Genomic DNA, 67,617 nt, shown 5'->3' with positions numbered 1-67,617 from the left:
TCAATTTTTTTAAAAAAACTAATCGGTTAATTCGGTCTGATTTTAATTCGATTCGGTTTTCATCGATTATGAAAATTAATTCGGTTGGTTCGATTATGACTAAATATTTTGGTTCGGTTCGTTTATGGCTAATTCGTTTCGGTCGGTAACCGAACCGACCGAATGCTCACCCCTAGTTACAAGTCATCGGTGGAGTACTATTTATTCGATGATACGCATCCAAGTAAGCGTATAAGTTTAAGGCAGGCCAAGACATGCCATACCACTCGAGAGTCCAGGCCAGATCACCACGGTAGACCAGGACAGACTACCCAGGGTAATCCCATCAAGGCAGGCCATATCACCTGAGAGATCAGGACAGACCATCCGTGAAGACCAAGACAGACCACCCGAGGTCATCCCACCAAGGCAAGACAGACCATCTAGGAGACCACGCCAGACCATCCGGGCTAATCCATCAGACCTGCCCACCCGAGCTCATCCCATCAGGTCAAAATCTTCACAACAAATGTATACATCCGTGCTTGGTAGATTGTCCATCAAGTTCACCCAATCTACCTAGGTATCATCAGGGATGTAATCAAGTTATTTTTTTTAATGTTCGGATGAACTAAATTAGACACAAATCATAAACTTTGAAATGAAAGAAAAAATAATATTTTTTAAAAATTTTAGTACAACAAGCACTCTCAATTAATACATCAATTAGGCCACAGACCTTGTAGAAGCCATGGTGAAATAAAATTTGATTGAATTAATTTTGTATATACACTCAAGCCACTACTAATAAAGCAGAAAAAAGGTGAAAAGAGAAGACTTGCAGAGTCGCTTGCATCTCGGGAATGTGCTTAAAAATTGCAAGGGTTGTTTTCATTCAATAAAGGATCCTCCATTTCAATTAACCACCTGGGAAATGAAGACTTAAACGTTCAAATACGGTGAAAATTCTTTATAAATTTCCCGCTGTTCATAAAATTGTAGCTTAATTTGAGGACAAAATTCAAGCAAAATGGGAAGTATCCTCAGTCTCGTCAGAGTTTCAAGCTGGAAAACAGAAGAAGACGAAGCTCAAAGGTCGATTTCTCTGAACCTAACCCGTCCTTTCTCCACTTTATTTGAAAGATTACTTGAAAGGTTATACTGCACTTTGAAGGGGACTGGGCGTAAATCGTTTTCCGTCCTCATTTCACTTTATAGATGTTTGAAGGGAGTATTTCACAGGATCAAGCCAAGAAAAACTTCTGGCCCACTCCTACCTCTTGATAACCCGACATCAAAACCAAGTGATCTTCCTCAATTGAAGCAAGGCCTTCTCATTTCTAATTCAGACGGAGATTCGGAGTGTCCAAATATTCCTGTTTTCGCCGAACAGAACCAGGAGTACTCGAGTGAGACTAAGAATACTAAAGATTCTGTAACAATTTCTACACCCGGTTTCGGTAGTCACTCTCTTGCTTCCTACAGTACAAGTTCAATCACCCACACAGACTCCGCTGTCTTTACTCGAGAAAATGCTCCCCGAAAGAATATCTCATACGCAGAGCATGGGAAGACCGGGACGGGAGATCAAATGTGCGAAGAATCTTCCGACCAATCTCTGGAACAGAACCACGAGTACTACCCAAAAGTCAAGAATATCTTAGATTCTGTAACGATTTCTATACCCAATTTCAGTTATCACGCTTTTGATTACACCGCAAGTTCAAGCACTGACATCGACTCAGCAGCTATTATTCAAGAAAATGGTCCTCAAAAGAACGAGTCCTACGCAGAACACGAGGAACCTGGAATTTACATTTCAACGGAAAAGAAATTCCAAGAATCTTCCGTAGAAAAAGAAATTGAAGTGGAGAAGGTGATAGAGAGTACGGTGGTGGTGGAAAAAGCGAGATGGATCAAGCATTACAGCAGCATCCACCGTATACTACTGGTGGGAGAGGGAGATTTCTCCTTCTCCTACTCTTTAGCTGCTGCTTTTGGTTGCGCATCGAAAATGGTCGCTACTTCTCTTGATTCTAAAGGTATTTATCAAAATTTATCCATTCTCACTCATCCATCACACATTTGACATTTCAAGTATTCACTTTTATCTCAAACTGAATGTGTTTGAGATTGTTTTCTTTTTTTGAACTCAAAATTTAAAGAAAATACAAGTATAAGAAATCAGAACAACAAGATTATCTAAAACTCTAAAAAGGCCACATGCACTCCTTAATTCACATATATTCTCAGCATTTTTGAAGAAAAATTATGCCAAGGCTCCCTGGAACATCAGAGAATTAAAGAAAAGGGGTTGCATTGTCATGCATGGAATTGATGCCACCACAATAGCCACTCAGCAAATGCTCCAACACAAGACTTTCGATCGTATAATATACAACTTCCCCTTCGCTGGATTTTTCAAAGGATTATCCCGAGATTCTAGTCTTCGGTGAGACACACTACTTGTATAATATATTATCGAATACATTCTACAAAATCTGTCGTATATTATATTTTTCGTTTGCCCTCCATGTTTAGGCGTCATCGAAGGCTTGTGAGCTTGTTTTTGAAGAATGCCAAGGAAATGATAGATGTATATGGTGAGATACATATATCCCACAAGACCAATGGGTATCACCATGAATGGAATCTGGTGTCCATTGCTGGCTCGCACGGGCTTCAGCTTATCGAGGAAGTTGAATTTGTTTTGAGCGACTATCCAGGCTACAACACAAAGCGTGGTTTCGGGGGAGATGAAAATTTCAATTGCTACCCCAGCAACACGTTCAAATTCGGACTCAAGTTAGTTGGCCATGGATGGTAAACGGTAATTAGATAGAAAGAAAAATAATTAGAATGCAAATAATATTATTTAAGGGATGCATGAAAAGGAAAACAAAGAAACAATTCTGGCAGAGAAAATGATTTTCGTTTATGTTACTGAATGGTTCTGTTTACTTCCCACCATAAATAAGGTGTTTCTGGCATTTGCTTCTAATTATATAAACATTGAATAGCAGTTCTTCTAAATCGGCCAAATTCAGAAACAAGGGCATCTCACTCTGGTATTCGCAAGTCGAAATATCATTTTTACGCTTCCACTTCAACTGAATCGACACAACTGTCGTATGACTCGTTTATGAATCATTTAACGAAAAGGGAAATTAGTAACAAATGCAAACAAAGATGCAAAAGTACGTAAAAGAAAATTTAAAAGTATTAATTAATCATGAAAATTGTTATGGCTTCATTATATATTGTTAAAGAAAATATAATTTACATTACATGGATTGTTAAATACAGTAAAATTTATTTTTTAATAATATAAAGAGACAGAGCTACTCTCCATGACAAGTGAGTGACGATTTAAAGATATTATTTTTGTCTTCAAAATCCCTCGTACATGCTACCGGACCAGTTACATGACTACATTAGGGGAAGAAACGTTAACAGGTTTTACAGTTATGTAATTAAATCTCACCGGTCTCTAAAACAGGTGGCAAAGCAACAAAATGTTAATCTAAATATGAAGAGACAACAGATAAGAGAAAAAAAAAACATAAAATTAACGACCACGGCCACGTCCCCTCCCACGTCCTCTGCCTCGACCGCGACCCAAAGGTTTTCCTGTTTATTATAGAAGGATTTCATGATTAAAATTTTAAAATCAAAACAGTAGGAGGAAAACATGGGGTAAAATGGATCTAGGATGATAAAATGGAGTACCTGCAGTTGGCTTCTTGGGCTTAACTCTGGGAGTCTCTTCCACGAGTAAAGTTTCAAGATTTAGGCTGTCTGGAAGGATGTAATACCGAATTGTGTTTCCCCTAACACTCAGATGATCAAGGGTGATTGGATTTTTCCCTTTATTTGTCAGTTTTACAGTCTTCAAATGTGTGTTCATGCTGATATCCACTCCTACAAGCCAAGCAACCAAGGTTTCAGACAATCAAGTTTGTCCCAATTGACTAAATTTGGCACATGAGAAAACCAAAATGCTTGAGAAACTACTAATCGAACTTCTTAAAAGCAGAGGCAGTGGCCATTCCACTAATTATTAGTATGTGTTTGGGTTTAATGACTAAAATCAAATCCATTATCTAAAAACAGGTACTTGTTCGGATACATTTGATTTATGCAGATTCAAAATTAGTTATTCTAAGCTCCGTGATTCTTTTAAAATATCCAAATTTGAGTCCTTTGAAATGCCTCAAATCATTTCTTTACTCTCATCCAAAGTCACAGGATATCTAATAAAATTTTCAGAGTTTTGAAGTTCAAACAGAGGATTAACAAGTGAAGTTGAGATAAACATGGGTATCAAAATATGTAAAAAGAAAAAAAAAAGAAAAAAAAAAAGAAAGAAAAACGTAGCCCCTTAGAGAGGCATAAAGTTGAAATAAAAAGGACACCAAGTTTTACCTAGATAGGACATTATATAGAAACAACAAGAACTTTTAAGTGTTAAAGTTACCTCATTTCCTAAATTGACTCATATTTATAAAATGACACTGATTCTAGTAATATAAAACTGTTTCAAAGGATAAAATAAAACGATGAATAAATCACTATTTCAACCCTCATCTACAAACCCTCCACATCCAAAACTTGAAACTCAATTAGGTAGAGGATAAATTATGTGGTGCAGTTACTAATTTACAAAGCCTAACATGTAATTAGATTGCAGAATCAAAAAAGGTTGTGCTCTCAAAGGTCATTACATCAAAATTTCGTAAAGATTGGTGAAATAAGAACCATACAAATAGAAATCAACGTCAAGCACATATTCCAGAGTTTAAACAGTGCGACTTTATTAAGCTCAAATAGATATTGTCAAGGGAAAGATAAAAGAGCACCTGTAATAGTTCCGTGAACTACAGTTCCGTTCTTGAGCTCTATTGAGACGGTCTCGTTGTTCAATTTCATCAGAAATCTGCCGAGCAAAAACAATTGCACAGAAAATCAACGAATTAACAGAACAGAAGAAATTACCCAAAAAAAAAAGTAAGAATGAGCTCGAATCACACCTAACGAGCTTCATCGTAGCTCGGATCGCCGTACAGGCTAGGGTTCCAAAAATTAAAAGTTACTGCTGGGAGCGGGAGTGGATTCTCATTTATTTAATGATAAAGTCGCTGTTTCAGTGGGCTTTCTGTTTTAAATCGCATTAAGAGTATAAAAACGTGTTGTTCCTTGGCACATTTTAGTCCGTTGTGCTCAAATTAAATTTATTTCACACATTTTGAAAAATTAATTTTGATTTTAATTTGATTTGAAAGTGAAATTAAAGCTCGATATTTTTCAAACTTAATTACTGAAATCTATTAAATAAATGAATTATGACACAAACTCGTTCGATTATAGATATAGTTAAACTAAATAAAAAGACTTTTGTGTTTGATTTTGATGAAAGAATGTATTCAATAATCTTTTAAACTTATTTGAATTTTGAAATTAAAATATAAATCCCCAATTCATTTGCATTCTCATAAAAATATAAAAAGTTTTTTTTACCACTGGTTGTGGCCTTCTATTTAAAATGTTTCATTGTTGTTAACAATTTAGGCAAAATTTCAATTTTTTTAAAATATAAATTTTAGTTTTATGTATTGGGGTATGATATTTTTAGTCGTGTATTTTTTCTGAATCAATTATAGTAATGTAACTGTGTTCAATTTAGCATTTTTCGTCAAAATCATGTTACTAAATGACCAATATAATTTAAATCGTTATAATTATGTGCCAAATAAAGATTTATTAAATGTATAACTATAAAAATTTAATAATCGTATTGAACATCTAATTGCATAACTTTTTTATTAGAATGAATAAATTGTGTCAGAACATAATTACATGAATATAATTGTTTTAATAAAATTGACAAGACTAAAAATATTACAGCTTTATAAGGACTAAAATTATCGTTTTGCTTAAAATTTACTACAATAAATATGGTTTAATTATTTTTGAATTTATCTGAAATTAGAAAAAAAATAAAAAAATGGCTGATTAAAACATAATAAATTTGATCTATTAACACGGTAAATACATTTTTTCAGTTAATTATTTTCCCATGAAATCCACATTCGGTCAACCAAAAAAATGACCGTTGATGGTTCCAGCACTCGCAAAATATGACCGTTGCGAGTTTGACGAGGATTCTACGATGTTTAAATATCCGAAACAAACCCCTGCTTACCCAACTAATTCATTCCACAAACATCTGAAATTTCTGCTAATCTATCTCGCAGATTATATCAAGTTCTTGTTTCCTACTTCATTTTGTGTTGCAAATTCAATTTGCTAATTATTTTTTTTACCACATCTTTTCTTTACTTTAATAAATGGCGGAAACAAAACATGCCCATATCGTTGAAATCCCAGTAGACGAAGAGCGTCAGCAAAAGCTGATCCAGCAGCACCACCCGTTGGCGGAGATTTCTAGAAGCCCCGGTCATTTCTTGCTTCTCAAGCTCTGGCAGAGAGAAGAAGATCTCCGCAGCCGTAGGCTAGCCATGAAAGAATCAAGAATGGATTCGATCAAACAAGAAATCTTCCAACTCTGCTGTTTCTTCTTCATTTTTCATGGCTTATTTTTTACAGTTATGTTCACATCTTCTTCAGGGGACCGTCAACTGGGTTGTAGAAAGTGGTGGATCCCATGCGTTTTATCTCTGTGTTATTCTGCTGTGATTGTTTTTCTTGTCCAGTTGAAGCTTTGCAGGTACTGGAAGATGGAAGGGCAGTTGCAGAGGGAACGGGCAGAGGGGCGGGGCCTGACTCGGTGTATTCAGGAGCTGAGGATGAAAGGAGATAGTTTTGATTTGTGTAAAGAGCCTCAAAATGGGAAGAGAATGAAGAGTTCGAGTGTGGAGATTAAGTGGAGGCCACTTACTTGGTGCACTCGGTATTGTGTTACTGTGTGTCTTGTTTGTTTTACAGGTTTGGCATTTCCAGTATGCAGATTCATGCTTTGTGCTTAATCATGAGGGTTATCGACCAACTTGGCCACAGTCAAGAATTTTATTGAAACGAGAATAATGCCGCTGAAATGTTTTGGAGCCACGAAATTTGCATTTTCATTGCGCAATCACCCAATGTGCAATGTTTTCAACGCAAAATGAAAGGTCGGATGCAGAAAGTATATTTTTCCTAATTCTTTATCAAAAAATTGCTAAAAATTAGTGGTTAAAACATTCAGGAAGAAGATGGAGCAAATGGGATTAACATATATAGGAAGGAATGAAGCTATTTTGGTCCGATTTTTATTTTTCCAATTCTTGGATCCAATCTGTGGAGAGACACTGCTGATAAGAGTCGGAGACACTCCACTTGTGTAGTTGTGTTTTGCTAAAAATCTGCCACATCCATCTTGTGTCCTACATGCTCTAATGACGAGCCTTTTCAGATGAGAAGATAAAATTATGTGTACATGCAAATTCTGCCCCATCGCGGTGGTCTTACCATAGAAACACTGCTTGTGTTCTTCTGTTACCGCCAGACATGCACAATTTTATGTTTCAAGACACTAGTATTTCCTTGGATTGAATTTTTTTTAATAAATCACGATAGCGCACAATATATCCTTGGAACAATATATGTGTTGCATCTTCAGATATTAAATGTAAAGCCTTTTAACAAGGTTATTCGTGGTTTTTTAACACAATCCCAATGCAACATTCGCGTCAATTACTACGAGCATCCCACAAACGAACTGTCTTATCGCCTGATGCAGTTGCAATCAGATCAGCATGTTTTGGATCCCAGCATAACTGATCCACACTGTCTGTGTGGCCTTTTAGCTCGCTATCTTTAGCTTTACTCTGCACAACCAAATCAACAAGCAACTCACTGTAACAAACACTTAGTTTACCTTGTTGCATTGCCCATGGAAGGAGACTGAGATTTGCTGAACTATGATCACTATAAGAAAGCTAATTTTTTAGGGCTGACCACCAGTCTAGACAAGTAACTAAAGAATCTTTTCTACCTTCAACTTCTCATCTCCCCAGTATAAAAATAGGTAAACTACCCTCAACTTCATGGTCCGGGTCTGCATAGGGGTAGGGAACCATGCAACAAAACATGAAACATTCAAAAATATGCAAGCTGGGCTGCTGAGTGGGCAAAGTCCTGCAGGTTCCATCACTTAACTCTGTCATATAAAATAGTTTGCAACATAAATTTCCGTCCATCTTTCACGCCTAACTGCGTAAAGGAGAACTTCATTTATCTAACAGAGCCTGAAGCCAGTTTCGTGCCCGTGCAATTCCACGCAATCGAATGCACCTTTTCGTCCCATAGCATGAAAGAAATAATAAAACTTCAAATCAATTCCGTTTTATTGAAATGAAGCTGGAGCAGATACAGTCGACTTAACACAAAAAAAAAAGAACGAGAATATTGATTCGAATTCGAGATTCGACTGAGTACCTTCTTCCTGTGACCTTGGTACTCCCTACTGTGGAGGTTTTTGAAGGGCGGCGATTTCTCCATTACTCGCAATCCGGCTCCTTACCTAAAGTACCATTCTTCCCGTAGCATTTGAGTTCACGAACAGAAGACGGGGAATTCGATTTCAGTGTACGGCATCTTTGAATATTGCAGTCACACCCCTGAAGTATCACTTTATTGGTGGTGCCACCCTTGTCGGATTATAAATAAATATGAATTATTTTATTATTTAAATTTGTCAATTGTTTATATTTTATTTAGTAAAATAGAGTGTGTTTAATTTTTTATATTTCATGAATTTTTAACTTTAAAAACAAAATATGTCAATATATAATATTTATATATTATATTACACGAGTATATCAACCCGCTAGCAATAATAATAATTAAATCTCAGGGCATTTGGTCGCCATTTCTCTCTTTTTCATAGCATTTGTATCCAAATTTTATTTTTAAATATGATATTTTAATGAAACATTAAATATGGTTTTTAGGTTAAAAAAAATATAATATTTTCAATTATCTATCATTAAAAAAAATTGGATCGTTAAATAAAAAAACAGTATCAATCGATTGATGATTATTCTTATTATGATGAGTATGTCTCATCACGAATCTTTATCTGTGAGACTGGTCAACTCTACCGATATTCACAATAAAAATTAATACTCTTAACATAAAAAATAATATTTTTTCATGGATGACCCAAATAAGAGATCCGTCTCACAAAATATGATCCGTGAAACCGTTTCACACAAGTTTTTGCCGATTATAATTTATTTGTGATATCTAAGCAACTCCAAATTAGGTAAATAACAATATTTAGTGTTTTTGTGAATTTCCTATGTGGTTATTAATTGTTTCTGACTTCATTTACAAAAAAAAAATTATTATTTTTATTTTATATCAATGTTGATATGATTTTTATTAATATAAATTATTACTATTATGATCCTCGAAAATATTGTTTCATTTTCTAAATTAAAATTTGGATGCAAATTCAAACAAGAAAAATATAATATTTTTTACTTAAATTTAAAAATTACGTGATCACATATAGTTTTACGTTGTTTGTGGTTTTTGTTACGTTACAACAACTTCGTTTTTTGATATACGTTGTTTTTTCTAAATGCCAAATAAATAAATTTATTCACTGCATAGTTGTCCGTAGATAATCAAAAAAATTATTTTGATAAATTTTTTAAAAAATAAGCCTTCTTTTACTTTCATTTTTTCCTCTTTAATCTTCACATTTAGAAAGGAGAATATATGCTACAATATGTGGAATAGATGCGTTTTATATTCTATTATAACTCAATAATCATATACACAGATGTCATACAATCGTCATTATTACCCATACAAATGATGACCTCAACCCATAATTATCCGTGACGACGATCGTTACGAAATCATTTCAATTTTATTCATCTAAACAAAACGATGAAGCTTACATTATTGAAATTTGAAATACAACAATTCAATCGCAACCCAAGATGATTGTCACATGATATTAATCCGTCAAATCAGTCTATAAATCAAATATCTATCTTAAGTCAAATTCATCGATTCAAGCACGAATAACCAAAACCTCATCCATCCCTAACATATTGTATCCAAAGTCATGCGGAAATCGCTCCTCCTAAAGTCAATAATAGAAACAAAAATGGAGGTGTGCCGGGGAAAAGAATATATATATAATAATCAAACGTGTCAAAATGTATGAACATGAAATTCAAAGAAAAAGATGGTTGGCCGAATCATCGATGATCGAGGGAGGCTGAGGCCCAAACAGGCCAGCCCAGTTTTCGTCTCATTTTGAATATCTATTATATTTTATTAAAATTGAAGACTTGATAGTAATTATTTAAGAAAGACATCGATTTTTTCTTCCAACTTTACCTTTATATGATATTAATATTACATTTTTGTTGTTGTTGTTGTTTTTATTTATTAGATTTCAACACACTTTTATTTTTATTTTTTTAATTCAACAATTCAAATATCAATTTAGTCTCCCCATAATTTGTCAAATTTCACTTTAGTCCATCGATAATGATAAAAAAGACTGTACACACACATTACATGTGCAGAGTAACTAGTATTTTTGAAATTATAAAACATGAATTACTTGTCATGCATAAATTGCCTTCGTTTGCTTATTTCATTATTTTATTTATTTTAATAATTTTCATCTCGACTCTGCTCTCTCACTATTTACAGCCATAACAAGCACAAGATTTAAAGACTTTGTTTATATTTTATTTTTTTTCTTACTAATATATATTATTATCAATTAAATACATCAGACACTTCCAATAAATTTTTTTTATAAAATAATAATAATTTATTTGAATATATATGTTTGTTTGTGAATGACAAGGGAGTATACTGTTACTCGAATTCGTGTTTATTTTTATACAAAATGTTGATATGAAGTGTAACACAATATAAATTTATTGGTTGTATTTCAACTTTGCTTTCAGGAGTGGCAAATCAGGTCACGGCTGTAAGAAAAAAACACAAGAGCAGTACAATTACCTGTTTCCATCACTTGAATAAATAGGCACCCCTCCAGTCACATTTTTCTTCCCCCTTCCACGTTTAGCTTTTGCTATACCGACGCCCTACCCCTACCCTCCATTCAATTATTACCCATAAATCTGCCGCCTGCTTATACTGGTACAGTATAGTTTGTTGTGTGTTGGGTTTTCGCCGCGGTCGTCATCATCGCCGCCGGGAACGATGTCTTCTGGCAGGTACATGGCGTACTCACCGTCTCCATCCGCACCTCACTCTCCACACATCTCCGCGGCTGCCGGGATTCGCTCCACCTCTGCTATAGTGGAGCAGGAAAAGTAATTTTCGGTTTCCTGCTTGCTGTGTTTGTTGTATCAATTGGTTTATGTTGAATTTTACAGTAGATCTTTCAGAAATATGTGGCTCGATTTTCGTCCGTGTTTATGTGATTGAATCGGTGATGTCAGCTCTGGATGGATATTCATTTTGAGACTGTTTCTATATTAAGTAGAATCATGTTTGATATGCAGTGAGTTTTTTTTTTATTCTTTCGATATTTGATTATCATCTTCCTTGTATAATTTAGATTTAACTTTGAGATGAGCAAAGAATAGGACTTTATATTTAATCCTATTCCAGTGAATCATTTGTGTGGTCATTCGAATAAAGATTGTTATGCAACCGCTGAATCAATTTTTGGGGAAACTGGGAGAAAGAAAAAAGTAGTAGCCATGCCGATAAGAGATTATTTCCTTGGTCAAAGGAACACGTTACTTGATCCATTTTCTTTTTGCCACATGCTAGGAAATGGGACCAAACCTTTCTCCAGTTTCCCTGGATGCTCCAAAAAACGAAGTCAATTAGAATAAGAATCCATAACATCCATAGTCTTTACAATCTGCAAAATTTTACAAATGAAAAAAACTTAGCAAAGACCTCCGGGGCTGGACCGGGAACATGAATGTCGATTTACTCAACCAGTAATTTGATGCAGGATTTTTCTTCTCCTGTGGTGTTTTTTAATCCTCAAGTGTGAACTGAATCACTTTATTTTTATCCAAGCATAAAAGTTCAAAGCAGATCTTGGTGATTTAATCATTTTTTGGGTCACCTTTTCTTCTTTCTTACATTACTATTGGTAAGGCTGACACCTAAAGGTTTCCAATTCGTCAGGTATTTATCTGAGTTGTTTGCAGAAAGGAACAAACTCAATCCATTTATGGCTGTGCTACCAAATATCTACCGGTTACTGAATCAAGGTGAGATAAATAATTCCACATGTATCTTTGGTTCAAAAATAATATAGACATCCTTGAACAATCTCATTGCCACCTTAGAGATTAGAACGTGTAAAATGGAACACTTTCTGTTTATATGGTTTGAGTACATTGTCTCCTTCAGGCCAATGCTTGATTGCACCAAATCTCATCAGAGTAACAATTATAAGCACGAAACTAGCTTTTGAAAAAAAGGAAAAAATCTCTTTTGGGAATGGTGTGGGAGATGCATAAGAAATTCCTGTTTTTTATCATTTTAAATTTAAATTTAACTTTTATCATATAAGATTTACTCATGTTTATTTCAAAGAAGAGCTTGAAAAATAGAGATTTTGACGTCTATTAGGCTTTATGCAGAAGTAACAACTTCTGGTAATCAACAATAGGACTTAATAAGCTCATTACCGGTTTGTTTTACTAGTTCAGATTAGAGAGCACATGATCTGTTGTGGAATGTTAATGATAATAATGAAAAATAGTTTATCTTTTGGGTCTATATGCACTTGATGCAACATTTACCGGGGGTGGAGGTCAAAGGTCATCACATTTCATCAATCTTTATCCACGTCTTAAGTACCTAGGAACAACTGTGACCATCAGTTCCAAACTTTGTACTTAGCAATTGGAAAGCTTGGTAGAATCACTGCTTTACTAGACATTTCATTTTGACCAATGTCTCTTAATTTCCCTTTCTGAAAATCAAATAAAAATACCACAAGATCGAGAAAGAACTTTTTTCACCTGAGATTGAGTATAGATCAATATGCTCAATGTTCATCAGTGACCATATAGCTGGTGAATTTTAAGCTCTGACTTTCTAGTCAGAGGCCATTGCTGCGCGGACGGTGATTGTTACGATCTATTTGAAAGACACTAGATTTTATATGGGAAAATTGATATCTCAAGTTACTGGGAAGGTAAAAGAACAAGATGAAAGTAAGCCCCAAACAGCTAGCATAAAATGATAAGACAAAAGAAGGATGCATCAGCAATCAAATGATTGAGGGGCAGAGTGGAAAATTTTAGACACAATTATGATCGAAATGGTTGTATGATTGTGTGATGTGGATGTACAGCTGACCTTATACTTGGTGACACATCCTTATTGTCCTTGTGTTGTTGCACAACCTGTTTATTCTGTACATCCATCCATTGAATTTCTCTCTCCATCCTGCTGATCAAGACATAATAAGATAAATTATTTAGTACAAACTGGCCTTGATACAACTTCATCGAATTTGCAAAATATAAATTGCCTTTTCTTATGGAGTGATTAGAGAATGGAATATCTGGGTGAATACAGTTCATTGCCAAAATACAACTGCTTCCTAAGGTCTATCGGCTTTTTGGGTTGAACCTTTATTTGTCCATCCCACTTGCCTTAAATTATGTGCATGTATGTGGTATTCAAATAATTAATGGAGCTATCATTGCTGATTGTGCGGTTTTCAAATTATTATCTGTCGGCTTAGGTTTGTCAATTGTCAGTGCACAAGTATCTATTATTCCGTAAATGCTTTTGGCTGTGATTTCTTTTTGCTGGGATATATTTTTTGAGGCTTGTCTTGATTCTGGAGGACAGTTAAGACTGACGGATTACATACAGTCCAAGCATCTCTAATGCTTTGTTGTTAATTAGTTGGAGTTCTTTATTTCCCTTTTTCTTAGTGCTTATTCTGTCAAAAATAGTGTAATGGAATATCCTTGAAATGTAGAATCTGTTGTCTTTAATACTGTATCTTTTAAAAGTTCTTTTCTTGGATTCTGCTTTAGGGTGCATGATTATAAAGCTTGAAACAAACAAAAACGGTATACTTGTGTGTAAGACTCTTTGTTAATGTTCTGATAACAGTAAAGATTGTAAGTCTGGACTTTGTATGAGTAAAGTAGTGGGCAAACCTCTTTAGGATGACATTTCCATTCTCGGTTGCTGAAATCAATTGTCAGTTGATATATGAAGTGATCCTGTCATCTATTTCTTATCCTCTTATTTTTTTCAATCCATGTGAATGTGTCTGAGTGGACTCCTAGGTCCTGGAGTTACCTTTTTGATATTTTACATTATAGAGTCACTAACTATTCGATTCAATTTTGAACAAGATTTCTGAAAGCCCAGGGGTAAAACTGTGTTCTTTGTCGATTTTATTCTCCCTGGTCTATCTATTACCATGAATGGACTACTGATGTCTAATATCTATGATTTGGTCAATTGGAGATTTACTACAGCTTTTAACTTCACTAGATCTCCTTGTCTTTACTGTGGGGAGTATTGATTTTAACTAACCTGTTGACATAGGTCTTGTCTGTCCATATTGTGGTCAGTGCTCACTAATTTCTTAACTAATGCTAACTGGTACATCTTGTTCTTGGAAATTGACCTTTTTGAAGCAGAAATATTGCGTGTATCTGCACTGTTGGGGAATGCATCAGTTTTAGAACAAAGTGGGCTTGAACATGCAAGCCCCCTGGCTTCAGGAGGAATATATTCAAATGGAGGAGCTAATGTGAGCATATGGGCATCTTCATTTCAATCAGAAGTATGGATACTGACCGTTAACATAACCATTTACTTGATCTAATTTTTTACTTTTTTAGAAAAGTTAACTTTTAACTTTCACTCTGACTTCGTTATTCCATCTTGGTGCATTATAACTTAAAGTTCCCACCGTCTCATGACAGGTGGTTTGAAGCTAGCAATTTCAAGAATGTCGTAGGATTAGCTGAACACATTGATTTTGGAATTTCACAATATTAGTTGGAGTCATTCTGTTGCAGTAATCTGGCATTCGATATGCGACTTATCGTAATAGCTATTGCTAATTGTCTATGGATTACCTGAAAGGGAGGCCACTTACACAGTGGTTTGATATCCATCCTATTTCGACTCCCAGAAAGATTTTGGCATGCTTATTTTTTTTATTATCCAACATCTTTGTTTGACTTCTAACAGATGCTTAACCTTTCCTCCACTAGCTTGCTATGGGAGCCCTCATTTTTTGTATTACATGATATGCTATTTCAGTGTGTAAGTTCATTTAATATGAATTATCATACTGGGCTGGGTATCCATTAATTTGTTGTTCCATAGTCTACTTCTGCTTGGATGTAAGCATGCATAGGGATGTTCCATCAGTTCAATCTTTAAATTATATATGTTTTTGCAGTTGTGCCTTGTGTGTTTTGAATTTTTGGTTATCTCGGTTCTTATAATATGGAAACATTACATATTTTAAGCTATGTGGAATAATAATGTATGCATACAAAGAAAGGGATCATCTTCTCACCATTTTAGTGTTGGCCTCCTTACAACATTTGGAGTTATAACTTGCAGATGTCGAGTTTGGTGCTGCCCTCTTCCACACAGAACTGGCTTGGTTCCCAGGGTAGCTCATCAGGTCTTATAGTCAAGCAAACCATACGTGTTGATGTTCCAGTGGATCAATATCCTAATGTACCATTCATTTCTCTTCCTATAAATGGTGTTCTTATATCTCTGATTTTTAGGCATATTTTGTCACTTGATATAATGTCTTATATTGCAGTTCAATTTTGTCGGTCGTCTCCTTGGCCCAAGAGGGAACTCTTTGAAGCGAGTTGAATCAACTACTGAGTGTCGCGTTCTGATCAGAGGCCGTGGCAGCATAAAGGATCCCGTGAGGGTAATTATGGTTATGTTTTTTCCTTTGTACATGTGTTTTCATCCTGTCTGATTTGTCTGCCAAAGAGTGCATTGATTCAGTAACTTATTAATTTTTTATAGAACAACTTCTTATATGCTGCTTGACGATGAATTTCGTCTTTCGAAATATCATTCATCTTTGTAGTTTAACCCACAGCATATTTTTTGTTTTGTTTAGTCAAATTTTGAGTATTGAGCTATGATTCGCGTTAATCCATCAAATCATCGTAGCTATACTGCACTTTGCATCTTTCTCCGTGAGCTATTTTGTTTGCAATTAGCTTAAGTAACATTTTTCGACACTTTGATCTGAAGGAAGAGGCAATGAGGGGAAAACCAGGATATGAGCATCTTAACGAACCTCTTCACATACTTGTCGAGGCAGAACTTCCAGTTGAGATGATAGATGCGCGTCTGATGCAGGCACGTGAGATACTAGAAGATTTGCTTAAGCCAATGGTAACTTGCATCCACTCTTTCCGAGCACCAGATATGGGATTTAGTTCTTTATCTGTTTGTATTTTTCCTGGATTCATCATGACTTAATGCAGGATGAATCTCAAGATTTTTATAAGAAGCAGCAGCTACGAGAACTTGCTATGCTCAACGGCACACTTCGGGAGGAAGGCTCTCAAATGTCTGGTTCTGTATCCCCCTTCAACAGCAGCCTTGGAATGAAAAGGGCAAAAACTCGGGGTTGACCTTTGGTTGCATAAAGTTTGTTAATGCTGAAAAAACAGCAGTTCCCTTGCGAAAAGTGTGCTTACCTTATGCCTCTAGCAGTCATGACGGCACTGGCATGTGCTTTTCTTACACCTGGGGTTCGATATAATATCAATATATTATTGTTCTAGTGGATCTTTAATCGAGGGGCTTGAGTATGTATGTTGCGTAGGCAGTTTGGCCAGAGTATTCCTCTGCTCAAATATTGTCATATTGTTTCATTTATTGTATGCTTGTGACGAGAGTTTTGAAAGTATGGAATTTGTGGGAAGTTGATTGTGATGTATTTGATAAATTAAGGCCAATATTAGTTGTTGCAACACTGACCAGGAGTGGATTGAAATTGTTTCCCAAGAGAATCAAGTGATTTAATGTACTACAGTTATTCTGGTACCTGTATCATCTTTTTTTTTTTGGGAGCAAGTATCTGTATCATCTTTTTGTTGTGTAATACATTGCATTTTAGCAACCATTTACTAGTTTATTTCTATTTATTCACCAAGGTTGGAGTGCACATGACTCTATATCGAGTAATGCCATACTCAAGCCGATTCCATTAGTAATTTAACTATTAAAAATGTTGGACTTTTCTCGTAAAACTCAGAATGACTCAGCATGATTAAAAAAAGAAGGAGACGGTACGAGATGTAAATTGAATTTAAATATAAATATAAGATTTGAATAATAAACAAACAAGAAATTCGAATAGTTCAACAGAATATTCGAGTTGGGCTCGGTCTCTGACTGCTCTTACGTTCATGTTCAACGGCCGTATAGCCGTATGGGTTTCATGCTCTTGTTTGTGGTAAAAAAAACTTGTGGGATAGAAGTAGAAAACATACGATAAAGACAAGTAATGTAATCAGAACTAAAATACAGTCTATTTACAGAATATATATATATATATATACACACACACACACACACAGAGAGAGAGTGTTGGACAACCCTAGGATTGGAAGTAGTCAAATCCTAGGTCAGAACTAAAATACGGTCTATTTAAAGTTAATGATTTTAAACATATAATTTAGGTTGGATTTCACATGATGATTAATTTTTTTTTTTTTTTAGTAATTATGGTGAATTTCAAATCTGAATCTTTAAATTCAAATGTAACATAAGATTGTGTTTGAGTGGGAACGTTTGATTTGAAGATAAATTTAAATGATGAATTTGAAATGACGATCATTTTGATTGTATTTCAACTTTTTCGTAATTATCATTGCATCTACGTGAATTTTCAGTGAATGAAACTATTTATGTAAATTAATCCAAGCAACTAAATGTTTTTGAAATTTATGAATCCTTCTATCCAATGTTTTTAAAACCTATCGAATCAACCGTGAAATGGATATCCGACCCGACCCAATTCATGCAAAAAAAATTACTTCTGACGGTATGTATGGATCTGATCGATCAGTTTCACAGATATAAACTCATGAGACCGTCTCATATAAGACATACTAATTAATTATACGTATGTTGTTTAGATTTTAAACTTGGATAATTATATATTTTTATTTATTTACACATTTAACATTTTTAAAATTTAAAAATATATTATTATTTTATCTAATATAACAGTTTTCCGATCTGACCGTTCAATTGAACCGATTCGACCGATTAAACCGTATTTTTAAAATAGACTGGTTCAATCACCAGTCCGATTATGAAAACATTGATTTTAAGAGAGTTTTCATATATAAAATTTGTGAATCTTTTAAAGTACACTAAATTATTATTTGTCATTTAATTTATGGATCATTGTCATTCTTCAATGAGTAGGTCTCTTGTGAGACTGTCTCACGGATCTTTATCTGTGAGACGGGTCAACTCTATCGATATTCACAATAAAAAGTAATACTTTTAGTCTCTTAACATAAAAGTTATTCTTTTTCATGGATGACTCAAATAAGATATCAGTATCACAAAAATACGACTCATGAGACCATCTCACACAAATTTTCGCCTTCTTCAATATATTTTACTTTATCATTGATCTACATGTGTAACACGACTAGACATAATCAAATTAGGAAACACGATTAATTTTAGTCAAACGTTATTTACCTTAATAACGGTGAGACTAAGCTGTTGTGAACTGTGTATTTAAGAAGTCCGTAACTCCGTAACCTACCAAAACTACCCCAACGAACTCTACACCACACGTATAATCCATTCCTCTCGTAAATTCCGAGAGACAAAAAAGAAGTCATAATTAATTGATTTAATAATTTTGCCGACATACTTCTCACGTGTGTTCACTTTCTAATTATTATGTTTCGAATGTGTGTTACATATTGTTTGAAAAATTATTACAGATATAATATGTCAAAAATATTTAAATGTATTCTTTTAAACGTAAACAAACAATATATTTAAAAAAAATCATTTATAATAATAATACTAGAACCGTTAATAAATAAATAAATAAGAAATGTTAATATAAAATATTGAAAAGATTTGACACGTGTGATCTGGATCACTTCCCATCTTTGGGTAAAAATAAGTGGGTCAAACCAGGAAAAAACATCCCTAGTCTGTAGCTCAAGTAGCATACAACTCTTCTACCCCGCCTCAGTTGGATCGGAAGGTACAAAACTAGAGCCCGCTGTTGAATTTTTTTAAGTTACCAGTTTATATCCGTGGTTGAGAGATTTATTATTAATCGAAATCTCGTATCAAATTTGAGATATTAACGTAGATGAATTATATGTTTATATATGTTGGTCTTCTGTGAGATGGTTTACGAGCTAACTCTGTTTATATTTTATCTTAATAAGTAATATTTTTAACATAAAAATAATATTTTTTTATTCATCTCGTAACATTGATTCGTGATATATTATTAAATTATATTATTCTAAAAAATATTGTTAAAATTAGAAGATACCGTACGCATAAATTTTAGTGTGGGAAAAAAAAGATACTAGAAATGACCTTTTTCAGTACAAATGAAGCATACGACACGTAAGAGAATATAAGGAACAACTGGTTGTCATATAAGCGGAGGGAGGAACCTTCAGATTTTGGTTGAGTGTCGAGATAGAAAATATAACAGAACAGGAAAAAATCTACACAAAAGCATTTATACGCTACACATCCATGTATCTTGTACAAATATATATAGAGAGAGAAATAATTAGAGTCAGATCTTTGGTTTGGATCTCAGTCGCGGCAAATTTTTCGGGGAATTTTGTGTTTTTGGAGAAAACTCTCGTTTTCCAAGATTTTTGGTCGTGCATTGCGTGATTTTGATTCTTCATTAAATAAGTGCGAGAAAAATCTATGCAATAGGCGTTCGAGGATTGCGATCCAGCTGATATCGATTGTCCGAGGTTTATTCGTAAGTTGCTCTTCGCTTTTCTTCTATCGTTATTATATCGTGATAGCTTTGGCGTGAATTGATTTATGCAATGGAACTGTATGATTTGCATGTTTATTTTGCTGTTTTCAGAATTTTTTAAATGTTTTTGGATTAAACGTCGGGTGAGATCCAGGGAACTTAATGACATTGTTGAAGTTTAAGTTTATGGAGATTTTAGGTGTCGTAGATGGAGAAATTACTGTTTCCGTGATCTGATTTACGGAATATTTTCTGTCCTTCACTAAGGTAATTTTATCAAATGTTTTCGTTGTGTCGGTTCAACAGTTGATTAGTGCATTTTGAGCTGAAAATGCAGAAAAAGTATTTGAGCATGAAGTTTTCTCATGGAACTGGATTTTACGGATTGGAATAGCTTGTTCTCTCCCTAGCGGACCATGAAATTGTGGTAGTCAGTTTGAAATGTAAATTTTCCAGATCTGGTGTGAATTGCTGTCATAATTTACATGAGTTGTTTGTTAGAAGATTTTGAGATTTCTCTATGAAAGGAAGGAAAGCGCTCCCGCGCATACCATCTTGAACCTATCAGGATATATGCACAAAAAATTTATGTCTTTTCATGATTCAATATTTGGAATTTGGATTATTCTCTTTCCTTATAAATGATCCTTTCACGCATTTTATTATTCATGAAAGTATGTGTTACATATCCACTGATTATGTTGAAGATGCAGTGCTGCTTGAGTTGGTGGTCCTTTACCAATAATATTTTAACATTGAGGATCAAGCTTTTTTCCCTTCTGCACCAGTATTTTCTTCTGAACCCAGCTGATATGTCAGGTGTGTGCTCATTAGCTACTCTTCATTATACGATTTATTTACACCATCAATACTCGGCCATGGTGCTTTCATATTATAAACGGGCTTCTGAATCATTCTCACCCCAAACATCATCGTTTGATATGTTAGGCTTTGAAGTACTGGAGCTGAATGATGAAATGAATGATCGGAAATCAGATTATGAAAATTCTGAAGATGAAAGAAGGAGATCAAAAAACGGGATTCTACAGAAGAAAGCTATAAACGCTTCAAACAAGCTTACACATTCTCTCAAAAAAAGAGGGAAAAGGAAAGTTGATTTTAGAGTGTCTTCTGTTTCCATTGAGGATGTACGGGACGCAAGAGAGGAGAGTACTGTCTGCGAACTGCGTCAAAAGCTACTTGATAAGGATTTATTACCAGTTATACTTGATGATTACCATACTTTGCTGAGGTGAGTCTTTTTTTAGCTTTTCTGGTCATTGTCTCCCATCCTCTTTGAACATAGTTATTTTCACGTGAATATGTTTGATTGTGATATACTGCAATTCAAGGGGCTTCAGACTAAAGCAGTTGACTCATAAATAAATTGTAACACTTTTATAGACTGTAACGTTATAAATTTTTCGTCACTGTTTTCTTTCCTATGTAGTTAGCAAGTTAATTTCCTTGTCGTGGGAGAAATTATGAAAAGAAAAATAAACACGAGTTTTTCAACGTTTCTTTTGATGCTTGAAGTTAAGTTGACTCTTGAATGTGTCGATTTAATGAGCATACTAGTTTCTATCTCTTGTAAATCCTGAAGAAGCTTCCAAGAGTTGGGTGTGATCGTTGTAAGATGGGGTGTCCTTTTCCTGGATTCTAAAATTTTCCCTTGTAGAACAAAGATAATAGATAGACGAAAATTCTTCGTCTCTCATGTCCTTAATTTAATGGAATCCTAGCTTGTTCTATGTTTTTCTGCAATGATGCTTATTGATTTACTCTTACTTTACTAACTCTGATTTCTAGGTTTTTAAAAGCTAGAGACTTCAACATTGACAAGACAACTAAAATGTGGGAAGAAATGCTTAACTGGAGGAAAAAATTCGGAGCCGACACAATACTGGAGGTAAATATATAGCACACAGTAAACTAGGAGACGGAGTTTTAATTTTTTTTTTCATTCCCCAATTTGATCCTGTGCTTGCCATGTGATCGTGATTACCCTATGGAACTCTGATTTTTTAACAGAGCGTCTTTGTGATTATAGCACTATGCTGTCATATGTTACCCACAAACTACTGGCTTTCAGGACTTTGAATTCGAGGAGCTGGATGAAGTCTTGCAATATTATCCCCAAGGATATCATGGAGTCGATAGAGAAGGAAGACCTGTTTACATTGAAAGGCTTGGAAAAGCTCACCCTAGCAAACTGATGCGCATCACTTCAATTGAACGATACTTGAAATATCATGTTCAGGAATTTGAAAGGGCTATATATGAGAAGTTCCAAGCTTGTTCCATTGCTGAAAAGAGAAGAATCTGTTCAACAACTACAATTTTGGACGTACATGGCCTGGTTTGTCGATTTAACCTTCAAATTTAAGAATTATGATGTTCGTTTCTACTTTACTTTGAATTACTCATGTGTCACCTGAATAAAATATTTCCTTCAGTTTGTAGGGTCCAAAATTAATTTTTTAGCCTCAGGATTATTTGTCATTGTTATTAGATTGTTAACCTGTTGATTGTCCCAAAATACTGAAATTTCTATAGATTTTTTTTTGTTAATAATGAAAATGCTTCGAGTATTTGGCGATTCATTTTAAAATAATTTCATGGATGGTGACTCTAGGGGGTTAAAAATTTCACACAGACCGCAGCCAGTCTATTAGCAGCCATGGCAAAGATTGACAACAGTTACTATCCAGAGGTACTTTTGTTCTCTGAAGTCGATTTTGTTTCAAATCAGAAATATCTTTTTCAGACATCAGTAGTTATCTATTTGATTTGTGTGTGCCCAACTTTTTGCAGACACTACATTGCATGTATATTGTTAATGCTGGACCAGGCTTCAAGAAGGTTCTTTGGCCTGCTGCACAGAAGTTTTTGGATGCTAAAACTATTGCAAAGATCCGCGTAAAGGATATGTGTAGTTTGTTCAAACATTGCTGTCTATTTCTATTTACTGCAATTCCATTTAATTGCATGTATTTGTTCACTTTGTAACAGGTTTTGGACCCTAAATCTACGTGGAAACTACTGGAAATCATCGACCCTAGGTTCACTTGACTCTGTTTCTACCTCAAATATGACTTCCAATAAAAAAATATGATATGCATCTTTCTTTCTATTTTTAAAAAAATTTACAGCCAGTTACCTGTCTTTTTGGGAGGATCATGCATTTGCAATGTTGAGGGAGGTTGCCTGAGGTCTAATAAGGGTCCTTGGAATGATCCTGAAGTAATGAAGGTAGATTTACCCCCTTGTTGTTCTTGAACTTGTGACTTACTTTCTTTTGCAAGGTAGTTCGACTGTCTATTTCTAGCTTGTATATAATGCAGAAGCACCTGTGTTAAGGCAGATATCTCAATTAGCAAATGACCAACAGAAAATTCACTCATGCAGTAGGACCCGATCACTGAAGGTGATAAATGCAACAAATTTGAATCTGGTTCAAGTAAAAACTCTACAATTTACCGATACTGACTGTTTAATTATCAGGGGAGAAGCAGTAATACACACACATTTGAATCAGGATCACTTTCTGAGGATCCTTGTTCTCCATCTAGACACGCGGGACCCTTGTCCCCAAGACTGGACCCTGTTCATGAAGAGGTGAGTTTGATTACGGGAAACTTAAAATGATTAATTTGTTATGGTGTTTCTTTGTTTTTTATGTATACTTGTTCCTGCTCCACCAACGTCCTTATCATGTGATGTATGGCATGTTTCTCCTACACCCTTGTCACTATCGCACTGGTGGATTGTCCCTGTGTAGTTGCTTGCATTTTTACTCACGTGGATGAAAAATTCTGATTGGTGTAGGCCAGTACATCCGATCCTTGTATATATTATAGCTGTGATGATTGCTTTAGTTCAGCAGATAAAGATAGTGACCATGAACAAGGAGGGGAAAACAAGTTTTTCAATATTGACCGTGTTGGATATTCAAATGGCTGTGCAAGACCAAATATTGAAGGTCTGTTTTACAATATTATCATACTGGTTTTAAATTACTGTAATTTGATGTGTGATATTATTGCTTGGACATTTTTGAAAATGTTCAGTTGACCGACCATGCATTTTGGCATAGTTGTTGCATCCATGCTTAAGTCTCTTTTTTCCTTCCATATTTAACACGATACAATTGTTCTGCCTTGATGATGTGAGTGGGTAAAGAAATCCAATGTTGATAAAGTTGGTTGATATTTCCATATTTTAAGAACATTATTCCATATGATGCCCCGTTTCCTGATTGTATTAGGTACTCCAGTCATGAATTGGTTGGAGGCTATCCAAGAGAAAATTCTGAAGAGAAGTTTCCTGTGTATGACGAAAACATTAATATCCATCATCATCAAGCTTTTTTCAGTTACGCGGAATGCGCCCGTTGAATATTGGAGGAGACATACATACATACATCCATCCCATATGTTGGAAAATGAACCAGACTTGACCATTGGTACGGAAACTGTTAATGAAGAGGATAGGTTCATTCCATGTGTCCAACGTCTTCAAAGACTGGAAAATTTGTTGGAGCAGATCAACAAGAAGCCTGCTGAAATTCCACGAGAGAAGGAGCAAATGCTTGAACAATCGCTGGATCGGATCAAATCTGTCGAAGTTGACCTTGAAAAGACAAAACGGGTAAAGGTCATGCTTTATTTACTGAAAGATTCTAGAATGGAGGAATTGACCCATTCTTGTGTTTGTTCCAGTTAATACAAGCTACAGTGATAAAACAGCTCGAGATTACCGAGTTGCTGGAGAATATACGGGAAACCAGATTCCACGTAAGTAATTTGTCCAAGCAGAGTAAACTTTTAATCATTTCTTATCATTCTCGATCCCTGTCCCCTCCCTCCTCCCATCATCACATGTTCAAGGATACATCTATTTTTCCTTTCTCGTGTCTTTTAGTACGTTTAAACTTCTGTCATTGCCAAATCATCTTTAAGCAATATTGAACTTTCATTTCACAGAGGCGCAGATTGTTCTGTTAAGTAGCGGTTGATCAGATATGAATTCAACTCCACAGCAGGTAGCCATATTTTGGTATTAAAAACCATAGCTCATTTGTGCGAGGACCTGGAAATAGCAGCATCTTACATTTTTACTGCCTGAGGTGTCTTTTTCCACACCGTTGCAACATAGCTAAGCTGAAGAAAATCTTTATACACATCATTACTTTTATTAGTAAAAATCAACAATTTGTTTTCAGTTGCATGCCCTTAGGCCATGCACATGGTACTGTATAGTGAGCATAGTCCGATGTAAATAAACTCTTGAAATGAGTAAAGAAATATTTATTGGGATATGGGTAGAGGTTGAAAGACTTAATTTTAGTTTCTTTACTGTAATGTTGATGGAATCATATTACACCATTCATTTGTTTACGTTGACCTAGTGCAATCAGGCCTTTCTTGGAGTTCTTCAATTAATGTTTGTTGGAATTTTATGCTTTTTTGTTACCTTCTTCAGGCATGAACCTCTTAGGTTTTGTTGATTGTGCCTTTTGTGCAATGTTGCAAGCATCGTTTCAATTCTGGTAACTTTTTATTGACATCGTTTCGTGTATGAACTTGTATTGTTTCGTGTGCTGCTTATATTTTACTCTTATGTTTTATGACCGACTCGTTATCACTTATCAGTATTCAATGGGTAGAGGATGTTAATGTCAAGTATTTAGAGTGCCAATGGGCTTGGTCAATTGTCCCTGCTGGTGGAATCGGGTTTCTAGAACTAAAGCCCGGTTCTGAAGTCATGACTGAAATCGAAAGCTGAAGCGCCAGTCGAGGAACTAATAAGAAAAATCCCATTTCTTTAAATCGGGATTGGGTTCTGATTGCACTATTAACGATAATAGTTTTTTATTTAAATTCTCTTCGTATAGAAACAGCTCATCTATTCGAGTTGAATTTTGTAATGTTCTTCAAATCTTAGATTAAAAACAGTACGCCGGGGTTATTTATGGAAGAAAAAAAACTGCGTGCGAAGGGAAATCAGATTCGGTTTAATTAGATTGAATTCTGTTGTGTTGGAAACTTGGATCGATTTACAAGGTTCCTCTTCCTGGAACCTGCTGGCACCAGCCCATCTGTATCCAATAAAAGAAAAGTTAGTAAGCCTTTTTGGTTGGAAACTACCAATTCATCTTACCTATAACAAAGAAAAAGTGAGTAAATAACCGACTCATAATTAGCTGACATCATTAATTTGCGTAGAATATTCGATTTATATAGTTTGATGGAAAGATAATTTTACACTTATCATTAATTCATAATTTCACCTGTTGCATACGAACAAAGTCTTGGCAGAATTAATGTTTGTGTTTTATGCAATTTTACAAAGATTTTATTATATTTTATAATTTAAAATATGCCATTTAATTTATCTAGCTTGTGGTGCACTTCAATATATTTTAGATCAAGTTGTTGATGGTATCAAGGGAATTAGAAAAAGCATACATTTTGATATTTAGAGTTTTTTTTTTAATTGAAAACGAATAGGATGGATTTAAAAATGAGTGTGTCTCATGTGAGACAATCTCACGGATCTTAATCTGTGAGACGGGTCAACCCTATCCATATTCACAATAAAAAGTAATACTCTTAGCATAAAAAGTTATACTTTTTCATGGATGATCCAAATAAAATATCCGTCTCACAAATATGACCCGTGAGACCGTCTCACACAAATTTTTGCTTTTAAAAAATAATATACATATTGGCTTTTAAGTTTTTATTATCGAGTTTCCCAGTCGGGTCTATAATATAAACTACCGCTTATTGGCTTATTGGCACGTGATGTGTGCATATGTGACCGCATATTTTTATTTTCATTCTCATTTTATTATAACTTTTTGACTTCTCACTTTATCATTTTGTATTTTTATCAAATTTAAAATACGATTTTGTTCTATTTTTTGTTATAATATAAAAAACAAAGGTGTTAATATTTATTGAGTAAATTATTAACTATAATTTTTTAATCAACATTTTATTTATATACACTAAAATAATATTAAATAGGTTTTCCAACATTGGAATTTCAAGATGAATAAGTTACTCAAAGAAATTTTCAGAATAGTTTATTTCAATTGTATTTGTATAATTTCACGGCTTTCAACTAATAATTGGTAACTTGTACGTTCCCTATGATCTTAGGGATTAATGATTCGAAAATATAAAAATGTCCAACCTTGAAGGTTTACCTGCTCAAAGAGGAATCGACTTCACCCTTTTCCGCGTCGAAAACTGGCACCTCGCTGTGTGCTTTCCATGTTATCTTACCTGCACACACCCCACACCTACATTTAACATATACAGTTACGGCAGGTAGATACTTGGCTAGATTCATTCCAAGCTACTGCACAATCGGAGATCTGATTCGTAATTATCGGAATTCAGCTCTCGGGAGATTTTTCTGGGGTTTTATGCACGATTTGTACCTGAAATCTGTGTTGTTTATGTTGATGACCGTGTATCCGTGTAAGAATCGATTAAATTATACCCCGCGAATAATGGGTTCGTGTCAGATGAATTGTTGTTTGGTTTTTGTTCTATGTTTGTCTCTTTTCACTGCCCTATCAGCCTCCACTTTCATTTCAGGTTTGTGAGTTTCTGTTCATCAATCCAATTTTTTAATGGATTTTCTTTTTTAAGTGCTAATGGTCTGTTTGTTTTTGTTAACTTGATGCAGATGGTATATTTGGATCTCAAATTTTAAGTGAGAGGAGGCTTCTTCAGGCAAAGAAACGTACGTTTCTTATATTTTCTTGACCTTTTTCGCCTTCTCACTTGCCAAATCTATTACAGGTTGAGATTATTTGGTACAAATGAAAATCTTGAAATATGGTGCTTTACTTTTCTTCTTTTTTTTTTAAAAAAAAACCCATGATATATACGCTGGTAAAGATCTTAGTGCTTCAACCGCTAAATGATTGAACTTGATTTAGAAAAATGAATGTACAATGGGCATTGGCCTTGTACTAGAAAAATTTCAAGTTGTTTTCGACTTTCACTTTCAGCTGGAGGAGCTTAGGCGATACAGTAGTAAATGGGCCTTGGTATTGGATTATTGATAGTTTGTGTTTAATGGGCTATGGCATCTAAATATATTTTGTTAATAACTTTAATGATTTATATTGATACTTTTTTGAAATAGTGGTGTCTTATCTTTGGAGACGAATTACCAATAACCATGAGCAGCTTAGCGTAGCAAGTCAATGTCTTGTCGTCTTAAGGAAATTTTTTTTTAACTTTTGGCTCGACCAAAAAAATGAAGCTGTCGCTCTTCCCACATTACAGTAGCCATTTTTCTTGCTTCCAAAACCCTATAATTTCCAACAGTTTTTGGAATTAGGCTGAGTGTGGCCCTCTTCTTCATTTGTTCTCTAATTAGAGGAAACACTTCACTTTATGGTAGTTCATCTTGAGACTGAAGAATTTTTGTGCTACTAAGATTTGGTAATGGCTCTGAGTACTGGTAGATGGTTTCGTTCAAGTACTGCAAGATACTTTTGTCAAGTGATTCTCATCATTCCTGTTAATTTCAGCATATTGCTAGGTATATGAACTGATAGACCAACAAGATCATTGTATTACAATCCAAATTTACAAACTATGGTTTGATTTTATCTTAAAGATTAATGACATCAGAAAAGCTCAATATATCAAAGTTTGAGCTGATTGGTTGGTTTATATTTGGTTTCCTCAGCTTGCCCTGACAACTTTGAGTTCCAGAACTACACCATCATCACCAGCAAGTGCAAGGGACCCGAATACCCGCCCAACCTATGCTGTCCGGCATTTAAAGACTTTTCCTGTCCATTTGCCGATCATTTGAATGACCTATCAAATGATTGTGCTTCTACCATGTTCAGCTATATTAATCTTTATGGAAAGTACCCACCAGGTCTATTTGCCAGCGAGTGCCGAGAAGGGAAGCTGGGTCTAGAATGCCCTGCAGTATCACCGTCAGCTTCACTGTCCGATAAATTTGCTAATGCAAATGGCAGTTGTAGAATGTCTGAACTTTTTCCAATGCTGTTTCTTCTAGCTGCTTTCCTTGTGTTGTCAATGCAGCTCATTTAAAGAGTTTCCACGTGTACTTAGTTTTCTCGTAACTCCATTCGATATTTTTCTTTGTAATGATTTCTCTTATGCCTCCCACGTTTCGTTGTCTCCAGTATTCATTTTAGCCAAGAGATCTCATTCCTCAAATCCGATGTTTAATTTGTTCATTGTTCTATGAGAAATTATGAGAAGAATTCGATTTTTCGTGATGTACAAGTGCAGTTGGCTCCGATGATTCGTCTCATGTAGTTGCGATGTGATTTAGGACTGTTAGGTCCTTGTTTCTAGTTAGGAAATTGATTCGTAAATTGATTATCGGGGAAGAAAATACTGAAAAGGGGCTGTTGATCATAAACGTACAAAAAATTAATATATTATGTGTATCAGAAGTTAGTGTCGTACTCTGGTGTTATCAACACAAGCACACAATATGCAGCGGAAATTAATTATTTAACGCACAAGTATAACTTGAATAAATAGGCACAAGTTTTTATGTCTCATGACAAAAATTCACTAGAAAAATATGTAAATCGTTTATAACAAAGCAATACTAGTGAGTATAACAAAACCAAATTTCAAGACACTCTAATGAATTAAAATGTGTCAAAATCAACCAAACTAAGACTAGATGCATAAACCGAAGTTGCTTAAAACAAATAATAGAATAACACTCTACGTCAGTGTTGTTCTTCACGTGTCTTCAACACTAATCAGCAACACGGCATAAACGTGAATCAATCACTCAAATTATTCAACATGAACATCTCCTATATTGAACTTGTGCAAGTTCAGAAAAAGCTCCAGCAACTGCGTAAAAGTCCATCTCCAAGTCCTCTCGTTCTTATCTCAATATTCGATATATATAGTTCTTCATATCTTGATCTAATTATCTTTCTATAAGAACAAAATCCTACAAACATGGAAACAAGAGTTTATTAGGAANTCCAAATAAAATATCCGTCTCACAAATATGACCCGTGAGACCGTCTCACACAAATTTTTGCTTTTAAAAAATAATATACATATTGGCTTTTAAGTTTTTATTATCGAGTTTCCCAGTCGGGTCTATAATATAAACTACCGCTTATTGGCTTATTGGCACGTGATGTGTGCATATGTGACCGCATATTTTTATTTTCATTCTCATTTTATTATAACTTTTTGACTTCTCACTTTATCATTTTGTATTTTTATCAAATTTAAAATACGATTTTGTTCTATTTTTTGTTATAATATAAAAAACAAAGGTGTTAATATTTATTGAGTAAATTATTAACTATAATTTTTTAATCAACATTTTATTTATATACACTAAAATAATATTAAATAGGTTTTCCAACATTGGAATTTCAAGATGAATAAGTTACTCAAAGAAATTTTCAGAATAGTTTATTTCAATTGTATTTGTATAATTTCACGGCTTTCAACTAATAATTGGTAACTTGTACGTTCCCTATGATCTTAGGGATTAATGATTCGAAAATATAAAAATGTCCAACCTTGAAGGTTTACCTGCTCAAAGAGGAATCGACTTCACCCTTTTCCGCGTCGAAAACTGGCACCTCGCTGTGTGCTTTCCATGTTATCTTACCTGCACACACCCCACACCTACATTTAACATATACAGTTACGGCAGGTAGATACTTGGCTAGATTCATTCCAAGCTACTGCACAATCGGAGATCTGATTCGTAATTATCGGAATTCAGCTCTCGGGAGATTTTTCTGGGGTTTTATGCACGATTTGTACCTGAAATCTGTGTTGTTTATGTTGATGACCGTGTATCCGTGTAAGAATCGATTAAATTATACCCCGCGAATAATGGGTTCGTGTCAGATGAATTGTTGTTTGGTTTTTGTTCTATGTTTGTCTCTTTTCACTGCCCTATCAGCCTCCACTTTCATTTCAGGTTTGTGAGTTTCTGTTCATCAATCCAATTTTTTAATGGATTTTCTTTTTTAAGTGCTAATGGTCTGTTTGTTTTTGTTAACTTGATGCAGATGGTATATTTGGATCTCAAATTTTAAGTGAGAGGAGGCTTCTTCAGGCAAAGAAACGTACGTTTCTTATATTTTCTTGACCTTTTTCGCCTTCTCACTTGCCAAATCTATTACAGGTTGAGATTATTTGGTACAAATGAAAATCTTGAAATATGGTGCTTTACTTTTCTTCTTTTTTTTTTAAAAAAAAACCCATGATATATACGCTGGTAAAGATCTTAGTGCTTCAACCGCTAAATGATTGAACTTGATTTAGAAAAATGAATGTACAATGGGCATTGGCCTTGTACTAGAAAAATTTCAAGTTGTTTTCGACTTTCACTTTCAGCTGGAGGAGCTTAGGCGATACAGTAGTAAATGGGCCTTGGTATTGGATTATTGATAGTTTGTGTTTAATGGGCTATGGCATCTAAATATATTTTGTTAATAACTTTAATGATTTATATTGATACTTTTTTGAAATAGTGGTGTCTTATCTTTGGAGACGAATTACCAATAACCATGAGCAGCTTAGCGTAGCAAGTCAATGTCTTGTCGTCTTAAGGAAATTTTTTTTTAACTTTTGGCTCGACCAAAAAAATGAAGCTGTCGCTCTTCCCACATTACAGTAGCCATTTTTCTTGCTTCCAAAACCCTATAATTTCCAACAGTTTTTGGAATTAGGCTGAGTGTGGCCCTCTTCTTCATTTGTTCTCTAATTAGAGGAAACACTTCACTTTATGGTAGTTCATCTTGAGACTGAAGAATTTTTGTGCTACTAAGATTTGGTAATGGCTCTGAGTACTGGTAGATGGTTTCGTTCAAGTACTGCAAGATACTTTTGTCAAGTGATTCTCATCATTCCTGTTAATTTCAGCATATTGCTAGGTATATGAACTGATAGACCAACAAGATCATTGTATTACAATCCAAATTTACAAACTATGGTTTGATTTTATCTTAAAGATTAATGACATCAGAAAAGCTCAATATATCAAAGTTTGAGCTGATTGGTTGGTTTATATTTGGTTTCCTCAGCTTGCCCTGACAACTTTGAGTTCCAGAACTACACCATCATCACCAGCAAGTGCAAGGGACCCGAATACCCGCCCAACCTATGCTGTCCGGCATTTAAAGACTTTTCCTGTCCATTTGCCGATCATTTGAATGACCTATCAAATGATTGTGCTTCTACCATGTTCAGCTATATTAATCTTTATGGAAAGTACCCACCAGGTCTATTTGCCAGCGAGTGCCGAGAAGGGAAGCTGGGTCTAGAATGCCCTGCAGTATCACCGTCAGCTTCACTGTCCGATAAATTTGCTAATGCAAATGGCAGTTGTAGAATGTCTGAACTTTTTCCAATGCTGTTTCTTCTAGCTGCTTTCCTTGTGTTGTCAATGCAGCTCATTTAAAGAGTTTCCACGTGTACTTAGTTTTCTCGTAACTCCATTCGATATTTTTCTTTGTAATGATTTCTCTTATGCCTCCCACGTTTCGTTGTCTCCAGTATTCATTTTAGCCAAGAGATCTCATTCCTCAAATCCGATGTTTAATTTGTTCATTGTTCTATGAGAAATTATGAGAAGAATTCGATTTTTCGTGATGTACAAGTGCAGTTGGCTCCGATGATTCGTCTCATGTAGTTGCGATGTGATTTAGGACTGTTAGGTCCTTGTTTCTAGTTAGGAAATTGATTCGTAAATTGATTATCGGGGAAGAAAATACTGAAAAGGGGCTGTTGATCATAAACGTACAAAAAATTAATATATTATGTGTATCAGAAGTTAGTGTCGTACTCTGGTGTTATCAACACAAGCACACAATATGCAGCGGAAATTAATTATTTAACGCACAAGTATAACTTGAATAAATAGGCACAAGTTTTTATGTCTCATGACAAAAATTCACTAGAAAAATATGTAAATCGTTTATAACAAAGCAATACTAGTGAGTATAACAAAACCAAATTTCAAGACACTCTAATGAATTAAAATGTGTCAAAATCAACCAAACTAAGACTAGATGCATAAACCGAAGTTGCTTAAAACAAATAATAGAATAACACTCTACGTCAGTGTTGTTCTTCACGTGTCTTCAACACTAATCAGCAACACGGCATAAACGTGAATCAATCACTCAAATTATTCAACATGAACATCTCCTATATTGAACTTGTGCAAGTTCAGAAAAAGCTCCAGCAACTGCGTAAAAGTCCATCTCCAAGTCCTCTCGTTCTTATCTCAATATTCGATATATATAGTTCTTCATATCTTGATCTAATTATCTTTCTATAAGAACAAAATCCTACAAACATGGAAACAAGAGTTTATTAGGAATAAGACTCTATTCAAATCTAAGATATTATATATAAGGGATAAATAACAAAAACAAATCATAGGAGATAAATATCAAGATTATATTAGGTCAATCAAGTCTAAGAATAAATCTTATTATTAGATCAAGTCAGATTAATCTAAAAATACAAAAATATTTATTTTCAGACACAATCAAGAGTGGCCTTATGATTCCCAAGTTCATGGATCATGCTTGATGTTTTTACGTGGATTTGTTTTAAGACATACATACATGCATACGATATTAATTCTTACTATATTGAAAGCATATTTGAATACTATGTACGGTAAGATGAGATGGACCGCGGGAGGAAATACTTGTCGGGGGAGAGTTGGGAAAAATTATATTTAGTTATTGACATAAACTCGTGTGAGACGATTTTACGGGTCGTATTTTGTGAGAAAGATATCTTATTTGGGTTATTTATGAAAAAATATTATTTTTTATAGTAGGAGTATTATTTTTTATTGTGAATATCGATAGGGTTGACCCGTCTAACATATAAAGATTTGTGAGACCTTCTCACAAAAGATCTACTGTTAATTATTTATTTGCTATAAAAGACAACTTTCATTTATACATGATATTTTGGCTTACGTGAATGAATCTACCAGCATACAGTTAATCTAGTTTATCAGTAAATTTTATTTTTCGAGTTTTGAGGTTGTCTTTTACTTTTTTTTTCATATTTTAAGCAACATGGAAGTGTGCCAAATAGGACCGGGGCGGTTTAGACTTGGTCAACCGAGTTAACAAATGGGTCCGGGATGATCTTGGGGTTTGATGGACTCGTCCATATGCATATACATGTATTTATAATATTAAAAATCTATTTTTATTTATTTATTAAAAAAAATTATATCTTAATCTCTAATTTTAAATCTGGAAGATTGAAATAATTTTATTTTATAATTATGAGTTTAAAATGAAAAATATATAATTATGATTTTTATTTTGTTATAAGTTGAATATAAAGTAGTAGACTTCTAACTTGTAATAATATTTATTAAAAATATAATTAATATAAAATTAGAAAAATAATTTTAATGATTTATTATTTTTAAATGTTATTTATTATATAATTACTAAATTTTTTTTAAAAAAATATAATTTTTAGCAAGTTTAATCTAAAATGGGCTCAGTCGGGTTTCTAGAACGGGTCTAAAGTGAGCGGAACGGGTGGTCAAACTCTCCCCACCCGTTATGTCGCCATCCCAATTTTCCGGTCTTATAAATAATTTTATATAGTGAAATTTTAAAAATAAAAATTATCCTTTAATTCAAAAATAAAAATAAATCTCGCAAAAAGGAGACCCGTTTGGGATCGGGAGATTGAACCCGACGTGAATCGAACACGCAACCTTCTGATCTGGAGTCAGACGCGCTACCATTGCGCCACGGATCCCAAGGTGACATTTCTTAGTCGAATAATTATAAAACTAGTAATTAAAAATCCTGAATCCACGTCAAAACTATCTCGGATCCATTAGCAACCAATAACATAGAGCCAACTCACCATCCAAAATCTCACTTCCTCCTCACAAAATCCATTTCTTTCCTCCACAAATCTCTTCCCAACATAAAAGCCTCACCTTATCTTCCTCATATCCAATTCCCATTTTTCATCCAAATTTCGAGAGAGGCTTCAATATCTTCTCCAAGCATGGCCTCCACTCTCTTCTCCACTCCAACTTTCCAAGGTCTCAGAACCCTCAACAAGTCAACAGACTTCAAGCCCACCTGCGCTTCTTTCCTCTGCCGCCCTCTCACCACCAAGAAACGTTGCATCAGCCTCGTCGTCAAGGCTGAGCTCAACCCGTCTATAGTAATCAGCCTGAGCACCGGCCTCTCTCTCTTCCTAGGCAGGTTCGTGTTCTTCTCCTTCCAGAGGGAAAACGTAGCCAAACAGGTACCGGAGCAGAACGGGGCCTCCCACTTCGAGGCTGGAGATGAACGCGCCAAGGAATACGTCAGCCTTCTCAAATCCAACGACCCCGTCGGATTCAACATTGTCGATGTTCTTGCCTGGGGTTCTCTTGGACACATTGTTGCATACTATATTCTTGCCACTTCTTCCAATGGATATGATCCCAGTTTCTTCTAGGAAAAGGGTCTTTTGTGCATTAGTGTATATCTGGCAATCTATTTCAATTATTTATTTTTTTGGTTGGAACTTTTGTTCTTAATTTGTGTAGTTTTACTGGAATTTTGTGTTTGAATTTCGTCTGATTCTTGTGATTTAGTTGTTCAATATATAACACAAACTTCTCCTCCTTACCTGTACTGGAATTGAATCTAGCATGCTTGACACTATAGAATCTTTGTTCTGTAGGCTTATAGCTCAAATTAAACGATTTGCAGAAGATGTTAAAAATTTACAGTTCTTTTCAACGAAGTAGAAATAAAGATTAAACAGCTTCTCTAAACTAAGTATTTCAGTGAGCCAATATATTTATGTTTGCATGTCAATCTTTTGGTAAAGATTAATCATGGTATTGAAGAAATATACTCGACGTTTTTTTGAAAATTAGATCATATTTATTCAATCTAAAAATCGAATCTTGGTTGAGCAGTGAGCTTGATATTTTTCAAAGTTTGGTATATTTTTTATGTTTTTAATTTCTAATTTAATGGTTTCAAATAACAATAGTTTTAACTTTTAATCGTGATTAAGATTTAACATACTGCAACATTTCTTAATGTAAACCTCCACCTTTTTTTTACCACTTATTCAAAAAATGTCAATATATTATATCATTAGAAAAAAATATAATATAATTAATAAATAAAATGTACCAAAATTGTACAATCATTTTTGTATGTAATAATCATATTAACTATACTATATAAATCAATTAATATGAATTTCAAGGGCAGAATGTCGAATAAAAGTCACTCAAAGGGGCACCCCTTCAATTTTTGTTCCTTGCCTTCATTTTCTTACTGGTAGCAAACGAAGTGAGCTAGTTTGGGAATTTTTTTAGTCGGTTTGAAAAATATTTGATTCGTATTCAAATTTTTGAATCGAATTCGAATATGTTAGATTTTTTTTTTCCGAGCCGGAGCTTAGTTTAAATTATTTTATTTGATAATTCCCATGTCGCTCGTAAATTTTAATGTTTTACCAATATGATATAATTATATATTAAAATAAATAAATTTGGAGTGATTCAAACAAATTGTGAATATGTTCGAAGATTTTTAGTAATACTTGAACTCGAATTTTAATTCGAACCAAATTGAATCCAAAAAATTTAAAATTTTTGAGTTTCAATTCGAGTTCGAACTCAAATAAAATTGGGAAGTGAACTTGAGCTTTTAACTTTTTTATCATATTCTATTCAGTTCGTCTATAGCCTACCTCTATATTTATCTACTTTTGATTTTGACAATTTCAAAGATGAAAAAAATTCGAATGACTATAGTGAAATTCTTTGGGAAATCCAATTATAACTCTTTAAAACTCTTGTTGGGAGAAAATTGATTTCAGTTTGATGCATAATTTTTACCTCTCGTACTAAAATGCCAAACGACCCGCCTCGTACAAATTACACTTCTTACCCCAAACCGGAAGCAGAGTATCAAGAAATTCTTCAAAACCCAGATTTTTTCTTGCAAAAGCTCAAGGCTTTTCACGTTTTTTATGGTACCAAATTCAGGTAACTAAGACTTCCAGTTATGCTATCTTCGATTAAGTACTCATTTTGTTGTTGGGGTGTGTTTTCTTCACACACCTTTTTGTTGGTTTGCCGATTTATAAATTGAAGCTCTTAAATGCTCTGGGCATGAGAAGACTGATGGTTTTAGTTGAATTAAAGCTTGGTTTTAGGGGAAAAAATTTATGCTTAATTCGTTTGAGAAGGACAAGCTCGTCCTGGATTCTGGCCTCTGGTTGTTGTTTCATTTGCAAATCCATTTTGTTCGGACGCTGCTAGAATTGCTGGATATATTGGTTTGATCGTATTTCAATGACGACGGTTCTCGTTGATTGAGTTTGAAGCTTGTCAGTTTTATTGGTTTTCAATTTCGATTGTCATTTTTGGGAAGTTTATATTAATGCGCACATGGCCAGACTGACAACGCAAATTTTATGGTCATGGTAAATATTTCAGCTGGTATTAAAGGGCACTGCATTTCTTGGTAAAAAAATGTAGTTGAATGTATCAGAAATTGTAATTTTTTGTACACTGATTTTGCTTAAAATTTGTCATTGGTCGGGAAAATTGTATGCATCTGAACTTTTTACCTCGTTGGTTAAATGTGGCCCTTTCTCACTGTAAATTGCTTGAAGGCTGATTCATAAGTTATTTTCTTCAGATGATTTAACTGTGTAGAAGTTCTGAATTGCCAGTTGTTTTGTTTATATCAACTATGCTACGATTCATCTCAAGCATTTATGTCGAAGCTCTTGGACCTTGTCATTTTTCCTTGAGGACTCGGTTGTCATACCTCTTTTCGAAGATCTAGTGATTTTGGAACTGAGTATTGCAATATTACCGTAGTTGGTCCTTATTATTAGTTATGATATTATCATACTTTAGCTATGAAAACACTAGAGCTGCTAGTTCTTGAACAAAATATCTGAATAGATAATTTAATCAAGATATGTTTTTGATACCACATTCTTCATTTTCAGTTTGTATCTTTTGGATAAGGCAAGTCAAAATGGAGGAATAACAAACAGCCTACAGCAGTTGAATAGACTTTAGGTTTGTTGCATTGGTAGTTGGTCATGAAATGATAGTGCGAATGATGTCGAGTTATGTTGTTGTACTTATTTTATTTGTTTGTGCCTTAACCACCTTTTTTCCTGATGAGTGATTCACTCCACCGGCACCGAATTGCTGTGATATGAACTTTGAGAAAAATTTTGACGTAACATGAAACTTGTCAGTATATATATACACACACACATATATTCTTTTGCTGTTAGGGTCCCTACAATAGGAGGAAATCGTTTAGATTTACATCAGCTATTCGTGGAGGTAACCTCCCGAGGTGGCATTGAAAAGGTACGCTTTCTTCTCTTTTTTGCAATTAGTGTTTACTGCCATGTACTTCAGCCTTCACTTTGCCAGTAGCTAGTTTGAAGTGAATTAGATGTGGTTATTTATGACTAAAAATGAGCGTCATGTGTACAGAAATATTATTGATAGTTTTTCTCAATAATGAACAAAAACTACCTTTTCATGTTTTATTTCATTTTTTCTACATAGATGATTTTTGAAATGCGAAACAGTAATGAAACATAAGATAGTGAAAGGTGAAAAATAAAATATGATTCGTGGAAGATGGATATCAGAGTCTGTTTATGATTTACAGTTCATTTTTTCCAGTGTCAACGCGAAAGATATCTAATTAGGTATAAAATTTATCTTCTTGTATGCATATTCATCTCAAAACTGTCAAAATGGAAAGGTAGCACCTTTCACTAGATCTGATCGAATGACTCATACTGTTCCATGGACCATGATAGTTCTCATTGATGTTTCTCTCTTCATTTTCTTGTGAATTTTCATGTCTAAAATGCTACAGGTGTTGAGAGATCGCAGATGGAAGGAAATTACTGGAGCCTTCAAGTTCCCATCCTCCATTACTAGTGCGTCGTTTGTGTTGAGAAAATATTATCTGTCGCTGCTGTATCATTTTGAGCAGGTTTATTACTTCCGAAAAGAAGAACCATCCATCACAGAATCTGGTAGCCTAACCACCCGACTTTGATTTATGTACACATGTAATTTAATTTTTCACCTGGTGGGGAACAACTGATTTTTCTTTCTTTCTTTTAACTATTCAAGTGAGTACAAATGGAAGTGGATCACCATTTCCATGTGGTGTTGTTGATGCTGCATATGATCAATTTTCGGGTGAGGGTGCTGCTATAACTTTATGTATGGTTTTTGTTTCATTGTTTTTGTGGTCACAAAGTATTTTATTGTCTTTTTTATATCTTCCTCAACATGTTTGTGTGTGTTATTGTTGAAATTTGAAATATTAGAAATAACACGAAGGCACGCAACAATGTTTGGTACTTGCATCCATGACATAATGTCTCGCGAGCTAAAAGTCTATTAGTATCTTTGTTTAGATGCCATTGTCAGTTTTTATATTGGTGAAAAGACATTTAGATAAATATGGTAGGAAATCTTTCGTAGAACTTGCAATCAAAATCTTATCAAAGAATCATCGGGATATAAATACTGTCAAATAAAATTCTAGAAAATATCTTTTTGATCTCTGACAATTATCTAACATTTGAGCTTAATATAATATGCAGAAAGTCCTGAACTGGAGGATGGCATGTTAGTCAATGGAACAATTGATGGTAAATTTGATGACGGATATTTAGTTTCAGTTCATTTGGGATCTGAGGAGTTGAAAGGTGTCATTTACCACACCCCTGTGGCACCTACCAAGTCCCTGAGTGTTAGCTCTTCTGTTCTTTCCCTGGCTTACCATTCACGGAAAAAGCATAATCACCAAGTAAGGGCCCCAGGTCAACCTAAGCGAAATAGAAGTGGCTATACTTTCTTTTTCGAGGAGCAGTATCATCGGCTTCAACCACTGTACCAAGGACGAGAAAGAGGCATCAGTAAAAAAATTGGTCAGTTATGGAGCAGACTTTCTGAGACTGAAAAACAGGTATAGTAAGTATTTTAGGATGTAGGAATGTTATATTGTCTATCCCTAATCTAAATGGTCTCATTTAGTTGCTTATCTAGATCCAAATTAGGTATAACTTGTTTGAAATGGTTCCACGTTTACTGAAAAGTAGAGGGACCTTGTGATTCTAGCATATCAGACCCTTGCACATTTCGTATACGAACTTACCAAATACCACATTCGCTGTATGAGGAAAGTGTGCGACTTAAGCATTTTTGTCCAGTTTGCTAAGAGATCAAGAATCTATCTATGTTCTTATAGTTGTGCTTTTCATTTGCCAGTTGCCTCTGTAATTGTTTTGGGCTACAAATGAATTTATATGTTTACATCTTAAAAATGTTTTTTTTTTGGGGATCATCGTTTCTTTTGTGGGTAAATTAAATCAAATCTATATATTAAAAAAGCATGATCAACTTTATGAAGAGGACACAAAAGAAAAACTCTATTTTCAACTCAAACTCTGTTATTGATGTTGTACAGGTATATCAGGACATGGGGCTGAGAGACAAGGAAAGATACCAAGCTGAAATGTTGGACTACAAATCATCCCACCATCTTCAACTTCCTCAATAGGCCTACTTTTGTTTCTTGAGATGTTATTGAAATATATCACTTTTTCCTATCTTCGCTCCCCATCAAACTGCGTTATAGTATTATTATCGGTCATGGTTTTTCTTTGGGTAAACATAGCTTATCCAAGCTAGTGAAAACGGTTCCGTAATCTTTAATGGATCGTGATTAAGCTGTCAAAATTCACCAATGGAACTACTAAAAAGAAAGAAAAGTTGGATTCTCAAGTTTTTATCGTCATTATTCAATCATATCTCAGAATCCACATTTATAGTTACACCTGCCGTTTTCAGTTGATGAAAGAAAGAGTGAGATTAATGAGGAGACGGTGGAAAAAAAAGAGAAGATAGATTAACAAAAATTAACCAGAAATTCCCACAATATCTCCCACTCAAGAACTTGGCTCTTGCTGTTCAGTTTCTTCATTTCTTGACCAGGTTTTCGCATAAATGATCTTCTTTTCATTTTAGGAACTCCAAAGATCGCATGCATGAGCATTGTTTAAGCAAGATCTTATCCGTTCCCATTTGCCTTTGCTTTTGTTTTGTTACTTGTTTGATGAGTTCTCGTTGGAGCTCAGAAAATTCGTCTGATTTCCTGATAGGGTTTAGTTTTCTTGATTAGGGTCTTCATATTTTGTGGTATCTTTCCCAGCTATACATACATGTTTCTTGAAAGTCAGAGGTTCGTCCATTTTCGTTACCTACTCTTCTATACTATTTTCTAGTCGTCGTTGCATGCAAATCTCCATCACCATCACATTTGGATAAAGTCAGCTAGCGATGGCGGATAATCAAAAAGTAGATAATGATTAATCAAACTCGATCAAGAACAATTAGTAGAAAAATTATTTCTAACAAGATCAAACAAGTAGAAATTAAATAATAAAAGAGGTGGATCAAATATAATTATTTCGTTATTGTTTCAGTTTCGACTGGTAAATTCCTTTGAAGCAACCTTGATTTATCATTGATCAAACAAATTCACTAAGGTTCTATTTGGATGAAATATTTATAAATGTATTTTTTTAGTATTTATATAATGTTTTATTTTAATTATGACGAATTTTAAATTCACTCAATAATCAAGTTATTTGAAATTCATTTTACTTTGTCTGACGAGTGTGTAAATACATATTTAAAATTTATAGTAAAATTATAATCAAAATGAATGAAAGTCAAATTTACATCTTNATAGTGGCCGACCCTACGAATATACACATTAAATATATATTTCAATCATTCTTACTCTAAATAACCTAATTGTGCGGCATTAATTCAATGAATAGGTCTCTTGTGGCACGATATTTCGAATCTTTATATGTGAGACGAGTCAACCCTATCGATATTCACAATAAAAAGTAATACTCTTAACATAAAAAGTAACATTTTTTCATGGATGACCTAAATAAGAGATCCGTCTCACAAAATACGACCCGTGAGACCGTCTCATACAAGTTTTGCCTAATTCAATAGCACAATGCCATTATTATTTATTGGTAAATCATAAAGGTACTTAGCCATAATAATAACATAAGTTTAGTAAATTATAGAAGTAGAGTTGAATAATTTGAACAACGTTGCCACCCACTATTTGGATTGGGTACTTAGGTTACTTAATCAATGTAATTATGACCACACTAATTATTAAATCAAATATATAAATTCTTAGAACTCCTCTCGCACCATTAATTAATGTCTCACCATATTATTTTTTAAAAAATTATTTTTGTATAATAACAATAATTTGAAGGCAATATATATAATATTATCTAATTATATTATAAATTATTTATTTTCATATATGAGTTGTAAATTAACGAAGAGCATGCAAACTAATAAAATATATAATCTCAAAATTAAAAGATATTGTAGAATAATAATTAAACTTAATCATTTTATTTAGCATTTGATTCATTAGTATTATTGAAATAATTGGTATACTCTTAAAACAAACAATTAATAGCCTGTTAACGCATGCATGCAAATTATTGTTGTGGATTTCATTGCTAAATATTATTGAAGCTGCTAGCTACTTCTATCCATGTCCAATGTAATTGTAAATATTTTTTTATTAATAAATTTTTATTTAACGAGAACAAATATTATTTTATTTCCCTTATTTTTACAACTTTTTTAAAAATAATTTATTTTCTTCTCTTTATGTTATTTGCCCAAATTTATTTTCATTTAAAAACCAAATATTAAAAGGTCAGTCACTAAGTTGGACCAGTCTTGCTCCAGTTCCCACAGCTAAAAAATATATATATAAAAAATGTGACAGATGAGCGAGAGAAATCTGGCCCATTGTTCATTTATCTACTATTCCTTGTTTGTTTCCATTCAGGACTATTTTCAATACCTGACTGACATATACTGAGAAGGATGGAATGGGATCATCTTTAAATAAATTTATTATTTTGAACAAAAATAAAGTTCATACTTAAATTTAAGTTCAAATCATATTTTTAGCACTTCTTGAAGACCGCTGAAGAATAAAATATTTTTCTATGTAATCAAATTATAGTATATACATTTTCAAAAGAATTAATTTACAAATCTGCCACAGGCCAATGCTAGTCTGCTTATGTTAATGATTCATCTGACCAACGATATTTCCAATGACTTTTCCTGAGTTTTTCTGACCAATCTTTGGCTTCTGTGATCAAATATAAACTTTTGTTAATTTTATAATTTTATTAAAACACACATAACCAAAAAGGTGATATAATCTAGGCCCAAGAAGAAACAATTAATAAACGCAAACAACCTTATAATATTGCACAGATTAACGCTCTTTCAGCTCCTGTGGAAGATTTTATTCCTGTATTTTATGTTCAAACCTCATAGATCCAACTCACTTGGTATCCCATTTTGTACAGCTTGTTTCATTATCAAAGAGAGAAGAGAAGATACTTTACAGATGGCCTCTCTGCAACTATGGAGAAAAAAGATCACTCTTTTCTTGGTAATTTTCTCCACTTCAAGTGAAAATAGAAAGTTTAATTATATTTTTCCGCAGAATGGGATTTGTACCTTTAGTTCTTTGATTTATGATGCTGACTTTTTTGTTCACTCTGATCCACTCCTGAACAGTAAAACCTGATGTCTGATTCTGACTCTTCAAGGCCCACAAATGGAAGAAAATTGATGATTTATGAATTCAGAAGTGTCCACTGTTGCATTCATTTTCTTCCGGTCTGAAGTGTCCTTAATCAGCAGAAAGTTTAATTTCACCTGCCGTTTTAAAATATCAGAGCAAGAATCCAACACGAAGAACAGTTTCTCTCAGGTTTTCAATCCAGATCTTTAAATTTCTTGTAAATCCCACTGAAATATATGACTCCACATTCCAACGCCTCACACTAGATGCCCTTTTCTTGCCTCTGCTGAAACGTACTTTTAAGGCCTTCTACTGCATTATCAGAACATGGACGGAGAATCAGGATTGTCTGCAGAAGGTTTTGAAGAGATCCCAACCGTTGAAACCAAGTTCCTCACCATTAAGATAAAAAGTGCAGGCAAGAAGAACGGTAAGGAAATTTTAGCCAACATCGTTCCTTCGAATCAAGATCCTGTCTCCAAGAATTCATCAATAAATTCTATAGCATCATCTCCATGCAACTCTCCACTCATCTCCCCTCCGTCCTCGGCATTTGTTTCAGCTTTGCAATCACCTTACATTTCTCCTAGAGCCATTTTGGATGCGAATCCAAGCCCAAATCCTACACAAGAATGTCTCACTCCGGCTACCACCATTACTCATCCCTCTCCGCCGATGTCATTTTCCGGCTCTCAGTCGGATGACGTCCCTAGCACTTCCTATACTCCGCCGCCGGAAAGGCAAGACTACGCCACTGATCCGGCCAAGACAAAGCTCAAGATTGTTACTTGTGTACCAGTTTCAGGCACAGAAACTGCACCTCGGATCTCATTTTCTTTCCCTGTGCCTAGAAACTCATTCACCAAAGGCTCAGCTTCGCCAGTTTCAAATCTGAAGCTTAGGAGTTGTGATGTTTACATAGGATTCCATGGTCAAAACCCAAATTTGACACGGTTTTGTAAGTGGCTTAAATCGGAGTTGGAGGTTCAGGGAATTGCTTGCTTTGTGGCGGACAGAGCAAAGTATGCGGATAATCAGAGCAGTGAGATTGCTGACAAGGTTATTTGCTCCGTAACCTTTGGTTTGGTGGTTATCACAAGTGATAGTCTTGTTAACCATATGAGCCTGGAGGAGATTAGATTCTTTGCTCAAAAGAAGAACTTAATCCCTTTGTTCTTCAGTACAGATGCCAATGAGATTAGGACTCTTTTCGAATCTGTTTCGGATAATGCATGTAAAGAAGCATTAGATTTGCTAAAGAGATATCATGAGTTTCAGCTAGAAGCAAACGAGGGTAACTGGCGAAGCGGTGTTTCAAAAGCAGTGAGTATACTAAGGAGAAAGCTTGGGAGAAAGAGTGTGGTTGAAAAGGAAGTCGAAGCATTTGAGGAGATGCCCTTTTTAAGAAACGAGTTTTTTGTGGGGAGGGAGAGAGAAATTATGGAAGTTGAGACTGCATTCTTTGGTTGTCGAGATTATTTAGCTGACGAGGAAAGCGAGATTGACCATGGTAGGGCAGGAAAATACATAAGTTCAGAGGTTGGAAAATGGGAACCGGCGAACGGAAGAAGCTCACTTAAGAGGCCCAAACAAAAGAAGTCGAAGAGTGGGAAACTCAAGAACTTCGGCAGCAGCGTTGTGTGCATAAATGGATTGCCGGGCATTGGAAAGACAGAGCTTGCTTTGGAATTCGCCTATCGATATTCGCAAAGATACAAGATGGTTTTGTGGGTTGGTGGCGAAGCTCGGTATTTCAGGCAAAATATACTGAACTTATCTCTAAACATGGGGTTGGACGTGAGTGCGGATGAAGAGAAAGAACGAGGGAGGATTCGTAGCTTTGATGAACAAGAATCTGAAGCCTTCAAAAGGGTTAAAAGGGAGCTGTTTCGAGATACACCCTATTTACTAATTATTGATAATCTTGAAAATGAAAGGGAATGGTGGGAAGGAAGGGATCTACACGACTTCATACCAAGAAACACAGGAGGCACTCATGTAATAATAACTACAAGGCTCAACACAGAAACAAGCTTCGATTCAATTAAGCTTCGACCATTGCCTTTGTATGATGCGATGGCATTAATTAGAGGAAGAGGAATAAAGGAATATCCACCTGCAGAACTAGAGTTTCTTGAAAAATTTGATGAAAAATTGGGCAGTACGAGTTTTGGGTTGTCGTTGGTTGCTTCTCTTGTATCAGAATTTGCAATCAATCCATCTGCTCTATACGAGGCAGTGAATCAGAGCCAATACGTCCATGAAGATGCTGACTACTCTGGTTTGAGCATTGCAGATGCAGAATTTTGTATAACCAACTCATTCTTAATGAAAGTACTCTCCTTTTGTGGGGATTTTTTGCAGCAAAAGAGGGGGAACAGGAACTTTCTCGCCTCAAGAATGCTTAAGGTTGGAGCATGGCTTGCCCCAACACCTGCTTCAGCAAATTTATTGGCAGCAGCAGCATATAACATACCATCCACAAGAGACAAACTAAGAAAGTGGACCCGATGCTTGAAGCTAACAAATTTGAATTGCTACTCTGGTTGTTTAGCGAGCGAAACGTGCAAGAGAGAAGAAGATTCAGCTCTCCTTTTAGTTAAACTCGGTTTGGCTCGAAAGACAAACCGGCAACCTGGCTGCTGGATTCAATTCCACCCCATTACTCAAACATTCGCCAAAGGCAAAGACAGTACGTTTGCTGCCAAGGCAATAGTTCATGGAGTAAGGAAAACTGGGAATACATCAGCAAATTTTGATCACCTTTGGGCCTCAACGTTCCTCGTGTTCGGTTTCAAATCTGAAGGCCCTGTTGTTCAGCTCAAGGCGATTGACATGGTTCTCTTTATAAAGAAAACGGCTCTCCCTCTAGCAATAAGAGCATTCACAACCTTCTCTAGATGCAACTCAGCATTAGAGCTCCTCAAAGTATGCACTTGTGTGCTCGAAGAAGTGGAGAAATCATTTGTGTCGCAAATTCAGGATTGGTGTCATGGCCCCCTCTGCTGGAAAAATGCTCTGAATTCGAATCAAAACGTGGATGAATATGTGTGGCAGGAGGTTACCTTGCTGAAAGCCACGCTACTCGAGACGAGGGCAAAATTACTTCTGAGAGGCGGCCATTTTAGCAGTGGTGAAGAGGTTTGCAGAACATGTATCAGCATTAGGACAGTGGTACTGGGACACAACCATGCTCAAACGTTAGCTGCTCAAGAAACATTGGCAAAGTTAGTTAGGATGAGAAGTAAGATATAATGTTTGTTTCAAGAATCACAGTTCAAACACGATAGCTCGGTTTTGTTCGCTCTGTAATAATGCTGCCATTACCTGTTACATAAAAATCAAAGACTCCAGCCTGGACTGGGAAATTACTCTATTTTTCGACTGTATCACCATTTGAATTTCAATGTTTTTGTCTGTAGTAAGAACAAGAATTTATAATCATCTTATGAAATCAACCCTGGCAGGCCTTCAAAAATCACGGATTAAATCACATGCCAATCGCCTAGTCAGAAGGTTTTCTTCCAAAAAATGGCAATTTTCAATCCCATTTATGCGTGTTAGCCAGCCCCTTACAGCAAAAATATGCATACAAGACTTGGATACCATAAATCAGTCAGAAAAGGCATGAGCAATACAAAGCCCTATAGGCTGAAATAAAGCTTAGTGAAAGACTCTCTGACAGATCTTTAATAATTTGCTCTATTTCCCTTGAAATGTCCAACTTCTTTCATATTATTTCATGAAATGTGAATGCTTCATTTTATATAGTTAATATAAAGTGTGTAATTATTGTTAGATTGATGTTTTGGAAGTAATATTTTAAAAAAGTTTGCAAATCATCGGTAATTGTTGGTTCAATGATCCTGTATGCGTTTCTTTATAATATTTTCCATTTGTTTCTAGGTGATCCAAGTGTGCACTGCACTGATCAATTAAGCAAAGTAAATATGCCAATAGCCAACTTGTGATTGGAATTTCTCTTTGAACTTATTGGATATAAATAATTAAATACCATAATAATTTTAAATATAACTACCTAGTCCCTTGGACAACAAATATGTCAATTTCACGCAATAAGCATATTATAGGGTATTAAATATCATTCCCACGACTTCCCTCGAAACAGGCACGCGGAAGTAGGGAAAACTACCACTTCTTCGTAGCAAAAACTGTTGCACCATTACAATTATAACTCATCCAAAATGACATTTAAAAGCAAATCAAAACCGAAACCAACAGTCAAAGAACTTACAATAGGTTCAGGTTTCGCACCAACACCTGCGGAGTTTCCACAAACTTTAAAAAAAGAAGGTAAAATTCCTCCGGACCTATAAGGTATGAAAAGCAGTAGATGTGTAGCTTAGAACTTTTCAAATCTATCTTGAGTCAAAATTATAACTTTAATATTTTATTAATATAATATATTTAAATATATATATTTCGAGCTTTCGAACTTTCGTCCAGAACCTTTAATGTCTAAGCAATATTTCGAATAGCTTGCGACTAAGTTTAACATTTTGAGCATAACTCAAACCAAAAAATTTAAAATTTTAGAGTTTCCAATCGATTTTGAACTCGAATATACTTAATTCAAGCCAAATTCGATCCATAAATTTTTGCTAATATTAGGTTCGGCTTGATTCATCTACACCCTTTAGTTTTTAGGGGGTGCATCTCGCATAGACAAGAAATTATAAGATACAATTCCCTGTTTCAGATATCGATTATTACCAACTATTTCTCAACCTATTATAAGCAGCAAAAAAGTCATACTAAAGATTATATTCAACATCTTCGAAACACCATCCATTCATAACATAACACAAAGTTCAAACAAGTTGATGACCGAGAAGTGACGGGAACTTATTGAACAACAGCAGGATGCGTGTAAATGCTCAAAATGGTTTTCCATAATCTTGTGTTGGCTGTTCCCAGGTCCTCAGAAAGCCTACAATAAGATTGAAAACATAGTCAGAGAGGAGTTGCAATGAAATTACGTAATGGTTCGTTAAAGCAGCACATTTGGACTTGGAGATAATATATAACCCCAAGTACACCCTATCCAAAGCAAAAAAAGAATTGGTTGACGTGTGGTACTAAATAAAACTAAAACCACTTTATAGATACCATACAACATGGAAGTAATTGAGAGGGACGTGTATAAACTGTAGCATCTAAGAAATTACAAAAGAGACATAACTTGAACATGCCCTCGCTTTGGCAATTCGTTAGAGGTAAGATTAACATTTTTTACTTCCAAAAGGGCCAATTTAAACAAGGAAAGGCATCAAGCCCAATCTCCAAATAGTCTCATTACCTCTAACCTTTTGTCTTAGAAAAGGCAAATGCAGCTTCTGGTTTATGATAAGTCTATGTCAACACAAAACAAGTTTCTACTGGAACATTTTTAGTTTCAAATATTTAGGAACGGAAATGTGAAGAAAAAACTAGAAAGACTTTAAACATTGATATCAATCCCTCATCTTGGGGTGGGTTGGAGGGGGTTGTGAGTTGGCTCTTCAAGAATCGGATGGTCATTATAATGAACTGTATGTCTAATATTAAGTAAATTTGATACACAAGGAAATGGAAGCTTGTAAACTTTGTCAAATATTTCCCCTTGAGTAACAATAGAAAAAATTTATGCCGCACTAGGACATCAGTCCTTATTAACAGGAATGCCTAAAATAAGGAAGTGCTACATGTAAAAGCCCATTAACAACAAAAGACCAGTTCAACTCATAACAAAAGAGAAGCAATGAACACGGATCATAGAACTTGAAGTAAATCACTAATTGAAGTGTAAAGCATACTTATTGGTATTTCTCCCAGGGACATATAAATTGAGTCATCATCGCCAAGAATTCCCTGCAACAGATTTGAAACATTAAAACTATCTATGGTTACCGATAATATGCTTCATTAGTAATTTATTTAGGTCGAACAAAAAGAACACAGACGTATAACAGGTATCACATAGCAAATACTATGCTGATCATAACAAGCGAACTTCTTCAATACAGATCATGAAGAGGTGAGGAAAAAAGTCATTGGCAGCTGACCATAATACCTCGCCATTAGGAAGGCCCATCTCACTGTGCAAAGAATTTAAGCCGGTGGGTACAGAAGAATTGTGTGGGCTGTGATTTCCCAGTAAATCTGAGAACATAAGCCCATAACCATCCTGAACGTCAGGAATTTCATTGACATTATGTAAATTATTAGGAAAGCCATCCAGATTGGTAAATACAGAATCCGCCCTGCATAATTGAGATATACTAGATTCAGAAGAAAAACTCCAATGAACAAGCAGAAAAAATTTGGTGTGAAGTTAGGCAACAGCACAAAAAAAAAAAACGAAAACAAACAAACAACCAACCAAATGCACAATGAAGGTAACTAAATTTGGGAGGAAATAATGTATAATTATGGAGTTTTTTCACTTGCAACTGTTTATGCATGTATGCAGTAGAATATGTCTACATATACACACCTTTTCTCAGGATGACTGAAGATATTGTCTTCTTGCCCAGAATCAATTTCCAGATCAATAACCTCGATGTTATTATTATTCACCCCAAGTCTAGCATTTTTATTAGATACATTGGAGCTGTTACTCATAGACAAACCAAAATCAACAGGTGCCGCTTCATTTCCAGTTTCAATAACAGAAGGAAAAATCAAAACCCGTTCTGCATTATCATTCTCACTGGCCTCACAAGTTCCACTAAGGTTAAGGTCACAAATCTTAAATCCTGTGAACTCACACGATTCATCTTGACTTTTGGGAAACGGTGAAACATTAAAACTCTTTTGATCAAGAGATAGAGCTGATTGTGTACTCTGTGAAATTCTTGGCTCTTGCGAAGTAGGCTGATTTTCCATTGAACTTGAAAGAGGTATGCAGCCACTAGTTTCAATATCTATTGAAGAACAGTCTCTAAGTTTTTTAAAATCATCCTTACCATTAGTGTCATCATCTATTGGTCTTTTAAACCCTTTGTTCATACACATGGAGGTGGAACAGCCGACAACAGACAGCCTCTCATCAAGTTCTTTTTGCCCTTTAAACACAGATTGTTCCTGGAAATATGCGGGCCTCGACTGTCTTGACCTTGTCATGTATGCAATCGGCTGCTCTTTATCCATGCCTGGAGCTTTCCGAACATCAGATTCAAGGCTTTTTAGTTCGTGAATTTCATTAGATGAAACATTTCCTGTAGAACTTTCATCAGGAACATCTACAACGTGAACTTGAGAACCTCCAGAAAGTTCTCTTCCAGAGATTTTATCATCTTCATTCATGGGATCCTGACCACCCTTTGAACCCTTCACTTTCAACGAAGAACGAGCTTTAGTGGGAATTCGAGGAAATTTGAAGTGTTTCAGTAAACCGACATTGTCCTTACTCGCTAAAGTGTCCTCCCGTGCAGAATCTGTGATCTCATTCTCATTCTGCAATATTTCCGAATCATTAACAATCCTTTCTTCATTAACCACGTCAGCCCCTGCATCAGATTTATTAGCATCATCAGACTCTTTTGTGGCTTCCACCTTGGCGTCAGCTGATAGCAACTTTTCTGTACTAGAAGAGCTCGCTTTTGCCTCTGCATCCTCCACTGAATTGTGCTCCTCAAACTCTGACGGTAGATTAGCTCCAACATCACATTCTTGAACTACTTCACCCAGAGACAAAGTCTGCATTCCACCATGGCCATCTACATCGACAGGTTGATCAGTAGGCTGTCCAGAAGAAGCATCACTCTCGGCCCCGATACTAGGAAAATTTCTAGTCCTGTCAAGCCAAGCCCCACTTTTTCTCGAATCTGTATTCACCTCTGGGCCCAGATTTTTAAAGGACCCCATTCTTCTCCTCCCTCTCATAGTGTTCCTTGAACCATACATGGAATTGTCATCAACAGAATTCCTTCTCCTGCTGGAACCTATTTCAAGAGCGGCATTTCCTAAATGTGTGTCGTCTGCTGATTGGCTATCCATTGGAATTTGCACGTCTACCTCATGTGGTCTAAAAACATGAAATCGGCCCATTTGATTCTTCGAGCCACCATTCTTCAATTTCCCGGAGAGTGCATTCGGCGGTAGCACACCTTTAGCAACCAAAAACTCAGCAGCTAACCTACCAGCTTCCATGAAAATGTCAATCCCATGTGAAGGAGGCAGCGGAGGTTGAAATTGCCTAGAGTGACCACCACGTCCAAAGCCGCCACGATTGTTGTTCCTGTGCTCGGAACTATATATCCGATGGCCTCTCATCGAATCTTCAGGCGAGATTCTCGAAGTAGCAGCCTGACCCCTCACACCCACAGCATTAGACCAGTACCCATTCCCTGGTCCATTCCGATGCCTCGCATGCATATTTCAGATTTCCAGGTATATATTATCCAGATTCAGATATATATTGTGAGAAACAGCTGGAAAACCTCTGCAAAATATATTTTCCAGTCAATGATGCTTCTCCAATTCACCTTCAATAAAACACTCAAAACTTCAGGATAACATTCAATATTTCTAACCCCATAAAATCCAGTTTTGGCCAATAAAATAAAAGATCAAACATCAATAGATACCTGGACAGAAAGATATGCCCAATTTTCATTTCTTTGTATGTCCAGAGTCTAAACATATAATAAACATCGATAACATTTTTTACTTTTAACGAATATAATAAGAATTACAGTTAGCAAAGAAACTGAACGGCAGTTAATATTACTAGCATTATTGCAGTATTTCAATGAAATAACACGACGTAGATAATATTTAGTTCCGTCTTTGATCTTTTGAATGATTTCTACCAAGACCCAACAAATTAAACCTTTTTCACATTACTCGAATGTCTACAAAAACCCCATCGAATTCAGATAGAAGATCTGTGAGAAGCGAAAATAAATAATCATAATTTCACATCAACTTGCAGATCTTGCGATTTACGAACCAAGAAATTTCAAATTTGGTACGTCAGTTGGGTTTACCTTACAGTTGTGTGAAGTCCAAGCCAAATTTTTAAGGGTTTCAGACTTTCAGAACCAGATCCAGTTCTCAGTTCTCATCATCAGCCATTCAATAGTGATAAAATCTCCACCCTCCATCATCAAAATAGTTCAATCCCCTGCTACAAAATTGTGCACAGATTTCGTATTTTAAGCGAATTATTGAGATCCAAGAACGGTCCAGGAATCAATTACAGTCTGATACACTGTGTAATTATATATAATTTTGTGAATATTCCTCGATGAAAAGGGATTGCAATTTCAATGAGAAATTGGGTGGTAAAATCAGCAGCTTTTAGGCACGGAACTGATTCCTCATTCTAGGGATATCATTGAATGGATGAATCAGATGCTTAATGGGTCGGGTTGATCCACAAATGATCCGGGACCACCCACTAAATCAGAAATGTGGTTCCGGTTCAACCCAACTACATCTAACATCCACATATTTTTTAGATGGAAATAAGTATAAAATATTAAAAATATAATATTAATATATGATATTTGAACGTCGACAATTTCAAATATGATATTAATATATGATCAATGAGTACACAAACACATATAATATGTATTGATATTAATGACATATTTGTCTTTTCAGATAAAAATGGTACAACACATTGAAAATATTATATTAATATATGATATTTGAGCACCAAAATTTTCAAGTCTGAAACTAATATATGATTTTTAAGTACTCAAACATGTAAAACAAATGTTGATATTAATAAAATTGTTCTAATTTAAAACTTAAAATCTTATCTTTTGGATTAGATAAAAAAAATAATCAATACTCAAATATTATACATTATTATCATATTTTCAATGTTTGTATCGATTTTCATCCATGAAAAACATAGCTCCAGATAATGCATAAACATTTTTTTGGATCACATAGTGTAAACACATATTTTTTCTAACGGGACTTAATGCAAAATTAAATTTTATTTGTGGGATTCAAAGACATCGTCATCTATAATTTTTTATTTTTATTTTTGAAGTCCTCATCAAATTTTATACTATTATTAAACTTTGACAAATGGTACGTGTTTTTAGGTTAAATAAAAAATATGGATAGTAACTTTTTAATGTTAAATTAGGCCCGCCCTTTCTCACGCACGCGTTCATGTTGGTTCATAAGTATAGATAAATGATTTTAAAAAATATTTTATTAAGATAATATTAGTTATAATTAGATAAAATTAATCAAAATATATTTCTATCATTTTTTTAATTAAATAACATATTTTTGTAATTTGATAAGAATAATTTATTAAAAAATTATATCAAAGTTAGTTATTTTAAATCTCTAACCTTGATAATTTAGGAAGTATAGATATGCTAATGCTGTGATTTTTTATTATTCAAAGTTAATTATTGAGGTTTCATTTTAATATGTTTAACTTTTAATGTATAATTGGGAATGTGTATTTTTGAAAATTTCTTGTGTTCTTTGATATAAAAAATTAGTTTAGATTAATTAAGGGTCCCACGCTTTATAATATGGTAGACGTAGATAAACTTTTCATACGATAATAATTTTTATTTTGCATGAGCATAATTATTGACATTGGCAAAATTTAAGCATTAATAATTGCTAAGTAGAACTTATACTTTGTAATAAATACATTCCCTTACTATTGATTTGGTTCTTCTTTGGGCAGCATATGGTCCGTATTGTTCATCTGGAGTGGCTGATGTCCTGTAAATGGATGGACTGGCAGTGCTGATGACTTTCCTTGGTTAGTTCCTGAAACAGCCATTCCAAAACTGGCAGGCCCAGCTTGATGATTTATTCCAAACGCATATCCAGGATGCGATCCGAGCTGTGGTCTGCCTGGGAGACCAAACGAACCGAGTGGAGTCCTTTCGAAACAGGCCATGCTGCATTGAAGTTGATGAGGCTCCGGTTTCTGTATATGACTTGAAGCAGCGGTAGAGACTTGCACAGAGTTAACATGGCTGCTGTTACGAGATGCGGGGACATCATGGTTGTGCTTCCCCTCGTATGTAGTTATTACAGACTTGAGGTCGTGACAAGCCCTCTCCACATGCTTCCGCACATTGCAGCCTGGACTCGTACACTTGTAGTAACTCCTGCAACAGACATGAAGAGCATTAGTTATCATCCCAGAGCTTCTGCCAACTTAGCAAGTGTACAAGCTGGAAACACATAAATCACACGTTTTGTTGCGTTTTATCTTCACCATATTCCTACTAGTTAAAGTTTAACAATGTTATCAAATTTAACCTCGGGTTTGGGTTTCCTTTTACGACTTTCTGACCATATTTGCGCCACCTATATCCGTCGTCCAGTATGTCCACATCGCTGGTGGTTTGAACCACAACTCTAGGCTCCCTTATGGCTCTGGCAGACCCACTCATTTCTTGAGCATAAGTTTCAATCCTCCTACCAAAAGAAATAACATAAACAACATAAAATTTATCTTGGCATCCACTTCAGAAGTTTATCACTCGGGCAAAATGAAGTAGAAACCTTCTCTTTGCTTCCGATTCTTCTCCTTCGCCATCATAACCTAATGACGCACTTATGCGAGTTGCATGATCATCTTCATCATCGTCTTCATTTAGAAAGGTGGAAGTCGTGTCCAAATCGTTCCCTGACTCAAATTTGGTGTCATTTAGAACCTGAAAAGCACTGTTTCCGTAGCTGTATTCTTGGCTCAATGGTGCTGAGGATGTAGCTTCGAGAATATCTTGCCTCCGATCTGGTGGAGGTTTTGGGTGGTTGTGTGCTCCCTTGTAGATTATTTCTGTAATATGGCCTTCTTGAGACCACACCACTTTCTTTTTAACTGGGCAATTTACATGAGGGCACTTGTAATAACTCCGAGGACAGTCACTTGCTTTCACATTTTTCTGACCATATTTTCTCCAATTATAATCATCCCCTGATGGGCCACCATCAGCATTGGGATCTCCGCTGCTCAATTGATCTCCATCATCCTCCTGTGGTTCATTAGAAGATGGAGAATTCTCTGAAACAACAGTAGAATCATAAGTTGACAAGATGAACTAAAGCTGAGTTTGTTCTATTCGGCAGGTGACTTTGATAAATTTGCCATCAGAGACAACTTACCATCGTTGTTAAAGTAAACTTTGGAGGGATCAATAGTGTGATGCAATGGGAGGATTTCTAAAGAATCTCGAACAGTAGGAAATGGTTGTGGAGAAAGACTAGACGGAATCACCTGGTGGATTGACAGTAAAACAAATGGAAAATGAGCGTACTAGAAAATGTAATACAAGGAACTCTATAAAATGTCTTTCTAGTGATAGCAAAAGATGCAAACAGGATAAAGAGACTAAATCAGTTACTTCATTCACTGCCTTAATATCGGGGAATAAACTACATTCGGCAACCGATATAAATGCAAATGATGAGGCATCATCAAAAGTTTTCTCCTTGACCTTCCCATGATAATCTCTCATCGATGAAGAATTCTGAACACTCACACTTGGCGCAAACGAAAATTTTCCAGTTGTAGGGGACGGCAATACCTATAGAAACAATCCCAATCAATTAAGGACGTCAGAAGGATGAAGCATATGGCTATTTCTTAGTTAAGGAAACCATAAATTGGTTCCCTTATTAAAGTACTAGCATGAACACGACTTGAAATGGAACTATATGATACAAAAAGGAAAAGTTTGCAAATGGCAATGACTGGAATGAGAAAACATTTATTGATCATGCCCCCTTCTTCAAGAGACATGCTGCAATCTTGACCATTAATAGTCATAGCATTCATCAAAATTTTTCGAAGTATATGATACCTCGTATTTTGAAGTATCTGATCGAGAAATTCTAATTTTTTTAATTCTGTGTAAAGAAAAAAGAACAGTTAATCGAAAGGTTTATATCTACCAAGCTTACCAGAGGATTCGAGAGGAAAACAGGTGAATCCAGCAGAATTGTTGGGCTAAGCCCAAGAGGGATAGCTAAACAAGGCGATGGCACTTCAGTGCTCTGAGAACTCTCAGAAGGCCTGATGCTCTCTGTATCCAACCTTGGAGCATTGAAACCGGTTCTAGCTGTGATCCTCTCCATGAGACCTCCACAGGAGCCCATTTTGGCTTCAGCCGGCACATTTATGTTGCTTCCTTTTTCTACCATTACACAAGCTCGCAATCCATTCTTTTCAACAGTATTTCTTGATACATCTTGTACTTCAGGTGCCAGAACTGTTCCATTATCGTGAACAAACTCGGTATAAGATTTTGCTGCATTGTTATCAGAGACCAGTGATGGGAAAAAGGCTCTTGGACTAGGCATCGGAAACATCCAGTCTTCCATTATAGCAGCATGATCATCAAATCCACCCATAATACCGTCTAGTTTCCCAAATGACTACAATTTCACGGAGCTTGATCCCGAAGTAGAAAACCTGAAAATCTCATATACATAGAAGAGGGAAACTTCGCAAAATAAGGTTTCTTTTAAACCTAAGAAAGGAAGCATAACGGAAATGAGTCCAATCAAGTTGAGCAGCCATGGTCAAATGATTCACGTCCCCAAAAGAAACACAAGAACAGTAAAGTTGTTTATAATTACATTAAATACTATAAACAATATATAAAACACTCACTCGCCCCCATGAAAAGAAAATCAACGAATTGGAGCTGTGAGAAGGTTAAGAACTGTTAAATCGATTTTCCCTTTTGAGATCCAGAAACAAAATGCAAGCAATCAAGCCAATAGTAAAGACCATTCACTCTAATAATAAAAGAGGAAAACCGAATTCCAAAATCTTTATGCAGGGATAAACTTTAAACAGATGATTATCATATAAAAGACTTGATCTTTTTCTCAAATCACAGTCACATAAGTTATAACAAATGGATACAAAGAAACAATACTCTGAAATCATAAACCCTTTGAGTTCTAACTATGGGGAAAAAGGAAAAAATGATTAAAAAAAAAAAGAAAAAAAAAAGAAGAAGAACACCAGCTACAAAAACAGGAAAAGAAAAAACCAAGCACGAGCGTCAATCATTAACAAATGACGAATAGATTAAGGTATGAAAATTCTCACCTCAAGAAAACAAAGAGGGGTCAAGATCAAAAAAGCTTAGACCCCTTTTCCGGCCCTCCATCAGATTAGCTTCGGCTGCTTAATGGATAATTATCACCAGTAAATGACGCATAGTATCGTTTCTCCCCTCAAAAGAACGGACCAGACAAAACCAAAATACATACCCCACCTCCCCTCGTGTCAATTCATCTCTGTCCGTCAATCTGTGATAAACCAGAATTTTGATCCATCAGGTGAAAATACAAGACATATTGAGGAATGAAGTGGATTTTACAAGTTGATTTTCGGGGATTCAAGTTATTTTTGGGAGATTTCTAAAAATAAAACTATAAAAAAACCTCGTGCCTTGTCATACTATTTGAGGGGCCCGGATGAAAATATTTATATCTATATAATTGCCACCTGTCCATGCATTATATGTGCACAACATAAAACAATTGCAAAAATTTGTGTGAGATGATATCATGGGTTGTATTTTATGAGACAGATCTCTTATTTGGGTCATTCATGAAAAAATATTATTTTTTATGTTAAGAGTATTACTTTTTATTGTGAATATCGGTAGAGTTGACCCGTCTCACAAATAAAAATCCGTGAGACCGTGTCACAAGAGATCTATTCATATTGTATATATATATTATATCAAAATTATTTATATATACACTTGGATGGCGGCTGTTGTCCTTTGATGCTTCTTTTCGATTCTTTTGGTACTCATTTTATTATTATTATGTGACAACTATTGAAATGGGAAATCGTCGTTTGAAATGAAATCGAGTGTGTAACATATATTTAAAAAATAATAATTCAAATTAAAGGGTCGGTTTGAGATTTCAATTTTTTTTGGTCATGAAATCGACCTATTTCGATCAATATATGTGTGTAACACAAAATTAAATGGTTGATATTTCGTAAAAAAATAAAATTAAATGGTTGATATTTCGTTTTTTTTTTTTCTTTTTTGTTCATTTGAAATGAAATCGACCCATTTCAATAGTTGCCACATAATAATAAAATGGAGTACCAAAAGAATTGAAAAGAAGCATCAACGGACAATAGCCGCCATCCAATTGTAAGGAACAAAATGACAAAAAAGAGAATACGATTTCATGCATTTATTTGGAACCATTTTATTTTATACTTGATTGCTTTGACTATATTAATTTTAAAAATTAATAAAAACAAATTAGCTGGTGGATTTAGCAAGTCTCTGCGTGTGGTTTACATTTCACATTTTTAATTGCAATTTCATCATCAGATTTTATATCTATACTTATTAGACAATATATTTTTATCCCAAACATTTAATACTCTTCATCAATAATTTAAAATTAAGATTTATATTGTGAGACGACTTCACATATCTATATCACATATCTATATTTATATGACAAATCGATTTGATTCATCTCTGTAGTAAAAATTAATATTTTTTCATAAGTCGGATCGAATTAAAGATTCGTATCATAAAATTGATCGTAATCAAATATATTTACCATATATATAATATTTTAATATGTATATTTTTTTGTGTTTTTCTTGATCACTTGAGGAATCTAATAGTAGTAACGCATCCAAAAGACTATAAACGCACTTCGAATCTTTCGTATGTGGGCCTTACTAGTCCGGCCCAAATAAGAATCAATTCGGGCCAGGTCGCGATTGGTAAAGAATCACTCCAAAAATGAAAAATAAAAAATAAAAAAACACACACGATTAACTGAAGATGCAAAATCTTCTCTTCTATATAACATAAAAATATACAAGCGACAGAGCAGACACTTTATACGTATAACATTTTATATATGTGTATATATATTAAAAGACAAAAACTTGTGTGAGACGGTCTCGGGTCGTATTTTGTGAGACGGATTTCTTATTTGGGTCATCCATGAAAAAGTATTACTTTTTATGTTAAGAGTATTACTTTTTATTGTGAATATCGATAGGGTTGATCCGTCTCACAGATAAAGATCTGTGAGACCGTCTCACAAGAAACTCACTCATATTAAAAAAAACACATATATACACGTAACATATGCGAAAGGGTCGCTAGTAAAATAATAAAATTTAAGGACATTCTATAAAATTAAATATCTATTTGTATTAAAGTTAAATGTGTGAGTCGGTTTGGAATTAAGAAAAAAAAGTTTTCGAAAATTGGTTATTGTTTAATCATCTTTCTTTATTAATAGTGTGTATATANTAAAATTGTTTTTTTTTTAAAAAAAAAAAACAAATTAGAATTGATGGGGTATGGTACGTAGCACAAGTAAATACATAAATACAAAGTACGGCTTTGGCGTGGCCTCCTTTTGTTTAAACTTATTGCACGGCCCGTTTGGATATGTCCCTAGGCCTCACCCCTATGTGTCTACTGCCCCCTTCACCTCCCCTGTCATATATATTTTTCAAAGTGAAGTTTTTTTTAACACAAATCTCGGGTCGAATAGGTTCATATCTAAAACAAAAATAAATGTTTTTGACATAAAATATGATATTTTTTTATGAGTTATGTCTGATAGAATATTCGTCACACAAAATTGAACAATAATGATATATATGTGTGTGAGGCATGTTCTTTTGTTGGCCTTGAGACTGTCTAGTCTAGCTAAACTTCGCACGTAAGAGATCATCAAAATTTGATAAATAATTTTTTTTATTTAAAACTTTGGATCCATCATTTCAATGGTCACTTGAATGATTGATTTCATGTCTTTCACCTTTTCCTCTCATTTTTTTCCAACTTTTTTATATTCTTCTTCACATTTACTTTTGTCAAAAAACAGACTGTGCAATCGACATATCAAAATCGACTACCATTTTTGCCAAGTTGGGCATTGACAAGTCTCTAGGCATGCATGTGGACTTATAACACGACCTTACATGCAAATTATATTATAGATTAAATGAAGAAATTGTGAGAAATCAATTTACGCTTGCCCTCTCCTTTTGTCTCAACTAAATTAAATGCTCTATCATTTTTTTAATAATAAACTATATGTTAATATTAATTTTGCCACGCAATTTATGCCTTTTCTGTCTCCCTCACAGCGCACACACACACACAAAGCACACTAATTTGAAATTTATATATATTAAAATGTGCATTGTGGAATGGAATTTATTTATATAAATCAAAATAAAGAAAGATGCCCACTCACCAATTTAGTAATATTATTGACAAGAAGAATATCAATAAAGCAACCGATTGATTTATCATAATCTAACTATCATTGGGTGACTCGATTTATATAGGATATGGCAAATTTAATGTCAAAGGCAGATCGTTAGATTCCATAAATAAGTGTGTCATTTGTGTTTTTTTTTATCAATATAATATAATTTAACATATGCTTTTCGATCGGTGGTTATAAATAATATATGACATTGGAAAGGTGACAAGGGTACAAATGGGGACACATTTAAAGTTGGGAGTCTTGGATTGCTCATTTCTTGCTTCCAAATTTGCTCGAGATTTAATTTTCTCCTTTATTTTTTGGAAAAAAAACATCATTAAGAAAAATATGACCGGGAATCGAGAATTATATATATTTAAAAAAAATATTATAATACATATAAATTAATTTTTAATTCTTGACAAAGAAAAAATTGCAATATTAGTCTTTGTAAACTTGAGACTCTACGCGATCAAATTTCAGTATTGATATGTTTTTTTTGTTGTTGTAATTTTAGACATTTGTCCGTATAATGATGACATGGCATGTGTGAGACATATAATTTTTCTGAAATTGAACAGTATCGATGATCAAAACGAAAAAAACTAACATATTGAACAAACAATTGCAGTTTTCCCTCAAATAGATGAATGGTTACATATTATGCTAAGGTAATTTTCGAGAAAAAAACAATTATCTAGTTAGTAATTAAAATATCTATACTATTATATTAAGTGTGAGGACATGATAATAACTACTTAGAGAGGACACCAACTTTTTTTTCCCAATTTTACTCTAATTATATGATATTAATATTACACTTTTGTTTTTTCTTGTTTTTGTTTTTGTTTTAATTTCAACACACACTTTTATTTTTATTTCAACAATTCAAATATCAATTTAGACCCTCCATAATTTGTCAAATTTCATTTTAATCCATCGATAATAATAAAAAAGATTGTACACACACGCATCGCGTGTGCATAGTAATCTAGTAGATTGCTCATAGAGATTTACAAGAAAGACCAAGTCTGCTAAACCCGACTGGTTTGATGTCCAACGTTCTTAAACGTAAATGTAAATCAATTCTAAACGTTTTATGATCGGTTTAAATCATACGACACTCAATACAATTTTGATTATTAAAATAAATTTTTTAAACTTCCCGTTGTTACTACACCAACAATATGTGGTTTGAATAACCTGAAGATGTTAACATTCTAGTGCTCGCAATGGCATATGCGTGTGGTACGAGACAAATACTGTATACCGTAAATGAGATCAATTCGCAATCCACAAGCAATAAACTGAACCTGGCGTACGTATACCAGAGCTATTGCGTGGGGCTTTGAATACCAGTAACCATCTTGTCACTCGCTGTCACTTTACTATATAAAAAACTTTGTGCAAATTATTGCCACAAAACCTACTTTACTCCTGTGATTAAATTATGCATTTCCCACTCTCTTTTCACCATCTCTACTGTTATATGTATATGTGTATGTGTACCTCTCCCCTTTTGATTCAATTGTGTTCAGAACTATTGCATCATTCCACTGAATAACAAGATTTCAGGATCTTTCTTTTACTTTTTATGGACCTGAAAACTATAAAGGAAATCTGATGCGACCATTGCTGCGTGTGTGTTGTTAATATAATTGGGATTTGACTGATTCAGTCGTTGAATAATTAAACATGCAGATGCAGGGGGACTGAAGTATTTGCTGGGGTTTTGTTCTTAGATTTGGTATCGCTAATTATATGGTCAAGATGTGCATGTAGGAAATTATAAATCAATAACCAAACAAGGAATTTTATGAATACAATTAATCTTCTATGCACATGGGAGCTTGCATCTTTTGCTGTTAAAAAATTTCTTGAAAATATTAATTATTTGTTTAACTTGCTCCATAATTATCTTGTAACATTGTAAGAAACGGACGTACAAGGGAATTTATAATGTCTGCGGTAATAATGAAAAATGCATGGGTTTTGTATTTAATATGGCAAGATTGGAGAGCATGCAACATTATGGTTGAAAACTTGGACATAAACAAATATGTAAAGAAAAGGTGTTTTGAAAAGCCCATAAACAAGAAGAATGGACAAAGAGGAAGAGAGGAGGAAAAAGGTGGTGGTCCAAAGATTCCACTACAGACGAGAGATATATATATATATATATATATATATATCCCATTGCCAATTCGTAGGAATTGAAAGGGTGGGGGGCAAGATTGGTAACAAGAGTTGCCCTATTTGAGAACTTTCATGGTTTTGCTGAGGGGACAAAAAGCAGAAATTAGGGCAAATTATATGCCCTCATGGCAGAAAAACAAGAAGCCTCGTGCACTCTTCTTGAAAACCCACAACACACAAGATCAAGATCCCATGTTTTATTTCGTGATATATAAAATTAAGTAACCCTTTTTCCCAGAACGACTTTAAAAAATGATTTGATATATGGGATAAATATTTCATCTACGTACATAAATAAATAAAATCAGACGTGAAATTGTGCCGATAAAATTCGCAAAAACATCAACGAAGACAAAGGAATTTTAGGGAAGCAAAAATGGCAACTATGCAAAGAACTTGGTCTTTTCTGCTTTCCATTAACGAACAACTAGGTATATTTTTTTTAGCTGAAATACAACTAAAAGCAGCATTATAAGACTATTTAATTTTCCAAGAATCAAAAGGTAAAGTAGAATTATGGGAAATTCTTGTTGAAAAAAAATGAAGCTTTATTAGCATTAAAGGTCAAAAGATTAACCGACCCACACCATGATACAAAATGACAAACAGACATATATAGCTCCACGAAGATAATATTGCTAATCAAACTTTTCATGAACCACATAAACATACAGATTTAACGCGCCATTGACCAATTGTGTCATCTGGAAAAAGCTAAATAACATAAAGATCAGATAAAGTTTAGGAATATTCTTACAAAAAATTATACTGAAGTATAAGAATTACACGGATAAACATCTTATAAATTATAATTAAGCCATCGAAGCAGGGACGTGTTAAGAATTAGGCATTGGCTGGTCTGATCTTGTCATGTCAGCACTATAGTTCCAGAAAAACCTCAGTGAAAGTGTCCAAGGAAGCTGGGAAGAAGATGTTGCTGAATCTGGAATAATCGAGCGAAATAGGTTTTATGGTTTTCCTCCGAATCCCAGAAACTGAACGGATGAAAATTAAAATCCATGCACAGCTAAGGAGATTAGGGTTAGGGTTTCCCATCCGTATCATTAATTTTAGTGCCAAGAAGAAACTGAGAAAAGGGGTTGATTTTGCCATCCCAAGAAAAGGGAATTGTTGAGACTACGAAGTTGGTAGCCTTCAGAAGGGTAATGAAGCCGCAATAAAAGTTTAGCTTGAGAAACAGCAAAAGGGCTCAATGGAACATTGAGGAAACCAGAGCTTCGCAACATTATCTCCCATGATCTGAATCTCTCGTGTCTTTCTCTCCTGTTTTCTCCTTCGGCGGCCACTATATCAGTTATCTCTTTACCAAACCATATCTGCTCCAACGCCTGCCTCTCTCGACTGTTTGGCGGCAGAGTTGCTTCCAGAGACTCGAACACCGCAGCATAATGGTCTAGTGCTTCCACGAATCTTTGCTGAAAAAAGGGGTGGTTGTGATTTGCTTCCCTCTCCGCCACCGTGAATACTATGGGGTTCATTGCTTTGATCCGGTGAAGGAAGAGGCGGACGGAATCGCGGTTCTTTAGCAGGCGGTGGAGATAGTGCATGCAGTTCACTGCTAGAGCTTCGTCTGGCAAGATGAGAACTGAGGAAGTAACAGAAATGGGGTCCTCATTTGTGAGGAGGATAAGAGGATGAAACTTAAATCTGAGGCCTAAAGAGTGAGCGAATTTCGCGAGACGATCGCCTGTTCTGCGTAGGATTTCGAGATCACTCCCTGTGGCGGTTATCCGCAGTGTTGGCGTCGGGAAGCGCTCAGCCACCGCCTGCATCAACGGCGGCCATTGTACGCCGTGCATGATGTCGAAATCCAGTATGTGGATCGCTTGTTGGCCTTGGATTGATTCCAACATCGCTTGATTGGCCGTAAGCTGACTAAACCTAACGAATGGTGTCACTTGATTGAGCGACAAGTACGAGGAATGCACAAGGGCTTCATCGTTACTTGTAGAGCTGCTTGCGCCGGCGATTGTGGGTACAGAGGTTATCACAGGACTAGGGATCATGAAGAAATTTGCAGCGGCGGCATGCCGGCTGAGACGGATCGAAAGAGCTTTGGTGAACTGGTGTACTAACCTTTCCGTAGAATCACCAAAAGGGGTGGACTTTGTTGACAGTATAGAGATTAGCCGGTGAGCGGCGGTGAGATCAGACCGCGAAACTAGCTCCGCGCAGCTTATGAGCAGCTGCCGCATATGGATTGGCGGCGACACCAAACTCCGGTGCTCATGAATCTGGCGATGGTGGTGGTAGACATTTGGCGGCGGCGGCGGCGGCTCCTCCACCTCGTCATGAGATGATGAACCAAATGAACCCAACATACTGACACCTCCAATCACCAGTAAGCATTTAGGAACAAGCCCTAGAAAGAGAGAGGGCAACAACTCATGATAATAACACAGTATTATACTATTTTTACGCCTTTAAAAAAAAGGTATAAAGTGTTGAGACACAGAGAATTAATGGTGGGGGAAGAAACGAGGGACCTAGCCAGAAAATTACTAGAGTCGGTTTAAGTGCGAAAATATACAGGTTTTTAAAGAAATTTTATTTGTTTTATTTCTTCATTAAAATACTAAAAAATGTTACAAAACCATTTTGTAATAATTCTATTTCAATTAACAGAAAAAAATGAAAAAACTATAATCGGATGGAATTTTTTAGATATAAAATCAATATTATATTTAATCAAATATATATTATAAATTGAATATCGATGTTTGATAAATGCTGAATATTATATTTTTCAAGAAATCAGAAAAAAATTGTATGGCTGTAAAACTAGCCAGAATAATTAATCAACAGAATAATTAATCAACAAAATAATAAAAGTGAATTGCAATGACGAAGAGATACTGAATACAACTTCTCATTTTCTTGTACTTGAACAGATCATCTGCATAAAGCTCAAAAATACATATTTTATTTCAAGAACTTGTATAAAAGAAGTGTCTTTAAAAAATTAAATAGTATCGCTAATATCAGGAAATTGAAATAAAACATTTTCCCAAAACTTGTCATGGAGCGAAACATTTTCATATGTAAAATTTAATCTTTTATGCCTAAGATAAATTAATATGTAGAAAAGTTAAAGTGATAAGTTACTTTCAGAGTATATATATATATATATATAAGAAAATTTTTGGGACGGAGCAGGGGAACCCTAACCATCCACCCTTCAAGAAAGTAAGCAGGCAGTGTTGGAATCTCGAACTCGTGTGTAAATTAAAGAACAGAATCACACACAGATACACAGATGATGATGATGATGATGATGATGATGGAGAGAGCAATAATGGCAGCAAAGAAGGGGAACTCACTTGCGACATAGTGGGTGAACATGTTCAAACAGTAGATCTCAACTAGAAATACATGGATAAATTCTAATACAGATAAATATATATTAGAATTAGAGCATTTCGGAAATTAATATCATATCTAGGTTTATGTCTTTAATTAAAAAGAAAGTTAATTTTATCTAGCTCTTTATTATTCAAATTCTTTATATTGTAGAATTTCATGTTTAGTCATTATTTTTTAATTTTTGACACGTCAGTACTATGTAGGCTTTATATCAACACCACATCGGTGCACATTAGTGACACGTCGAAAAAAATGATTAAAATTACAAATAAGATAAAAACAAATTATTAAAACTTAAAATTAGAAATATAAAATATCAAAATTGCAAAAAAAAAAATACAATTACACAATTCCAAAAATTCAATATACTTCCTAAAATTATGTGTGGATAAGAAATAACACAAACAAACAGGGCCTTCTTTCTTTCTATTTTGACAGTTTTAGATAAAATTTTGGAGATATACTTTCAAAATATAAATTAAATTTATGATTTTGTTTCGGGGAGATAAAATTAATGATTTTTGAGTTGGAATATACTAACATTTACTTTATTATTTCCTTAAAACACAATTAATATTTCCCTTATATGAAGTTTATGTTGTATTTAGATCGATGAATTTCAATTTTTTATATTATTTTAGAGAACCAAGATCATGAAATTCAAATATATCTTTTACGTGATTACACAGTTTTTCATGTTAATTACGATGAATTTCAAATTCACTCAACAATGTTGTCATTTGAAGTTCATTCTAAATATGTAAATAAGTAATGTATTTATTTAAGATTTGATCTATTATCTCATCATCAACACTAAAATTATAATCGAAATACATATATTTCATAACTTTTTATCTCTTGAATATTCTTTCCATGATATATAATCTTCTTTAAAACCCCACAATTAATATTTGGCCCATCCCTTGTAAAATGTGGACCAGGGTTTTTAATTACAACTAACTAATGTGAGCAAACAAAGAGTCGGCGGCGAATAAATATGTAGCCGCTGTGAATTAAACTGAGAATATTTGCCGCAATTTTCAGATTCGTCATT

General features: G+C 34.7%; 13 protein-coding genes and 1 non-coding gene across 21 annotated transcripts; 9 read left to right on the top strand and 5 right to left on the bottom strand.

The window, feature by feature from the left end:
* The first annotated feature begins 793 nt into the window (after positions 1-793).
* Positions 794-2,969, top strand: LOC140980985 (uncharacterized protein At4g26485-like). 2 transcript variants are annotated; one of them, XM_073447159.1, is made up of 4 exons: positions 794-1,074; positions 1,675-2,021; positions 2,233-2,431; positions 2,521-2,968. In XM_073447159.1, the coding sequence occupies exons 1-4, from the start codon at positions 1,010-1,012 to the stop codon at positions 2,804-2,806; spliced, it is 897 nt and encodes a 298-aa protein (XP_073303260.1). In that variant the 5' UTR covers positions 794-1,009; the 3' UTR covers positions 2,807-2,968. The 2 variants fall into 2 exon arrangements, with proteins under 2 accessions (XP_073303260.1, XP_073303259.1); XM_073447158.1 differs by having other exon boundaries at positions 794-2,021; positions 2,521-2,969.
* A 372-nt stretch (positions 2,970-3,341) lies between these two features.
* Positions 3,342-5,140, bottom strand: LOC140980988 (small nuclear ribonucleoprotein SmD1a-like). The gene is made up of 4 exons (XM_073447163.1): positions 5,010-5,140; positions 4,839-4,915; positions 3,709-3,900; positions 3,342-3,609 (listed from the first exon to the last, which is right to left on the bottom strand). The coding sequence occupies exons 1-4, from the start codon at positions 5,021-5,023 to the stop codon at positions 3,548-3,550; spliced, it is 345 nt and encodes a 114-aa protein (XP_073303264.1). The 5' UTR covers positions 5,024-5,140; the 3' UTR covers positions 3,342-3,547.
* Positions 5,141-6,177: 1,037 nt separating this feature from the next.
* On the top strand, positions 6,178-8,193 carry LOC140980987 (uncharacterized). Of its 2 annotated transcripts, XR_012176019.1 has the most exons (2): positions 6,178-7,109; positions 7,184-8,193. XR_012176019.1 is itself a non-coding variant. In XM_073447162.1 (1 exon), exon 1 carries the CDS (start codon positions 6,327-6,329, stop codon positions 6,963-6,965), a length of 639 nt encoding a protein of 212 aa, XP_073303263.1. In that variant the 5' UTR covers positions 6,178-6,326; the 3' UTR covers positions 6,966-7,110. The 2 variants fall into 2 exon arrangements, 1 of the variants encoding a protein (XP_073303263.1); XM_073447162.1 differs by lacking the exon at positions 7,184-8,193 and having other exon boundaries at positions 6,178-7,110.
* A 2,811-nt stretch (positions 8,194-11,004) lies between these two features.
* LOC140980986 (KH domain-containing protein At5g56140-like) lies at positions 11,005-17,028 on the top strand. The gene is made up of 7 exons (XM_073447160.1): positions 11,005-11,294; positions 12,130-12,215; positions 14,625-14,770; positions 15,565-15,684; positions 15,776-15,892; positions 16,228-16,371; positions 16,464-17,028. The coding sequence occupies exons 1-7, from the start codon at positions 11,182-11,184 to the stop codon at positions 16,611-16,613; spliced, it is 876 nt and encodes a 291-aa protein (XP_073303261.1). The 5' UTR covers positions 11,005-11,181; the 3' UTR covers positions 16,614-17,028.
* Positions 17,029-20,005: 2,977 nt separating this feature from the next.
* LOC140980970 (phosphatidylinositol/phosphatidylcholine transfer protein SFH13-like) lies at positions 20,006-25,384 on the top strand. Its single transcript, XM_073447137.1, has 14 exons — positions 20,006-20,800; positions 20,930-21,233; positions 21,791-21,890; positions 22,074-22,340; positions 22,617-22,694; positions 22,796-22,900; positions 22,994-23,043; positions 23,134-23,233; positions 23,310-23,408; positions 23,486-23,599; positions 23,810-23,963; positions 24,249-24,631; positions 24,703-24,777; positions 24,967-25,384. Exons 1-14 carry the CDS (start codon positions 20,623-20,625, stop codon positions 24,985-24,987), a joined length of 2,028 nt encoding a protein of 675 aa, XP_073303238.1. The 5' UTR covers positions 20,006-20,622; the 3' UTR covers positions 24,988-25,384.
* A 1,784-nt stretch (positions 25,385-27,168) lies between these two features.
* Positions 27,169-29,293, top strand: LOC140980261 (GPI-anchored protein LLG1-like). Its single transcript, XM_073445990.1, has 3 exons — positions 27,169-27,594; positions 27,686-27,742; positions 28,703-29,293. The coding sequence occupies exons 1-3, from the start codon at positions 27,420-27,422 to the stop codon at positions 29,077-29,079; spliced, it is 609 nt and encodes a 202-aa protein (XP_073302091.1). The 5' UTR covers positions 27,169-27,419; the 3' UTR covers positions 29,080-29,293.
* Positions 29,294-30,544: 1,251 nt separating this feature from the next.
* On the top strand, positions 30,545-32,669 carry LOC140980258 (GPI-anchored protein LLG1-like). The gene is made up of 3 exons (XM_073445987.1): positions 30,545-30,970; positions 31,062-31,118; positions 32,079-32,669. Exons 1-3 carry the CDS (start codon positions 30,796-30,798, stop codon positions 32,453-32,455), a joined length of 609 nt encoding a protein of 202 aa, XP_073302088.1. The 5' UTR covers positions 30,545-30,795; the 3' UTR covers positions 32,456-32,669.
* Positions 32,670-34,731: 2,062 nt separating this feature from the next.
* On the bottom strand, positions 34,732-34,803 carry TRNAW-CCA (transfer RNA tryptophan (anticodon CCA)). The gene has a single exon. It is a non-coding gene; the product is annotated as a tRNA-Trp (tRNA).
* Positions 34,804-34,990: 187 nt separating this feature from the next.
* Positions 34,991-35,675, top strand: LOC140980469 (photosystem I reaction center subunit V, chloroplastic-like). The gene has a single exon (XM_073446293.1). The coding sequence runs from the start codon at positions 35,062-35,064 to the stop codon at positions 35,500-35,502; it is 441 nt and encodes a 146-aa protein (XP_073302394.1). The 5' UTR covers positions 34,991-35,061; the 3' UTR covers positions 35,503-35,675.
* Positions 35,676-36,807: 1,132 nt separating this feature from the next.
* LOC140980468 (high mobility group B protein 10) lies at positions 36,808-40,858 on the top strand. 2 transcript variants are annotated; one of them, XM_073446291.1, is made up of 6 exons: positions 36,808-37,057; positions 38,332-38,410; positions 38,934-39,096; positions 39,197-39,265; positions 39,676-40,040; positions 40,542-40,858. In XM_073446291.1, the coding sequence occupies exons 1-6, from the start codon at positions 36,921-36,923 to the stop codon at positions 40,632-40,634; spliced, it is 906 nt and encodes a 301-aa protein (XP_073302392.1). In that variant the 5' UTR covers positions 36,808-36,920; the 3' UTR covers positions 40,635-40,858. The 2 variants fall into 2 exon arrangements, with proteins under 2 accessions (XP_073302392.1, XP_073302393.1); XM_073446292.1 differs by having other exon boundaries at positions 36,918-37,057; positions 38,035-38,410.
* Positions 40,859-43,321: 2,463 nt separating this feature from the next.
* LOC140980980 (uncharacterized) lies at positions 43,322-47,102 on the top strand. The gene is made up of 2 exons (XM_073447151.1): positions 43,322-43,598; positions 43,759-47,102. The coding sequence occupies exon 2, from the start codon at positions 44,061-44,063 to the stop codon at positions 46,986-46,988; it is 2,928 nt and encodes a 975-aa protein (XP_073303252.1). The 5' UTR covers positions 43,322-43,598; positions 43,759-44,060; the 3' UTR covers positions 46,989-47,102.
* A 1,234-nt stretch (positions 47,103-48,336) lies between these two features.
* On the bottom strand, positions 48,337-53,104 carry LOC140980696 (uncharacterized protein At4g26450). 2 transcript variants are annotated; one of them, XM_073446699.1, is made up of 5 exons: positions 52,727-53,104; positions 50,230-52,222; positions 49,807-49,996; positions 49,550-49,604; positions 48,337-48,684 (listed from the first exon to the last, which is right to left on the bottom strand). In XM_073446699.1, exons 2-5 carry the CDS (start codon positions 52,110-52,112, stop codon positions 48,632-48,634), a joined length of 2,181 nt encoding a protein of 726 aa, XP_073302800.1. In that variant the 5' UTR covers positions 52,113-52,222; positions 52,727-53,104; the 3' UTR covers positions 48,337-48,631. The 2 variants fall into 2 exon arrangements, with proteins under 2 accessions (XP_073302800.1, XP_073302801.1); XM_073446700.1 differs by having other exon boundaries at positions 50,230-52,179.
* A 1,218-nt stretch (positions 53,105-54,322) lies between these two features.
* LOC140980878 (probable WRKY transcription factor 2) lies at positions 54,323-58,083 on the bottom strand. Of its 4 annotated transcripts, none has more exons than XM_073446965.1 (7): positions 57,805-58,083; positions 56,646-57,214; positions 56,087-56,269; positions 55,848-55,959; positions 55,245-55,746; positions 54,999-55,157; positions 54,323-54,844 (listed from the first exon to the last, which is right to left on the bottom strand). In XM_073446965.1, exons 2-7 carry the CDS (start codon positions 57,093-57,095, stop codon positions 54,385-54,387), a joined length of 1,866 nt encoding a protein of 621 aa, XP_073303066.1. In that variant the 5' UTR covers positions 57,096-57,214; positions 57,805-58,083; the 3' UTR covers positions 54,323-54,384. The 4 variants fall into 4 exon arrangements, with proteins under 4 accessions (XP_073303066.1, XP_073303065.1, XP_073303064.1 ...); XM_073446964.1 differs by having other exon boundaries at positions 56,646-57,156; XM_073446963.1 differs by lacking the exon at positions 57,805-58,083 and having other exon boundaries at positions 56,646-57,708.
* Positions 58,084-63,866: 5,783 nt separating this feature from the next.
* LOC140981826 (scarecrow-like protein 18) lies at positions 63,867-65,572 on the bottom strand. Its single transcript, XM_073448306.1, has one exon. It carries the CDS (start codon positions 65,519-65,521, stop codon positions 64,250-64,252), a length of 1,272 nt encoding a protein of 423 aa, XP_073304407.1. The 5' UTR covers positions 65,522-65,572; the 3' UTR covers positions 63,867-64,249.
* Positions 65,573-67,617: the final 2,045 nt, after the last annotated feature.

Source organism: Primulina huaijiensis, chromosome 7 (genome assembly GCF_012295235.1).
Source record: "Primulina huaijiensis isolate GDHJ02 chromosome 7, ASM1229523v2, whole genome shotgun sequence".
In the NCBI taxonomy this organism is placed as follows: domain Eukaryota; kingdom Viridiplantae; phylum Streptophyta; class Magnoliopsida; order Lamiales; family Gesneriaceae; genus Primulina; species Primulina huaijiensis.
This window is presented reverse-complemented; position numbering and strand designations above follow the sequence as displayed.

Bases quoted from the DNA above. Each gene is read 5' to 3' on its own strand.
- LOC140980258 (XM_073445987.1), top strand. From the start codon at position 30,796: ATGCACGATTTGTACCTGAAATCTGTGTTGTTTATGTTGATGACCGTG. The intron at 30,971-31,061 runs GTTTGTGAGTTT...AACTTGATGCAG, and splicing joins AGCCTCCACTTTCATTTCAG to ATGGTATATTTGGATCTCAA. The intron at 31,119-32,078 runs GTACGTTTCTTA...TGGTTTCCTCAG, and splicing joins GCTTCTTCAGGCAAAGAAAC to CTTGCCCTGACAACTTTGAG.
- LOC140980468 (XM_073446291.1), top strand. From the start codon at position 36,921: ATGCCAAACGACCCGCCTCGTACAAATTACACTTCTTACCCCAAACCG. The intron at 37,058-38,331 runs GTAACTAAGACT...TTTTGCTGTTAG, and splicing joins TTTTATGGTACCAAATTCAG to GGTCCCTACAATAGGAGGAA. The intron at 39,097-39,196 runs GTAGCCTAACCA...TAACTATTCAAG, and splicing joins ACCATCCATCACAGAATCTG to TGAGTACAAATGGAAGTGGA.
- LOC140980878 (XM_073446965.1), bottom strand. From the start codon at position 57,095: ATGGGTGGATTTGATGATCATGCTGCTATAATGGAAGACTGGATGTTT. The intron at 55,747-55,847 runs GTAAGTTGTCTC...CTGTTGTTTCAG, and splicing joins AGTTTACTTTAACAACGATG to AGAATTCTCCATCTTCTAAT. The intron at 55,158-55,244 runs GTTTCTACTTCA...TTCTTTTGGTAG, and splicing joins GAATCGGAAGCAAAGAGAAG to GAGGATTGAAACTTATGCTC.
- LOC140980980 (XM_073447151.1), top strand. From the start codon at position 44,061: ATGGACGGAGAATCAGGATTGTCTGCAGAAGGTTTTGAAGAGATCCCA.
- LOC140980469 (XM_073446293.1), top strand. From the start codon at position 35,062: ATGGCCTCCACTCTCTTCTCCACTCCAACTTTCCAAGGTCTCAGAACC.
- LOC140980986 (XM_073447160.1), top strand. From the start codon at position 11,182: ATGTCTTCTGGCAGGTACATGGCGTACTCACCGTCTCCATCCGCACCT. The intron at 14,771-15,564 runs GTATGGATACTG...TATAACTTGCAG, and splicing joins CATCTTCATTTCAATCAGAA to ATGTCGAGTTTGGTGCTGCC. The intron at 16,372-16,463 runs GTAACTTGCATC...GACTTAATGCAG, and splicing joins AAGATTTGCTTAAGCCAATG to GATGAATCTCAAGATTTTTA.
- LOC140980987 (XM_073447162.1), top strand. From the start codon at position 6,327: ATGGCGGAAACAAAACATGCCCATATCGTTGAAATCCCAGTAGACGAA.
- LOC140980985 (XM_073447158.1), top strand. From the start codon at position 1,010: ATGGGAAGTATCCTCAGTCTCGTCAGAGTTTCAAGCTGGAAAACAGAA. The intron at 2,022-2,232 runs GTATTTATCAAA...ATATATTCTCAG, and splicing joins TACTTCTCTTGATTCTAAAG to CATTTTTGAAGAAAAATTAT. The intron at 2,432-2,520 runs GTGAGACACACT...CTCCATGTTTAG, and splicing joins TCCCGAGATTCTAGTCTTCG to GCGTCATCGAAGGCTTGTGA.
- LOC140980970 (XM_073447137.1), top strand. From the start codon at position 20,623: ATGATCCTTTCACGCATTTTATTATTCATGAAAGTATGTGTTACATAT. The intron at 20,801-20,929 runs GTGTGTGCTCAT...TTGATATGTTAG, and splicing joins GAACCCAGCTGATATGTCAG to GCTTTGAAGTACTGGAGCTG. The intron at 23,600-23,809 runs GTGAGTTTGATT...TGATTGGTGTAG, and splicing joins TGGACCCTGTTCATGAAGAG to GCCAGTACATCCGATCCTTG.
- LOC140980261 (XM_073445990.1), top strand. From the start codon at position 27,420: ATGCACGATTTGTACCTGAAATCTGTGTTGTTTATGTTGATGACCGTG. The intron at 27,595-27,685 runs GTTTGTGAGTTT...AACTTGATGCAG, and splicing joins AGCCTCCACTTTCATTTCAG to ATGGTATATTTGGATCTCAA. The intron at 27,743-28,702 runs GTACGTTTCTTA...TGGTTTCCTCAG, and splicing joins GCTTCTTCAGGCAAAGAAAC to CTTGCCCTGACAACTTTGAG.
- LOC140980696 (XM_073446699.1), bottom strand. From the start codon at position 52,112: ATGCATGCGAGGCATCGGAATGGACCAGGGAATGGGTACTGGTCTAAT. The intron at 49,997-50,229 runs GTGTGTATATGT...TCAATTATGCAG, and splicing joins TTCAGTCATCCTGAGAAAAG to GGCGGATTCTGTATTTACCA. The intron at 49,605-49,806 runs GTATTATGGTCA...AATCTGTTGCAG, and splicing joins TGGGCCTTCCTAATGGCGAG to GGAATTCTTGGCGATGATGA.
- LOC140980988 (XM_073447163.1), bottom strand. The intron at 3,901-4,838 runs GTGCTCTTTTAT...CTTGGCTTGTAG, and splicing joins AGTTCACGGAACTATTACAG to GAGTGGATATCAGCATGAAC. The intron at 3,610-3,708 runs GTACTCCATTTT...TATAATAAACAG, and splicing joins GCCCAAGAAGCCAACTGCAG to GAAAACCTTTGGGTCGCGGT.
- LOC140981826 (XM_073448306.1), bottom strand. From the start codon at position 65,521: ATGTTGGGTTCATTTGGTTCATCATCTCATGACGAGGTGGAGGAGCCG.